Source organism: Ptychodera flava (assembly GCF_041260155.1).
Source record: "Ptychodera flava strain L36383 chromosome 3 unlocalized genomic scaffold, AS_Pfla_20210202 Scaffold_26__1_contigs__length_13983176_pilon, whole genome shotgun sequence".
NCBI lineage: Eukaryota > Metazoa > Hemichordata > Enteropneusta > Ptychoderidae > Ptychodera > Ptychodera flava.
The window spans coordinates 2993524-3062359 of record NW_027248280.1 but is presented as its reverse complement, the minus strand read 5'-3'; the positions used below and the strand labels follow the sequence as shown (position 1 = coordinate 3062359).

The following is a 68836-nucleotide window of genomic DNA, read 5'->3' as shown; positions in this document are numbered from 1 at the left end:
AATTAGTTAGGTTAACACGTACGCTCTTATACAAAGAGTTCTACAAACATTATTTTTATTTAAATGATACAAGTTCGATATCAGAGCGAGGTATTCCTGAAAATTCTTACACAATGATGTGACACTATTATGGTTTAACTAGTTCACTGTAGGTATTCCTATAACAGATACTCTCTCAGTGCTTTTGTAAAGCCATGCCTGAAGTATGAACTTTAATTACATTAGGCAACGAGTTCCATAATTGAGCACCCGTATACGAAATTGCCGATTGACCTTTACATGTGTACATTTTCGGCAATGTTAAATTCATCCCTACTTTTTGACGGGTGTCATAACAATGATCCACAACTTGGAAATAGTCTATCATGGGATGTGGTACATTTTGATGATATAAATCAAATACAAAATTACCAACAAGCAGCTTGTAAAGCTTATAAACATCTAAGATGCGTAATTTAAAAAATAAAGGTAATGACGGCGTTCTTAATCCAGAAAAAGTTATTGTTCGCATACACATTTTCTGCGTGATAAGAATGGAAGTTAAATAGTATGAATACGTATTTCCCCATACTTCTAAACCATGTGTAATGTATTGTTGTATAAAGGATTTATAAAGTAATACTAATACATTTTGTGGTACAAAATTTATTATTCGAAAAATAATTCCTGCTTTCATTCTAATTAATGCGTTGACTCTGGTGATATGTTGTTTCCAAGTTAGGTTCTCATCTATATTTACACCAACAAATGACGCTTGATCAGACTGAATTAAAGGCACATTTTAACACAAATATTACCATGTAAATAAACCGATTTACGTTTCTGGTGAAAAAAAAACATAGGCAGTTTTCCTAATATTTATAGTGAGCTTGTTTGCATCACACCAATAGGTTACATCTCTCAACTGGTTTTCTACTAGTGAAAGGTCTATACATTTCGTATCACTCGAGTATGTGTGGAAAAGATTCGAATCATCTGCAAACAGTCGGAAATCAAAGTAGTCAGATGAATTAGGTAGGTCATTTATGTAAATCAAAAACAGGGTCGGTCCAAGTATTGATCCCTGAGGCACTCCACACGTAACTGGCAATTTCATAGAACTAATACCATCTGCTGAAACATATTGGAATCTCTGATTTAAATAATCAGTAAACCAACGAATGGGGTTTCCTCTGACACCATAATTATGGAGCTTTGATAAAAGAATAGAGTGGTCAATGGTGTCAAACGCTTTGGCGAAGTCTAGAAAAATTCCTATTGTAGTATTTCCTTGTCAATTTGTTGCGTCAAATTGTTCAGTAAATTAATTAATGACAGTTTTGCACTGTGTTTCTCTCGAAATCCATACTGATGTTTGTAGAGGAGATTATACTTATTAAAAACGTAACTAATCGATTATTTACAATCCTCTCCAAGATTTTGCTAAGCAAGTGTAGCACAGAGATAGGTCGATAATTTCCAGGAATTTCTCTTGACCCTTTCTTAAAAATTTGAACTACTCTGGCTACCTTTAGGGCATTTGCGAATCGACAACTTGTAAAAGATAGATTGAAAATATAACAAAGAGGTCCAGAAATGTGTTCTGCAGCATTGACTAACAGTTTTGCAGACACATTGTCATAACCAACAGCTTTTTTCATGTCAAGCCTGTTCAGTTGACTAACAATTTCAGCTTCACATGTAGGAAATAGAAAAAAAGACTGATTTGAGGGGTGTGAGAGAAACTCCTCATATGAAGAACTAGAGCTACAAATTTTACTCGCCAAGCTTGGACCAATACCCGTAAAAAACTTGTTAAAACCATCTACAATATCTTGAGGGTTATTGTAAGTTAACGGAGTACCCTCATCTGCATTTACAATGAGCTGGTCAGACAAACAAGTACATGGCTTTCTGTTACGAGAGCCAAGCACTTCATTGATTGTATTCCAAGTTGCTTTTGAATTTCCATGATTTTCCCTGAAAAGAGTAGCGTAGTAATCTCGTTTTGCAAACCTTAAAAACTGTTGTCAGTGCATTTCTATAACGTTTATACTTTGAGACTTTGCTCATTTCATGACCTGATTTAATAACCTCAGTATATAAAGAGTGTTTTTTGTTAATCGACTTTCTTATTGATTTAGTAATCCTTGGTTTACGTTTTAAGACAGATTTAAGTGACCGTGATACTATTTGAGCATGTCTATTACAGCATTCAATAAAAATTGAAAGAAAATTATTATAAGCTTCATTTACATCATTATGCATGTAAACCTTGTTCCAAGTTTGTCTTGACAGCTCTTGTCTGAATTATCTGGAGAAAAATTCTAATAACTTCTATAAAATACTGTATCGGTCTGAGATACACCACTATTGGTGTAGATATCTCAAAGATTGTGAACACTGGTAGATGGTCGGAGATATCTCCAACTAAAGTACCAGAGTAGACTGGAGAATGTTTTATATTTGTATAATGTGGTCAATAATAGTTTTGAGGTATTTGTAATTCTTGTTGCGTTAAAATGAGCTGTTTGAGATCTAAACATGTCAATTTTGTATAAAACTGTTCTACACTATTATCTTGTTTTGAGAAGTCCATATTTAGATCACCAATTAGAATGCAATGTGTTTTTAGTCCAGTCAATCTACGAGATTTTGGCACCTAAACCAACACAAATTGCAACAGAATTTTTTCTTCAGAATGCATTTTAGAGAGGTACCCAGAACAACATATTAAAAGTTTACTCGAATCCACCTTGGGGAAATATGCCTAATTTGCATAAATAATTGGCCATATATCACATGTTAAACAAGCTATTTCAGTGATTTCAACATCTGACACTAGTTATTTGGCTCGGGGAATCATTTTGGAGGTATAATGTTTCATATAGGCACTTCACTAATTTGCATAATTCCAATATGGCGGCCAACATTCCTACAAAATACATTTTTGGTCATATACCATGTATTAAACAAGCAATTTCAGTGATTTCAAAGTTAAAGGTATATTTCTATGGCATGAACAAACGATTTTCGAGATGCAATAATTTGCATGGGCACTTTATTAATTTGCATAAATCCAATATGGTGGCCAACATTCCTACAAAGGACATTGTAGGTCATATACCACGTATTAACCTTTGAGCGCTGGTCTATTTTTGTTAACTATATAAAATGTACCACAGTCATTTTACCAGCTATTTTGCCAACATTTTGATAAAGAAATGTAGCTGATGAAAAATGATATCCGTTTGGTCAAAAAATTATGAAAAAAACGTACAGAAAAGTTAACAGAAATTGGTAAAATATTGGTCCAAAAAGTACAGCAGTCAAAGGGTTAAACAAGCTATTTCTGTGATTTCAAAGTTAAAAGTGTATTTGTTTGGCATGGACAAAAGATTTTCAAGATGCAATGATTTGCATAGGTACTCCCTAATTTGCATAAATCAAATAGGGTGGCCAACATACCTACAAGAGACATTTCCACGTATCAACCCTTTGAGCGCCTGTCTATTTTTGTCAATTTTATAAAATGTACTACAGTCATTGTTTCTGCTATTTGCCAAAATTTTGATATTTCTGTGATTTCAAAGTTAAAAGTGTATTTCTTTGGCATGGACAAAAGATTTTCAAGATGCAATGATTTGCATAGGTACTCCCTAATTTGCATAAATCAAATAGGGTGGCCAACATACCTACAAGAGACATTTTCCACGTATTAACCCTTTGAGCGCCTGTCTATTTTTGTCAACTTTATAAAATGTACTACAGTCATTGTTTCTGCTATTTGCCAAAATTTTGATAAAAAATGAAAAATGATATCCATTTGGTCCAAAATTATGAAAAAAACGTACAGAAAAATTCACAGAAATTGGTAAAAATATTGCATTAAAATTTTGATGTAAAAATTACAGCAGTCAAAGGGTTAAACAAGCTGTTTCTATGATTTCAAAGTTATAAGTGTATTGCATTTGCATGGAAAAACGATTTTTGGCTTGCAATGATTTGCGTTTGCACTTTGTTAATTTGCATGAATCCAATAGGGCGGCCAATATACCTACAAAAGACATTTTCTGTCATATATCATGTATTAAACAATCTATTTCAGCCGTTTTGAAGTTTAAAGAAATTTCTTGAGCATAAAGTATCACCTTTAGCGGTTCAATGTTTTTAAAAGACACTTTGATAACAAATATGGCAACCAAATTAATACCCAAATAGCTTCTAATATAAATAGGGTTCTGGTAGAGTTTTTAGCAATAGGAGTATCAAGAAAAAAAACTGTTAAGAAGGTACTGCACCCAACAAAGCGTATTGTGCTCCAAACGAAAATTGCAAATATTCATCCAATTTTGATTAATTTGTTAACCCAAGTTTAAAAAATTGGTCAGGTATACCTTTTAGCTTGGCAAGCAGTCGTAAGTTGCACGATATAGAAGTGTTAATGTATACAAATGTATTCTTCCGATTTCCTGCTTCCCTTTTATCCCAATTTCAAGATTTCCAAAGCATTTAACTCCAGTCTGGCTAGGTCAAACTTTCTGAAATTTTCACATCATATTCTTTATATGCTATATAACAAAACAACTATTTTGTTTTGCCATAAAATTCTTACATTTTGAATAAGAGGCATTTTTATTTTGCTAATCATGATTTTAAGAACTTTTTTGAATGTCAGTCTTTCAACCCATGCCATATTAGAATGAGGATAGATAATGAAAAATAAAATTGTCGTTTTTTTCTACATATACTCTTGTTTCAAGTGAAGTATTACATTTTACAAAGTAGTTTCTATGGGTTTCTTTGTCATCTTAGACAAGAAAGATTCCTTTAAAAAAACTGTGTTGGCAACGCGCGGCTCCATCTTATGTCCTTGAACATTTATTTTTTAAAATGTGGAAAATATACTATAAATTTACTTACAATAACGATCCATTTAAGAATAAAAGTTTATTTTACTAGGTGTCTATGATACCTGAATTTGTTAACATGCTCCATTAACATATTGTATTTTGAAAAGAGTATTAAAGTGAATTTGGTAACATTACATATCTGACTTCCGAACTGATTAAAATACGTATATGTTGATGTGCTTTACTATTGAGGTGTAAGAGAGTCATGCAATTTTAATTATTTTGTGATTTTTCTATATATGACAACCGTTAATGATTGTTAGTCATATAATAATAATCTCTCTCTCTGAATATAACATTATATTCTTCTTTGTACAGCATTATTTGTGATTTTTATTGATGTTTTATAGTCTACAGTGTCAAAACATGTAATCTTAATGTTTACTATTTTTAAAAAGTCGTGTACAAAATGCTTAGTTTTTAATTTAGACTGAGCCCCCTTCTTATAGACGAGTGCATCTTTGTACATCCCCCAAGATGATAGGCAAGAATTCATCACATATAACAGCAAAAATACAATAAAAATAAACACGACAAAAATAATAATAAAAATGCAGAAACAAAAAATATAGTGTGATCAAAAATAACAAATAACACAATACAAACAAATTAAAACTTAGCGCTGTTGCCAAACATTGTCAGACTCTCAAAAACGTGATCAACACGCAAGCTCACAAAAATTGAAAACTGCATGCTTAGCGAAGGTTTAACATTAATTCAAACAACTCATCAGCCCAACAGAATCCAACTGTTACACGATACAAACATGTACATCTGGAAAAATGACACTTGGAAAAAAACGACTCCTGGTGTACTTGTTGTATTGTGCAATAGTTGGATTCTGTGTTGGATTAATTATAAGCCTTTGCCAAAGCATGCAGTATTCAGTTTTTATGAGTTTGCGTGTCCTAAGTTTGTATAAATTGACATTGTTTGCAATAGTGCTAAGTTTTAATTTGTGCGTATTATGGCATTTTTTTCATTTGGTCATATTATTTTGCTGTTAAGTGTAATGACTTCTTGCGTATCATCAGGGGAGGGTCTTATAAAGATGCGCCCATTGATAAGAAAGGGGTTCAATCTAAATTAAAAAATTAAGATGTTGAACACGTCTTTTTAACAGTAAACATTAGAGATTACATTTTTTGACACTGTACAGTGTTAAACACCCATACGAATTACAAAAATGCCGTACACAGATGAACCCAATGTATCATCAGAAAGAGAATATATTGCTTAGAAGACTAACAATCATTAACAGTCGTCATATATAGAAAAATCAAAATTTTAAAAATAAATGTCCAAGGACAACAGTTTCTTCTCGATAGATTCCTAGTGCTAAAACCTATATCAAACCCTTATTTATATTAGAAGCTATAAAGAAATGGGCATTAATATGGCAGCCATATTTAATTTATGCAAATTATCAAAGGGCCTTTGTGAAAATTGAACCACTGAAAGTGTTTCTTCATGTACAAGAAAAATATTAAAACTTTAAAATCACTGAAATAGCTTGTTTAATGTGTGGTATATGACCGACAATGTCCTTTGTAGGAATGTTGGCCACCATATTGGATTTATGCAAATTAATAAAGTGCCCATGCAAATTATTGCATCTCGAAAATCGTTTGTTCATGCCATAGAAATATACCTTTAACTTTGAAATCACTGAAATTGCTTGTTTAATACATGGTATATGACCGAAAATGTATTTTGTAGGAATGTTGGCCGCCTTATTGGAATTATGCAAATTAGTGAAGTGCCTATATGAAACATTATACCTCCAAAATGATTCCCTGAGTCTAATAACTAGTGTCAGACTTTGAAATCACTGAAATAGCTTGTTTAACATGTGATATATGGCAAATTATGTTATTTTGTCCGATGGTTGGCCGCCATATTGGAATTATGCAAATTAGTGAAGTGCTTATATGAAACATTATACCTCCAAAATGATTCTCCGAGCCAAATTACTAGTGTCAGATGTTGAAATCACTGAAATAGCTTGTTTAACATGTGATATATGGCAAATTATGTTATTTTGTCCGATGGTTGGCCGCCACATTTGATTTATCAACATTATACCTCCAAAGTCTGCTAGTAGATCGATTTTCGGCTCGATCCATTGATCCCGTAGTCGATATGCCCGCCACTGCAAGGTTGCAGTTTGATAAGTTACGCGCCCGAAGGGTGCGCCGAAAAATGCAACTGAATGATGAAATTCGTGATTGGCACGATGCATTTTAGGTAAGTATGAGTCCGTGTCGAAATTAAAAAAAAAACACTGACGCCCTCCCCCCATATTGGGCATTTTAAAGACATGCTGATCTCCCATCACTAAAGTCAAAAACAGGGTGACACCTCCTTGGATCCACCGCCCCCCCCTCCCCGCGGCCTAAGAAACTTACCAGTCCCTTACGTAGTGCACTTGGCGTACGATTTTATACGATTCAATAAAATACTCATCGTAATGTCATGAGTCACTGACGATACTACTCTACAATGCCCACGATCATGAAAAATTTCTCGCCTAAAACTAATTCATTTGAAGGCTGATGAAAGTGTTTTGACAAACACATCTACAGGGCGGGAGAATTGGCCGGGGAGATTTGAAAAAAAAGTTTAAGGTTATGCCGGGACAGTATAGAAAAATACTGAGATGGTAAGGGGAACTTGAAATTGTATCGGCATCCGTCTTAGAATGCACAAAAAGCACCATTTTTTCCCCTAAAAATAAATAAATTCGTCAGAAGCAACCGGGACAGCCCCCTCCAATATCCACTCCTACTCGCACACTATGTGTACCCCTTTCACTAGAAAGAGAGATGCCGGATAATCAAAACCCCCAACCTACTCATGTCACGTTTATCATATACATTTGTAATAGACCAGAAGCTCGCCCAAGCTGTCTGTAATATTGTGCACTTTTCAATACAGACGATAGGAAATAAGTCACCCCAATATTAGGGACAGTTGCTTCAATTTTTGGCATTTTTTCAGTATTTCAAAGTTATGGAGGGAATGGACTTCGGGAATAGCGCACTATCGCTGAAATTTCCCGTTTAGTTGGATGTCGGGCTGCCAATTAATCCAGTCAATCTACGAGATTTTGGAATAAATAGACAGCTGATCTCGGCGGGAGAAGTGCCTTGTAGTGTCGACTACCTTCAGAAAACTCCATAATCAGCAATCATGATGTAGTCGTCTGCAAACCTTTCCTTTGTTAGGAGTCCAAACGTTACAAGAGAAGGTCACAAGGGCAAGAGAAGTTCCGGTCGGGAAACCTGTTGCCATGACAACTCGGCAGACAGACCATGTAACATTTGTAGCGTTTTGCTTTAATCTTCGCTACACTGTAGGTACCAAGTACCGAGAGACTCCCTAGCATCCAAAAGAAAGTTACGATTGTTCGTTTCTGTTTTCTCGATTCTGGTTTCTGAATTTTCAAAAACGAAGTTTGTAATTCGAGACCGACACTGCAGAATCAAATTTGAAAATCGTTCTAAATTCTTAATAATAAGTACAAAAACACAATGTCTAAATGAAAACTAACCCCGAAATTGAAATTACGCCAAAAATCGAATTCGCGGATTTCAGGACAGCTACAGACCGAAGAGTCTCCATATGCACTTTCCAAATTTGTCGCATTGTCTCCAGGACGATATCGATCCTTTGAGTTTCTTGTTTTGAATGGACTGAAGGTGAAATTTGGTGACAGTGTTTCAGTAGACAGGTCAATGCTTGACAACGGTGAATAGGAATTAGCTTCAAGTTTCCTGACAGGATCAAGACAATCAACACAATGTCTTAGACGGATGTTGAAGGGCGTGAGATATCTTGGAAATTTGTTACAGATATGTTCCAGCAATGAGTTACTTTGATAATTTGGCATGGTTCGTCCTGGTGGACTTCCTATATATAACCGTTAATTGTTAATACAAGTAAGGCGAAGAGAACGAGCTCAAACATCATTATATGTCACTCGGCAAAACAAGACCGCAAGATGGTGACTCAGTGTATACATATACGTGTCACTACTCACACATTTCTGCATTTATCGCGTCTAACATACTTTGACGTTAGTGACACATATCTTGCCCGATGATACCTCCACATTTTGTTACTTGATGGAAACTCTATTCTGTTGTCCGAGTCAACTTTCGATGATCATACATCCACAGCGCTGCACTACAGAGTTCAGGCTACAACAGCTCGACAGCTCATATGTATGTCTTCGCTACAGGTTCGATTCCGATCGAGAATTTACGGAATTTGTATGTGAGGAAGGAAATTTATTTTCGTTCGTCAATTAACTTGATGTTTGTCCCATCTATGTATATATGTATGTATTCATTTAAACTTAGGTGTAGCCTTAGGGTTTATCGCCATTAACGACGTCTACATTGAGCCGTACGACTTGACTGTGGCAGCGACGTTACTGAGTCATTAAACGATCCACGGCATCCCTCATTCGATTCTTGGGAGTAGCTAAAACTTTAGCGGCTCGAAATTTTGTTCAACATGCCTTCTATATTTCCGTGTCTGGATTTATCGCGTCACCTTTAGTAAAAATATCATGAGAGCACGGCATCGATCACGCCAGATCGGTATGTTAATGCAAGCGTCGCCAGACAGACATGTTTAGGTTATCTTTTCAGAAACACATTTTGGCCTTGTAAACGGCACTGTGACGCAATGTTATGCGACTTTAAGAAATAATTACAATTCAATAAAGAATTATATTATTATCATAATGCGAATAATAATAGGTCCAACTTTCACGACAATTTCAGCAGAGGGGGATTTTCGGTCAAACGAACAAAAATGATGTCCTCTTTAATGCCATGTTTTCATGGCAACCATTTCTGTGTTCAAAATATCAATTTTTGTCAAATTCCTATGAAAATGGCAGAGAATGCAACAAAATTTTCGAAAAACATTTTTTGAAGGGTTTTTGAAAAGCAAAATTGATCTTTATATTCATGCAGCCTCTTTTCATTGCAACCGTTTCGGGGTTCAAAATATCAATTTTGTCAACTGTCAGAATGCAACAAAACTTTCAAAACAGGTTGTTTGATAAGTTGCAATAAGTTAAAGTTCAATTAGCTGTATCTTCTTGCGATTTTTTCCGTTCGTTTTGATTGAAATGATCACTGGCCCATGTTGAATAGCCTGTCAATAACAGAAAATCGCATATTATTCGGAAACATTACGTGCCCTACAACTAAATAACATGTGATTTTACAACGAAATTTTCAATTTTTGTCCGGACAGAAATACAAACTCTGTTGACACGCGGATTGCAACGTAGGCATTTTTCTGCACCTGCGTGAGCCATTCACAGCGATTTCAAAATAAACATTCATTACTTATGCCCGGTACTTACGTCGTAGTCCATTGTCCGAGCAGGTTGCGTAGCCAAATGTCTTGCAATCCACGACGCAATGTTGTTTTGATCCCGCAATAAACGTGAACTTGTACATCTGGTGTGATCGCGGCGTCGACATTATCTGCGTTCTCCCAAGCACGCTGAGCATGCCAGACGTCAACAAACGAGCTCGGAAGGGCAACGTTTGAACAAAATTAGCAGTTTTATGTGGCTATAACATCACTAATCATGTTTGTTTCTTCGTAAAACAACATTTTGCAACAAATATAAGCCTCCAACATGAAATTTTCCGAGGAAAAAAAATGGTCAAAAGATACAAATAATGGCCCTTTAAAGTGATCTTTATACACGTGCAGCCTGTTTCTATGGCAACCATTTTGGGGTTCAAAATATCAATTGTGTCAAATGCCATTGAAGATGGCTTAGAATGCAACGAAACTTTCGAAAAAAGTTTTTTTATGGGTTGTGAAAAACAAAAGTGATCCTTATACTCATGCAGCCTGTTTCCATGACAACCATTTGGTGGCAAGATATCTTAGTTTTTCAAAAAGCACCACCAAAAAGGTTTGATCACTCCAAATCTTTAACAATAAGACCATTAAGGGTTTAAAAATTCCAATTGAATGTCTACTATGCCATTTGTTTCCCTGGCAATCACTTTGAACTTCTAAACGGTTGCCATGGAAACATATGGCATAGTAGTGGACATTACATTGATTTTCTCCCAAGATGTGCTTATTGTTAAATTCTCAGAGGTTCCTGTTAAATTTCACTAATTGGTAAAGATCATAAAATATGCAAATTAGTATAAGCTGATGTGGCCATCCAAGTGGCTGAAATGGCTGTCAGAAACGCATGTAGAATAGCATTTTATACTGTTCTGCAAGGCTGCATTCACCTCCTCCCCTCCAGGGGTGTCTGTGAATGTAGCTTCAGACTGCATTCACAAACACATCTAGAGGGAGGTGGGATATTCCTAAAAGAGTTCTCAGATTTCTTGTAAATACCTCCCCTAAAAAAAACTCACTACATGTACAAGTCCCCTTCTAACTTGCTGTAATTTTGAAGTCGCCTCCCGTCCCCCTTCTCAACTCCCACGGAAAATGTGACCGATATAGTTCTTCGTCCAAATATATCAGATCATAATACATTGGAGTCTATCGGGCAAACTAGCTATTTCTACATTTATGTAATAGTAATAATTCCTGTAAATGTACTTAACTGAAGTGGCAGGTAAAAAGTGCATATGTGTACAAAAAAAATGATTTTTTTTCATCGATAATGTTGGTTTACTGTACATCGAAGTCTACCAGAAAACGTTGAGCACGTATTTTCCAATATAGAACTAGCAATATGTGATGATCTATATACGTTTGATAACTGATACGAATGCAATTGATTAGTATTTGTGTATACAGGGGTATATGTATACAAGAAATTCAATGATGGAATTTCGCTTAAAAATGTTTATCCACCATACATGGGGTCTATGACAAAACTGTGAATAATTTTACCAATATAAAACTTTCGATATTTGTGCATATACAGACCCTGAATGATCAACGTTATTTTTACTTGATTAGCAGAGGTTGGTTACACGGCATATGTGTACAAGAATATTTTTTTGGAATTTCGCAAAAAGTTGTTGATTCACCGTACATTGTAGTCTATGAGGAAACTATGAATAGTTTTTCCTATACAAAAGTTACTAAATCTGCATATGTGTACTTATAGATTCTAGATTATTTATGTACTTGATTAGACTAGGATGGTGATAGGTGCATGTGTGTGAAAGAAGTTTTATTTGGAGTTTCATCGAAGTGTTGATTCACTGTATATTGTAGACTATGAGGAAACTTCAAAGTTTGTTTGACCTGAAGTTTCCAGTTATTTATTGATGACACTATACAGTACTCTAAATAGTTTGTATTTTGTCAAAGTCCTCAAAAAATGTACACATGGTGACATGAACGTTTGAAATTGACCTATAAAAGACCTAATGTATTGTCAATGGGAGAATGTTATCAATACGTTTTCTCCCAAAGTGTTATTGAAAGGTTAAGTTGAAACTTTTTTGTCATTATAAAGGACAGTTTTGCACATCAGAGGGTTGGGTAAGTAGAAATCATGACAGCCTAACTCATATGCCTCAAGGTGGCTGCTATGATCACCAATAAATTGTTTAATATATCCTTAAACTTGCGCGTGAAGGGCGTTGCAAAAATGGAAATGGCAGGAAATGAAGGTGCCAGACGGTGTTCAGAATATTCCATAATTTCCAAGTCCACCTTTGCAATATCATTTTTTTTCCAGATCCCAGGCATATTGTAATTATTTCAACCCCCTGAAATATCCCGCTGCCCCCCCCCCTCCAAAGGTGTTTATGAATGCAGCCTTAGTGCACAGTTTTGAGCTCATACTTAGTATGAGTTTAAATATTAAAGAGAGCTTATATGGTGAGTCGGTGGCATCTGTATGTATGTATGTATGTATGTATGTATGTATGTATGTATGTATGTATGTATGTATGTATGTATGTATGTATGTATTGAGACACGTACACACTATAACCAGGTGCAGATGAAATATTGCTTGAAAAGTGAGGATAATTTATGATTTCAAAATCGAAATCATTCCTTTTGTCGTACAGCTTAGTGTGTAGCCCATTAGTACCTACTTGTAGGAAAAGATCAAGATATGAAGCACAGTTCCTACACTCTGTTGTTTCTTTGATATCAAACTCATCAGGATAAATATGATGTAAGTATTTTGATATGTCTGGATTGTCTAGCCTAACCAGATCATCAACATATCTGTGCGTGTTGTTTAAAACGCCTTGCAAGTTTTTTAGACCCTGCTTTGCAGAGAGATTGTAGAAACTCTGCTTCATATTATTACAGAAATAAGTCAGCAAGAAGGGGTAAACAATTTTTACACATTGGTATGCCTATAGATTGTTGAAATGTTATACCACCAAACTTAACAAGTATGTTGTCGATTAAGAAATTAAGCATTTTAATAATTTTTCCATCAGTGTATTTATGCTGCATCCATGTTGTTACTGAAATGACCTGACCTATGTTTGATGGTAATGGATAGGTAACTTCTACTGCCATTTTTATGCAGAAAGCTGTTTAACAAGAGATGACAGCCTTGTTTTAAGTTTATCGTGGGGAATTGTGGAGTAAAATGTGAAAAAGTCAACTATTCGGATTGAGCAGAACTTGTTCTTCTTGACTTCTAAATCAAGCAACCACTAGGGCCCAAAGGCGCCCCATTTTGTACGTCCCAACGTTTCGCCACACATACGTGGAGTGCGCGTTCAGAGAGTCAATTTCACCTTCCGCGTCATGTTGAAAATTCCGCCGTATTTCCTTGGTGCACAGCTAAATATTGATGAACGAGTAACATGTCCTATTTCCCGTATATGCTGGACATTTCAGCTGTGGAAAATATGCACTCAGTAGGGGCTGCTTTTTCTCATTTGCAATTATGTATGTAAATACCATTGCCAGCAGCATTGACGTTAAGGACAGTACAAGTGTAGTTAGTATTTTTAACATTAAAAACAGGGTAAGAATATTATCAAAAACATTTGGATTACATGTCAAATAATAACATCAAATTTTATACCATCTTGCATATTGACATCATCCAGATATTATGCTGATGAGAATTAAGTTATCATTAGGCCGTTATTTGATCTATTACACCTGATTCATAAAATAATCCAATATTACAAGACCGACAATTGTTATTCTAGGACGATTTAACAGCTGTACACAATACATACCACGCCTAGCACCTCATTCCAGCTTTTGGCCATACAAATTTTGACGTGGGCACTATCCGGTTCAGGCCCCGAGAACTGGATAGTGCCCAAGTCTATGAATATTCACTGTGAACGAGGGCGATAAAACTACAAAGAATGCATCGGATCAGGCTGGCAGGAACACAAATAAATTATCTCCACTTACTCCCAAATTCTACACTTGGCTCTTCTAAGTATTTCTGTGCACTCCTACCTGGTCAGTCCACAAGGACTGGATTTTCGGTAGTTGAGAACGGCGACACAAAACGATGTGTCCATTGTCCACTGAGTTAAAACAGATACTAGCAGACTATTAATAGTGCACATTATGTTGTAAAATACCCAGGTCACCAATTTTGGTTGAAAATGAAAAGAAATGCGTGACTTGAATGACTATATACAAAACTGTTTTGATGTTTTCTGCTCTGTTATGGACAAGGGTCCGGCATTCACAGGTGCAGAATATTTTGGCCAAGGGGACATAAACACAAACTAACAAACTGACCAACTTCGCCTTTTGTAAGCGCTAGCGTTCCCGGGACAAGGATTCGTTCCGCCCGTACCCGGGCCCGTACCTCGATCCCAGCTTTGTACTTAGCCGGCAGTTAACTGTTTTTATCTTTTATCTAATGTAAGCCTAGTGTCGCCATGTGAGATGTATACGGTCTAATTTCTATATATATTGTAGTCAAATTTTGATATGCTGAATTATTCACTATATCATATCACAGACAAACAGAAAACTCAACTCACTGCTAACATTGCCGGTCAATTTCAAGAATCATGTCTCAATTTTCCATTTCTCCTCCAATAAACCCGAGACAATTTTACCGACAGTATTACACTGTTACAAACCAGTCTTGTTATGAGGGACTGTGTATACACTAAAGTTTTCGATTTCATAAACCAGAATTCAGATCTCTCCGTTCAGGAGACAAAGTTTCTCTTAAAACTCAACCAACAAGACTCAAATTATGATGATCGTTCTTTTTCGTATGTCGCTGTAGCAGCAGCCATAGCTCTCGTACGTTGCTACGGAAAAACTCTTTTTCCGTTGCATGACTTGGGGTTTTCCCGTTGCAATCCATATTCGTCCGAGCTACGACTGCACAGATGAATAGACTTTCTGGTCATATTCGGTCAGCATCAAGTACTGAAGTTTTGAAATCTTGACTAAAGACCTGCTTCTTTGAGAAAGCATAGTCATGCGACAAGCGCCAGTGAAAATTTTCTTTATGCTTTGTCTGGAAAACATAGGTGATTTTGCTCAGCTCACGTCTGAAGTTGCACTAAAAATATCGTTTAGGACCTGATAAACAAAATGTTACACTTTGTGGGGGTGTTCGTGATAAGTGGAACGGCGTTTCTGTCCAATCACTGACCATGCTTGGTTTAGGCGTCAAATTTAAAATTCATTGTTATCAGTGCGTACATATTGACAACACACACCCACCTCATTTAGCTGGCAAAAGCTCTCGCAGAAATTTGTATGGGAAAAGCTGTCATGCTGTGCTCCTCTTGCCATGGGTAGGTACCAAGTACACCACAAAGTAACACTATCACAACAACTGATTAGAAATTGACACGTGCCGTGCTAGGTGTCTGGGAAATTTGTGTAATTATGACAGGACTGTACTCGAAATGTTCACTATGAAAAAATGTTAGAATTAATTCATGTACCATACGGCTGCCTTGCATTGAAAATGATATAGGGTCATCAATGTATGGAGGTGCGGGCGGACATAGATAATATATAGAAAAACTTTTCTGGCATCCACACATCATCTCGAAAAGAATATAATTCTGACTATTCAGCTTACGGTTGAAACTCTTTCACTGATTCGCTTGTGTCTATGAAAAATAACATGTTGATGCTCTGTCGAACAGGCAATTCCTACATTTGAACAGGAATGAGTTCAACTTACCATACCCTAAACCCCTAACCCTACATGGACAGCAGCTGGACAACAGTAATTTGTAGTACATGTATAAAGAAGTCACTCATTCTTCACTTGCGTTCAGCTATGTTCAGCTATGTATGCCAACTTTGTTGCTCCTCTCTACATTTGAAGAAAAGCTGACAATTTTGAACCAAATCACAGAACGATGTGAAATAATATTTCATATTCCGAATGTACAGCAGTTAGCTCACTTCCTCGGCCAGATAGGTCCACAATCATTCACTCCACGAGAACAGAGAGCACCGTGAACTATATTCATTATGGATTTCCTGAAAGTTCCACTGCAAGCTCAGAGATCAAGCTGTTGGAGTAGACACTCATTTCCGTCGGAACTGAGCTCGTTTCCATAACAAGACGTCGCGAGGTCTGCGAACGACGAGACGGCAATCCATGTACCAGTGCGTGGCGTGACTGGTTTCACGCACTGAACTCAATTGCTCATGCTTATATCAGCAGATTAAAAGATGCGAGACGAAGTAATACTGATAATTTGACGCAACGCAGAGTGTCTTAATGCGGTCTGTGCGTGTAATGCACAAATTCGGATTAAGACGTGCCGACTTACACACGAAAATTCATACAGTAGCATTAAATGAGGAATTTAGCTTTTGAACACAATGATATAACTTTGAAATTTTGCTGTATGCAAGAATAACTAGGGCCTACAACACCATGGTTATAAAACGACAACGTCGATGAATCTCAATATGGCAGCGACATCGTGTGTCCACAGCTACTTTGATTTTGTTCAGTGCAACTTTGTATGCCTTTTGTTACCAAAATTATCTCAAAATCCGACAGTATTCTATAAAAACAGTAAAAATGAACGGTGAAAATCAGAAATAACAAAGCCAGCTCTCTCAGAAAAGATGTCCGTAAAAATTGACTATTTTTTAAGAAGAAAACGTCTGCTAAATGACAAGAGAAAGCGTAACATCACAAGAACATAGGTGACGGTCGATTATTTTTGTCGAGGCATCCTTAGTAACATCATTGCTTTGAGAATGCGCATGTTTGAGCTTTCCGACGGAGGGAGAGAATCGTACTTAGCGTCACCAAGGCAAACAAAATTGCATGTTACATCCTCAAAATGATACTTCGAAATGAAAAAATGCGAAGGCCAGGCAAATTTCCAGTTGCTGTAATGTTAAAGCAACTTAAAATTTTGACTGTATGAACCAAGACGTACTGTCCTCAAAAGGGTGCTTCAATTGTTGCGAAAGTGGAAGTCTCTGAGCGCGCGCATAAAGATTACCGTCCTGAGAATGTTGACCAATGGTTGACCCTCAGTTCGCGAACGTAATTTTCAAATCACTTTTGGGTAATACATAATGAGATAAAGATTTATTTGGGTCATTTTATGACAAATATCGAAAACAACTTTAAAATGTGTAGTTTATCAATTTTGATGATTGTTTTATTGTAGGAGAGATAATTGTTTCTTTTGTGTTAGCTTTTTAAAGCTAATTATTTTGTCAATTTTGGCTCTGATTGCGAGAAATAAGTAGAAACATAAAATGAAAATCGATGCAATAGCGGTTTTTTTTGAAATGTCTATTGTCAACGCTTCGCAGAATATATATTTTAAGCGATAGAACAATGCTACCATTTTGACATTTTTAACATTAGCGACACCGGCTGTTGTACGAACTGCTTTGGCTTTTGGTGGAGAGATATTCTGTTCACAGACGCACTTTCAGATGTCTGTGCTAAAGTTACACTCTCACAGCATTTTGTTCTAAATGTGTATGTTTTACAATGAAGTGTTCGCAGCATATTCGCTTCCTTGCTTCGTCGTACATACGATTGCCAATGAAATAGTTACTATTTTTCCCATAGTTATTGCTTGTGCTTCGGCATTTTCAATGCGTTTTATCACTGAAGCAAACCAAACGACAATTTTATGTATCTTTAAATGCTTTGAAAAATAAAGGAATATGCGATTGACTAATGACAGTCGTGACGATTCAAGCTTGATGTTGTCTTCATCATTTTGTCTTCGTAATATTAAAATTATTATATTTCGTTATCAAAGTATAATACGTCACATGTCACAGCAAGAAGACAAGTAATAAATAATTAAGGGAAAAAAGCTTAATGGAAGATTCGGGAAATAGCTGACCGTTAGTCAAGCTCAACAAAACCATGAAAAGTTGTGGGAAAATCAATGTACGCAAAGAGGATCACCTTAGAACATACACAGGTGAGTTGTAAACAAAAACAATGGATAATAATTAAATCAAAGAAAATCAGAAAGCTACACACGTAGATGATTAAACAGATATTAAAATAAATGTCTCGTTACTAATGGCCAGACGATGCTGAGGGTGTGTCTAAAATATTGAAGACAATTTATGGACATGAATGGAAACATTATGACACCAAAAACGGAAAGGCAATATGGGCCCACAATGCTCATACCATTGCATGGATGTGACTTTTGATATTTGCCATTTTTGTGTAATAGTCCTGGCTCCTGGCACCGATGTACTCTTTCTCTCTCTCTGATATTAATGTTGTAAATACTGGTGAATCAAGCCGTAGATTAAATTACAGAGCTGCAATTTATGAAGTTTAAAAACATCAAGAATATTGAACTGGGTATAATAAGGAGCTGTGCGGTATAAGGATAACTTCAACATCATCGTATGGACGATTAGTTTTGCTAGCTGGGATCAGATCATTTTAAATGTAAGTATCGAATATTTCTGTCAAATTGGAACCAACGTAACACTACTCCTAAATATCTTTCATGGGGCTTTAAATGCTATGAAATCAATCTCCGAGTCATGGTCAACATCAAAGTAGAAAATTAAAATTAAATTATTTTTACAAAATGTAAAAAGGAAACACTGTACTGTTCGAATCACGGTCGTCATTAATATTATGATCTCGGCCATTAAATATGAATTTACGTTACGTTCCGTGACGATGGACTTCAAATTCCGCTTAATAGTTATCTTGTGAAAAAGCGTGTCGCTGGATCAAGTATAATCAGCAAATTGTCTGAAAACAGACTTTTTACTACCAGAAAGGAAATCGTAAGGTTTATAAATTTACACTCCATATTGGATACATACTGCGCAATATGGCCTTGATAAGGTTTGAGCATTGTCAGAGGTAAATCGTATTGCTCACAGCATATGGAATCATCATGTTTTGTCATAATCACAGGCGAAACAGTGTGTTTTTCAAAAAAAAGGAAACCATTGCGATATTTGGATATAAATCAACTCGCCTTTGCTTATTCTTCTGCTGAACATTTCATTTCCCGTCCTGCGTCATTATTATCCCCCACTTACCTGTTTCGTTACACAAAATATTCTTGAAAATGATACCAACACACAACAACCTGAACAGAGCCATCCTAAAGCCGTGTTGTCTTGTTCGTGCCATTGCTTGCTTTGACTGATTAACTCAGCCTCTATAAAATTTCACTTTGTATTGCTACCGGGGACAAAAAGAAACACCAGCTTATTATTTACCTGCAGATGTCACTTTCGTCTCACAAGTTATTCCATTGGTCCTTTGCTTCTTTGTAAATATTGATGCTTGAGTAATCGTGTATGATCAGAAGTCACTAGAAATTACAATTTTCGACTATTAATCAACATGATTGGAAATAAATTGATATAATTGAATTACCACAATTTTCAAGCCTTTAAGAAATTTGATTAATAATTCTACCATCTATAAAGTTGTATTCAACCTTTGCGATGATGCGAAAATGTTACGAGTAATAATCGTCGCATGACAGCAACTAATGCAGTATTGCTCAAAACATGGCAACAATTAATATTTATACTTGAATAAAAATTAGTAAACTTGCCTGTAGTTTATTTATGACTGAAATAATAGTACTAATCTCACTTTGTTACTTTCCATCGACCAAATGAAGTTTGTCGATGGTTTATAGTCAAGTCATTGAGGGTTATGTCAAATCTGCCCTGGCTTCATACATCGTTTAAAAAGCCCCAAATCCACGACAAAGTAAGGGACATTTCAAAAATGGCCTGACTCAATAGTCGTCGATTAGAGAAATTCTCTGCACTTTTCTTGTTATTTATAACATTTCCACAACATTTTTTTCATGAAATTCAATCCAATTTAAGGGAACGTTGCACCAAACACAGCGTATTTTGCTCAAAAATCTTTTTTTTTCAAATACTCGATCTTAATGAATTTGTTAACCCAGATTAAACTATTGGATCGATAGTAGTAAGGGATACAGTATAGACCACTTTGGAAGTTAGGGGGTCTTTTTTTCCATCACCTAGGAGACGTACTTTATTTCACATGCTAGGGGGCCTCATTTGTATACTACATATAAACATGGAGTATCTTCAGGGCCATGGCATTCGGCTGTGTTCAAGTGCGTCAGATGGTTTCAGTGCAGCAGTGCCGACCACGATAACAATGGATGACGCGTTGGATAATCTGACAAATTCTCAGTTGGCTGCCGCGTAATTTGCCCGGGCATACCAACACTGTCACTGTAAGTATTATTATGGATTTATTACGAGTGCTAGTGTGACGGTAGATCAGTCTGAGCATGCGTGAGGCTTACAACATTACGTCATTGCCTTAGCCTCTAGTCCTACGCGCGCGCGGCCAGATTTGACAGATTTTATCGTTCACTGGCAGAGTTCCAAAATCTAGATACTTTGTATCAAAGAGTGTTTCCTTTTAGGGTTGACTTTGACAATGAGTGTTTCCGTTTAGGGTTTAATCTTGGCAAACATATGGACATGATCCGCCCAAAGTTTATAAACAGAGGTCAAATTATGAACTCTAGGTGCAGTCCAAGACCTTTGACACGGAGGTTAACCCAGCCCCTTTTTAAGGTAAATTGTAGCTTGTGCCTTTGTTGTTAGCTAAGCTTCATTAGTAATACTAGAATAAGTCAAAATGTTCATCGAAAAGACGTGCTTCGTGTACATATTAATTTGCTTGTCGCTTCCTCGCAGTATTAATCATTACGTTTTCCAGCGCAGACAGCGAACACAAGGAGTGACCGGTGCACTGTAGTATATTCGCTAGCCTTGTAGTTGATTTTCTGTGTGTTGATTTTTGTGGGTTTTTTTTGTGTGTACGTGTGTGTGTCGCGCGGGGGTTGTCTGATGCATTGAAGTGACATTGTTTTATGCTCATGATGCTGCCTGCATGTGATAAAGTTGACGTAGACTCCTTTCTTTGGAGGAATGTCTGTCTTATGTGTATTTTTTATTCAATTTTATTTGCACAGAATCTAACCATGGACGCCGAGTGGGATGACCTGTCGCTGACAGATTCCCAGTTGGATACCGTGTTTGCCGCCGTCGACGCTGCTGCAGAACAACACTATAATGTGAGTATGTGTTTATTTATCTAATGACGTATTCCCTTGTGCGTTGTGATTGATTTTGTGCATGTGTTTGTCGGGCAGGGTTGCCCGATGTGTCGAAGTGACATTGTTATGCTCACAGTGCTGTTTACAGGTGATAAAATTGTTTCGAATTTCTGATTAATGTTTGTTCAGTGTGCGTACGTTCATGGACACTGTCACTGAGTTGTGCAGCGTGACCTAGATCAAGTGTTTGATCTCAGAATGCTGCCTGCATGTGATAAAATTGACGTAAACTCCTTTCTTTCGAGGAACGTCTGTCTGATGTGTAATTTTATTTGTACAGAATCAAACCATGGACGTCGAGTGGGATGACCTGTCGCTGACAGATTCCCAGTTGGATACCGTGTTTGCCGCCGCCGACGCCACTGAAGACCAACACTATGAAAATAATGTGAGTATGTGTTTATTTATCTACTGACGTATTCCCTTGTGCGTTATGATTGATTTTGTGCATGTGTTTGTCGGGCAGGGTTGCCCGATGTGTCGAAGTGACATTGTTATGCTCACAGTGCTGTTTACAGGTGATAAAATTGTTTCGAATTTCTGATTAACGTTTGTTCAGTGTGCGTACGGTCATGGACACACTGAGTAGTGCAGTGTGACCTAGATCAAGTGTTTGTAAACACTACATAGACGTGTCGACATATCAATTGAAGACATAACATCGCTCAGTTATGAAATGTTCTCTGGCATGTTTGATGTTGCCCCTCGCCCTCCAAGCTGTCTCTGATTTCCAATATAAATATAAAACAATTATTTCTTTAAACAAATGTAGAAATTTGTAATTTTGTATTCTCCCTCTGGTGGTGTGAGATTAACACAGTTATTCCCCCCCCTGAAATCTTTGCATATAACAATGCACAGAACATTAACAGGAGTCTTGCCTGTATAGAGCTAGAGATAGATACCGTATGTACACTGAGGTACTAAACTGTTGAATGTATGTCTATCTATGGATTCAGCAATTATGTGGTGACCTGCTGATATTTAAGATAAACCGGTGTTCAGTCCAACCGTTCAGAGTAAACACAATATTGTTTGTTCTATTTATTCTTTATCAGTATTTTGTGTGAGTGTCTCTATTTTCATAAGAGTGGTCGCAGTATACAATTTTTTTTTTTATTTTTTATTTACTCATTCATATTGTACTGATTGTAATTACCTTTATCCCCTCTTTAGGACCTCAATGACTCTGTATGTGTTGATGATGATGATGATGATGATGATGATGAAAATAAAGTGGCCAATCTAGATCAATTGCGGTAAGTTATAATTTTCTACTTGCTCATTTCAAGTGATAGAAAAAGAGTAAACTGTATTTCTTGACTAATGTATGTCCTGTATGTTGTGAACAATATAGTAATGTTTAAAAAAAAAGTTTTCAATCATGGTGCACCATTTCTGTAAAATTATTATTTTTCTTATTTTTATTTTATTTTTATTTTATAGACAAAGAACAGCTAAGCCAAAGAAGCAATACATCAGGCTGAGGAAAAATCTTGTTCTGGTGAAGACAGCGTGGGATTTTCCTTGGGAAGAAGAAACCAACAGCAGTGAAGAAAACGGTACTGTGGGGTCAACATCAACATTAACTGGTAGTAGTAGTAGTGTGTAATAGCAGCAGTGTTATATTCTCATAGCAGTTGTAATAGTAGCAATAGTTATAATTCTCATAGCAGTGATAGTCATAGTTCCCATGATAGTGATAGTGATAGTACTGATAGTCATTATAGTGATAGCTCTAGTTCTCAAAGCGAAGATATTTATAGTTGTAATAGTGATCATAGCCACATCACAGAAAGCGGGGATAATATTGCCACACAGGATTTCAATGTAAAATTAAAAGACCTCCTACACTCCTACATTCCTCATTCCCCCTCAAATATTCAAGATACTCAGCGTTCATCCAATTCTTCTGTCCCCATGAATACCCAAGAATTTAATACTAAATGGCAGGCCCTCCTCTCAAATAATCATCCGCCTTCCACACAAAGTTCTTGCCCCTCATCACATCCAACATGTCAGATTGGCGGGGGGTCAACAGATGACCTGCCATCAGAAGATTCACCATCAGATGAAGACAGCGGCGCAAAATATTACAGCATCATACGTGTCCGTGAACGACAAGTGAAGAAATTCAATGCTACAGCTCATGACTACGAGATACAATTCAATGACATCCAGCCGGTGCGTGGTTTCGTGCAAGTGATGGTAGTACTACAAGATGTGTTGAGAGTATTATTAGCCGACTCACCCATACACGCATTACACTTGAAAGTCCGTCCCTTCCCTATCAAATCTGGTTACCTTTTTCCCCTGTTCAAGAACTGACTGTGGACAGAGTGTTGGGTGAAATTGAACGTGTCCTGCAGTCCTATGAAGAATTCACCCTAGATGAGAATGTTTACATCAACTTCATTCATGTGCACATGCCTGTTGGGACGGGAAAGAAGTGGGGATGGAGACCTGTCAACATAGCCCGTCGCCTCCGACTGATGAAAAGTATCATTCGCATCACTAACACCGATGAATTATGCTGTGCACGAGCAATAGTGACAGCAACAGCCCACATCAACCGTAACAGTGATCCAGGATGGAACTCTGTGCGACAGGGACGACAAGAGCAGACAATACGTGCATCTGAACTCATGGCCAAAGCAGGTATTTCATCAGGGCCATGTGGACATGAAGAACTCGACAAATTACAAGCTGTCCTTCCATCGTATCGAATCCATGTTATTTCAGATGAGACGTCGGGTTCACTTGCTTATCAGGGAAAGGACAGCGCTGAACACAATATTTACCTGTACCATCATAACAATCACTATGATGTCATCACATCAATGCCCGCATTTCTACAGAGAAACTACTACTGTCACCATTGTCACAAAGGGTACCAAAGAAAGCATGATCACATCTGTGAAGTTTTCTGCAAGTGTTGCTGTGTTCCATCTGTATGTCCATCAACAGATAATCAGGTCTACTGCAAAGATTGTCATCGCTACTTTCGAGGTCAACAATGCTTCAACAACCATAAAACACCTAGTCCCCTCGCTCAATATGCAACATGTCAGGTCATTCATCGCTGCAAGTTGTGTGGTGTAACCATCAATTGGGGAAAGAGAAAGAAAGATAATGACCACAACTGTGGCGAAAAATACTGCAGAGTATGTAAACAGTACGAAGACGGTGACCATTTATGCTACATCCAGCCCATCCGTGTTAAAAGAAAGAAGAAGTCCGCCAGAGATAGTATTCATGACGATGATGTTGACTTATTCGACTTTGAAGCTGAAGAAGGAGACGAAGAAGGCAGTGAAGAAGAGATGAAGTACTATTTCTTTGACTTTGAATGTACCCAAGATGGGGGCGTCCATGTACCCAACTTGTGCATTGTCCAGTCCGAGTCATGTTCAGAGCAGGTGTTCTATGGCCCTAACACCAAGCAAGAGTTTTGCGATTGGGCACTCACAGAAGAAAACGCCGTCAGTACTTTCATCGCACACAATCTGCAAGGTTATGACGGACAATTCATACTGCAATACTGCCATGAAAACAACGTTCAACCTGAGGTCATCATCAATGGAACCAAAATCATGCGCATCTTCATCCCCGACTTAAACATCAAGTTCATTGACTCTTATAATTTCCTACCTGTGGCTTTGGCTCAACTTCCTGACATGTTTGAGCTGAATGAACTGCACAAAGGCTACTTCCCCCATTTCTTCAATACAGCAGAGAATCAAGATTACATCGGTCCTCTCCCAGATTCCAGATACTACGGTCCTGATGGCATGAAACAGCATGCGAGAGAGAAATTCCTAAAGTGGTATGAAGACGAAAGATTGAAAAACCGCCCTTTCAACCTGAGACAAGAGCTCGAAGACTACTGCAGAAGTGATGTAGACATCCTGAGGAGAAGTTGTTTGAAATTTCAAGACATGTTCAAACAACAGAATGGTGTAGATCCGTTCAGAGACTGTGTGACCATCGCATCAGCCTGCAATGTCGTTTTACGCAAGAATTTTCTCAAGAAAGATACCATCGGGGTCATTCCAGACCATGGGTACATCCAACGAAGAAATCAATCTGTCATTGCATTGCAGTGGTTAGAATGGATTACATTCAAGAATGATGTCAACATCCAACACGTCCACAATGGAGGTGAGAAGAAAATTGACCGCTATTGGGTAGATGGGTATGACGAAGAAAGCAACACAGTATATGAGATGCATGGTTGCTACTACCATGGCTGTCCTCGATGCTATGAAGACCATGACATTGTCAACACTAAAGTCGAGAAGACGATGGCAGACCTTTACCAAAGTACCCAAGATAAGATGCGATTTCTACGTTGCCATGGCTTTAGAGTGATCGAAAAGTGGGAGTGTGACTTCAAGAAAGAAATTCATGAAAACCAAGAACTGCAAGAATTCGTCAAGTCACTTGACCTACAGGAGCCCCTTCATCCACGAGATGCATTCTTTGGCGGTAGAACCAATGCCACTACACTATACCACGAATGTGTTGATGATGAAGAAATTCACTACGTGGATTTCACAAGCCTCTACCCCTACGTCAACAAGTACTGTAAGTACCCTATCAAACATCCGAAAGTCCGCACCAAGAACATTGTACTCCCCGTTCAATCATACTTTGTCTGGCGAAATGTCGAGTTCTGCCTCCTCGAAAACTCTACTTTCCTGTTCTCCCCCTCCGAGTGGAAAAGAAGCTGATGTTTCCCCTTTGCAGAAGTTGTGCAGACACCAAACAACAGTCACCATGTGAGCATAATGACGAACAACGGTCCTTCGTGGGAACTTGGACAACACCTGAATTAGCCAAAGCTGTCGAGAAGGGGTACAAGATCATCAAAGTGTTTGAGGTATGGCACTACAGAGAAAGAGAAGTGTACAACACAGAATCGCACACAGGTGGGCTCTTTACCGATTACATCAACACTTTCTTAAAGTTGAAACAAGAGAGTAGTGGTTGGCCTTCATGGTGTCAGACAGAAGATGACCAAGATCGGTACATCCGTGAGTACTTTGACAGAGAGGGAATCCTTCTTGACAAGACGAAGATTCACCGAAATCCAGGCCAACGAGCATTGGCAAAACTAATGCTGAATTCTATGTGGGGCAAGTTTGCACAACGCAACAACTTTCCACAGCTGCAGTACATCAAAGAACCTGCAGAACTCTTCCGCCTGCTTACAAGTGAACAACACATTGTCAACAACTTGTCTTTCGTCAATGACGACATGGTTGCTGTTCAACATACGCTTCGGAATGAATTTGTCGAGGGGGCTGTCAACACCAATGTTGTCATCGCTGCATTCACCACTGCCTATGCTCGTCTGAAGTTGTACGATCTCCTTGAAGCCATTGGTGAACGGGTCTTGTACTTCGACACTGATTCAGTCATCTTTGTCAGCAAACCAGACCAGTACAAACCACCTCTTGGTGATTACTTGGGTGATCTCACCAACAAACTGGATCCTCCCAGCAATTTCATCACCAAGTTCGTGTCAGGGGGAGCTAAAAACTACGCCTTCTGTCTAGCACAGCCCGACAGGAAAGGTAACACCACTCTGTGTAAAGTCAGGGGAATCACCCTAAATTACCGCAACAGCTTAGACGTCAACTTTGATGCCATCACTCGTCTTGTCACCACCTGTCCAACATCAACCATCACCGTGCATGACCCCGTCAAAATCCGACGTGTTGGATGTAATGTAGTATCAAAAGCGAAAGTAAAAAGTAGTAGCCCTAGTTAATGATAAAAGAGCTCTGATTGGAAATTACAAACTCTTCCCTACGGTTATTAAACTGTACATTGTATTTGAACCCCCCCCCAAGAAATATCAATTAAAGAATGTCACTAAATATTTGGCAAATGTTTTCTAGTATTTCACAACATTGTGTTATCAAACTAGTTTTGAATGCTTTGTCAGATATTGTATTTTGCAATTCAAGAGGTTTTAAAGATCTCATTTAAAGAAAATTTTAAGAATTGTAAATGTTTATACTTAGGCATGAACTCATTGTATTTTGGTATTGCATTTCAAGTTGTTTTAGGAGGATAATGTAAAGAATTTTAGTGAAGCTGTTTTCACAATTCTCGTGTGTTTCAGCAATCAATGAATCTATTGTATAAATCCTATTCAAAACAAAAAAAAACCCACAAAAAATGTCAAACTTGCGATCTTCTATACAGGTAGTTTTGGCAATTTAAAGAAAAAAAGAAATCTGATCATTCTGTTTATTAGAGTTGTAAATTTCATTCATTTTTAAAGTCTGAAATGTATGTGTTTGAATTTTTGAGAAAGGAAAGTTTTGAAATGAAATTTTGCAAATGAAAGAGATAAGAATGTACATTTTACCCCATAAAACTTTAGATATTGACTTTGGATTTGTTTTCGGTTTTTTTGAGATAGAGAGAGTTCAAATAATCTGTAGATCGCAACTTTCATCTTTGAAAACTTTTTATATGTGAACCAAACAAAAGTTCCTGATTAATCTTTTTGTAAAGTAATAAACTGACATCAATTGAGTTTATTTTAAATGATTCAGAGGCTGGTTTGAATTTATTTGTGTGTTTATGTGTAAACATTTGTTGAGTGAGGAAGTATGTTTGTTTGTGTATGTGTGTGTGTGTGTGTGTGTGTGTGTGTGTGTGTGTGTGTGTGTGTGTGTCCCATTGCCCCGAAGGCCAAAAAGTGGGCCCCACTGCCCGAGGGCCACCTAGGAAGATTGGTCTTTGTCGATGAATGAGATCACACTTTCCCTGTTTATGGACTCCCTCCACCCCCTCTTGACCCTTTGAAGGCCCCTCAGCCCCTCGGGCCTTATTTTGCCCTCCCTCTGTCAAGAAATGAGAACATCCTTTCTAGTATAAGCTCGTACCATTTTAGAGTAAGGCTCATTTGACGTGATGGGTCTCATTCTGCAAACACTCTTGAAGCTGATCATCAATAATCGAGATTTCTCCAATCCTATGTTCTTCCTGTATTTGTGTGTGTTGCCATACATCATCTATGATAAATTTTTCAAAAGGAAGCCAGTCTCATGTTATGAAAACATTGATCTGAGTGGAGAGATTGACTGAAAGGAAATCAACCAAAAAAAAAGTCCCTCACGGTGAAGATCAAGTTGGTCAACTTGGTATACCATGCCACGAATGCGAAAGAACTGTCCTTACCCTGGTTGTCATGCAAAACATCTCGTAAGACTAGCAAATCATCTCACACAAGTGCATAATATTGAAGACAAAGTTGAAAGACAGAGATTTTGAAACTGGCCAGACAATCTGACACTCATCAATTGATGTGCCAGTTGATACGAATTGTTCGTCTACTGTCTGAACAACATCAATCAAGTCAATCATGGATGCAAGACTACAACATCCATTCACTGCTCTCATATGTGGACCCACACAGTCAGGCAAAACTGAATTCGTCAAACGACTGCTGAAGGAACGGGAAACTATGATTTTTCCATCTCCTGAGCGTATTGTCTGGTGCTATGGAGAATATCAACCTGCCTATACGGAACTGGCTGCCCTTATCGCTAGCATTCATTTTGTTGAAGGCATTCTGAAGAGTTGGACAGTATTTTTCCCCTCACCAATCCAACTTATTGATTATTGATGATCTGATGTCAGAAACTGGAAACGACAAGAGAATTACCAATCTGTTCACCAAACGTTCTCATCATCGTAATCTTTCTGTCATGTGTATCTTACAAAATCTATTTCATCAAGGCAGAGAGACTCGAAACCATGAGTCTGAATTCACATTATCTGGTCTTGTTTAAAATCCAAGAGATGGATCACAGATCACTCATTTAGCCAAACAAATGTACCCAGGACACACCCGTTTCATCCAAGAAGCTTTCACCGATGCCTCCCGTGAACCCTATGGTTATCTCCTCATTGACCTGAAACCCAACACACCGGAAGTCCTTCGCCTGCGCACGAACATCTTTCCAGGAGAGACTGCCTTTGTTTACGTCAGGAAAACATAAAATAGACATGATGACATGAAATGCCATCATTTCATCATGTCTCAGCAAATGAGAAAACATGCTCATTTCTCTCTGTGTTAGCAAGGGCAATCCAAAGCAACAGAGGGGGATCATCGAGGGAGCCAGTAACGATTTAATCCATTGTCTCTGTGAATGTTGTCTGAACATTCTTCGGGGAAGTGTTCTACTGTCATCTGCTCAAAAGAAGAAATTGAGCAAATACAAACATCATCTTCGCACACTGTCAAATAAAAAGGTTTCAACATCAAAGAAGAAGAAGATACTTGTGCAAAAGGGTGGATTTCTCTCGGCCGTCCTAGGGCCTGTGCTGTCTGTGTTGGGAAGTCTCCTCTTTAAGTGAATTGTCATCATGCCCATGGAACATGCCAAGAAGATGGCACTTGTGCCACAGGAATTACTAGATACCATACAACTACAGCAGAATCAAACAACAAACCCTGTGACGAAGATGCTGTCCTCTCTGGATAGGGAGATGCAACAAATCTTGGAAAGAACAGACATCACCGATGATGAAAAGGCAAAACTGTACCAACAGACTCTTCAGCAGTACAGGGCTTACATTGATAAAAGGAAGGAACCTGTTCAAATCAGCATCCTCCCCTCTGAAACTTCAACGGGTACCACTACCGCTGTGTCTTCTTCAGGGTCTCCATTAGCTAAGGGCACGGAAGAGGAAGGCATAGACAAGCCAAAGCCCTTGGGTAGTGTGGAGCAGGATGTGATGGAAAGTGTGCCAAAATCCCTCCGACGAAAAGCACACTTGCTCCTTCAGAAAGTGAAACAGCATGACTCTGTGGATTGGAATGAGAAAGGGGAATTAACGTACGACGGCAACCCCTTACCTGGAACTCATATGGTAGACCTCATCAACGACACCTTACGTCGGAGGAAAACCTTCACTCCTAGAGGGTGGCAACAATTTGCCCGAGTGCTGTCTGACATGAATGTACCACAAGATCTGATCGGCAACAAGGAAAGATGGAACTGGATTCAGTCTCAGCGAAAATCAAAAGGATTGTTTCAGCCAAGAGGTGACGATGATGAGAAGAAGGTGATCATGGAGTATTTGCTGGACAATCATCCGCCAAAAAGAAAAAGATAAGGAGGGAGATACGTCCTGTCATTTCAACTGCTGCAAGACCGCAACATCGACCATCCATGACAGGGAATTGGCTCAACTTTTAAACATCACTCGACAATTTGATGATACTCATTCCAAAGGAGACCTCTGTCATGGAGTGTTGTCCACCTTCTCTATCCCTTGGCGATGTCCTCAAACGGGTGAGGTGCCTCTGTGCTTGCTGCTCTGGATCCATAGTCATCAAACATGAAACCTGTGACCAAATTGACGGACTTGGATCAGCACCTCAGCCAGGTGTATTACGATCCAAGTCATTCCGCAAGTTTTGGAGAATCGATGCTGTTTACCGTGCTGCAAAAGAGGAGGGAATAAAGACCACCCGTCAGAAAGTGAGAGAATGGATGCAACATCAGGACACTTACACATTACACAAACCAGTGAGGTGGAAGTTTCCAAGGGCTAGAGTAATTGTCGGTGGAATGGATCACAGTGGCAAGCTGATCTTGCAGATGTCAGTTCACTAGCAAAATACAATTCAGGGTTCCGATACATCCTCACCTGCATTGACATTTTATCCAAGTATGCCTGGGCCATTCCCTTGAAAGACAAACGAGGGGCCACTTTGGTGGCAGCGTTTGAACAGATTTTGAAGACTGGACGAAAACCAGAAAAACTACAAACGGATCAAGGCAAAGAATTCGTGAACCACCTATTTCAGAAATTTCTGAAGAGTGAAGACATTCAATTTTTCACCACCGGAAACGAAACCAAAGCTTCTGTGGTTGAGCGTTTCAATCGTACCCTGAAAACTAAAATGTGGAAGTACTTTACCAGAAAACAACACCTAAGCTACCTATCGGTGCTTCCTCAGCTAATGCAATCTTACAACAACACTTGGCATCGCAGCATCAAGAGAAAACCAGCGTCTGTCAACAAGACCAATGAAAAAGAGGTGTGGGATACTCTGTACAGTGACTATGAACAGAGAACGGTGAAATTCAAATTCAGTGTGGGAGAACAAGTGAGAATCAGCAAAACTAAACGTATGTTCAAGAAAGGTTATCTGCCAAATTGGACAGAAGAAATCTTCACTGTGTCGAAAAGGCTCTCCAATTGACCACCCCTTTACAAGCTGAAAGATTTTGATGAGGAGGAATTAGAAGGTACTTTCTATGAACAAGAACTACAAAAAGTCGTCAAGAAAAGAGGACGACGTCTTCAGAGTGGAAAAAATACTCAAAACAAGAAAGAGAAAGGGCAAGACTGAATATCTGGTCAAGTGGTATGGTTGGCCATCCAAATTCAATAGTTGGGTCAGGGATCTGGCAAAACTATAAGAGGGATGACCCTGTTCGGACAGTCACAGTCTGACCCGCCACTTTCATCATGGCTGAACATCCGTTTTTCATGACGCTACCGAGCAATGCATCCATGGATGTTTTCCCAGACAATGCAGTGACAGGCTACACTGTGAAATTACCCAAACACATTTCTCTGCGGGGCAACTGGGAAGTGGCCTTGATGGACATACACTACCCTTTCTCTTGGTACAATGTGGTCGAGGGCAGAAACTTGCTGGCGTACAAAATTCAAGACCATAGAAAAACACTTGTCAAAATACCTGCAGGTTACTACGATGATTTTGGAAGTATACTGACCACTCTGAGAGAGCAAGGTTTACCCGACAACATCCAGTTGACTTTCGACCCGGTGTCAAGAAAAGTAACCGCTGATGTGAGTGAGGGTACCAGCCTCTACTTTCTACCAGGTCTGGCTGAAATCATGGATTTTATCCAATACCATCCTGAGGCAGAAGAACGATGCACCTTTCATGTTCAGTGTTCGAAACCTCTCTTCTCTGTATGTGTATTGCGACCTAGTGGACGACCAGTGGTGGGAGATACCTTTGCACCCCTGTTGAGAATAGAAAATGTGGAAGGGATCCATGGACAGATGATCAACCGCACCTTCCACACGCCATACTTTCTTCCCCTGAGAAACCGTGAATTTGATACGGTAGAAGTCTACATAAGAGACGACATGGGTCAGAAAGTGCCATTTCAAGGTGGGAAAGTGATCGTGACACTAGCCTTCAGAAAACGACGCCCTACACTACTGTAGCCTGAACCATGCCGTATCGATGAAAATCTATGAAAGCAACCCGGCCACATACAAGAAGTTTTATTTGGATCAGGTGGGAAATGGAGCATCGTTCCAGGGGGCAGCCGTGCAGAGAGGATATGGCTTGGGCGGTATTTTGGGAGGCCTCTTCCGTGCAGCCACACCACTGCTCAAAACAAGGTGCCAAAGTCCTAGGGAGACAGATGTTGAAAACGGGACTCAACATTGCAGGGGATGCACTCAGTGGACGTAACATCAAGCACTCGGCAAAACGACGGTTGGTAGAAGCGGGAAACAGTTGATGGCAAGCAGGGGTTCCAGATACTCAGTTCCCCAAGGCGGCGGTAGTATAAAACGTAAAACTCCGAAAACGAAGAGTCATTTCCTCCAAAGCCAAGCGAAGAGAAGATCTCCTGACATTTTTGACTAACATGGCATTTCTTCACGAACACTCCTGCGAGTGCACCAAGAGTGAACTTGACTTGTTCACAGTTCCTCCAACGCAGACTAGTGTGGAAGAGGGACAATGGGAAGAAGTGCATCCCCTGACCCACATTGTGGAATCGGGACCCATCGAATTTGTGATTTCGGGTTCAGGGGAAGACTACATCGATCTGTCCTCGACACTCCTTCTGATCAAGGCCAAGATTACAAAAGTTGATGGTACTAACCTCGGTGCAGATGCAGCAGTGGGTCCCGTCACTTGTGGCTCCATTCACTGTTCAGCCAGGTGGATGTACACCTCAATGGCAAAATGATATCCAACCCTTCCCCTACTTACCCCTACCGAGCCTTGTTGGAGACCTTGTTGAATTATGGTAAGGAGGCCAAAGACACCCATATCGGTTCAGCCCTCTTCTCCAAGGACTATCACTTGAAAATGGATGAAGTGGACCCCACTAAAGAAGGTGGAGAAGTGAACAAGGGACTGAAAACCGATATGCCTTCACGTCGGGCAGTAAAGTTGTCGATATGGTAGGACCCATCCATTCGGATCTCTTCTTTCAGCCCAAGTATCTAATGAATGGTGTGAATTACGTCTCAAACTCAATAGAAGCAAGAATGCCTACTCCCTTGTGAGCTCTGCAGAAAATCCAGGCTTCAAAGCTGTAGTCACGAAGCCACACTACTGGTCAGGAAAATAAAACTCAGTCCATCGGTACAGCTGGGCCATGCAGAAGCTTTAAAGCAGGGACCGTCCAAGTATCCCATACACCGTCCAAGTATCCCATACATCGTTGTGTGATGAAGGTTCTGTCTATTCCTGGAGGCACCATGTCCTTCAACAAAGACCACATCTTTCTGGGACAGCTACCTAAACGCGTGGTCTTGGGTCTGGTGGACAACGATGCCTTCAACGGTTCATACAAGAAAAATCCTTTCAACTTCAAACATTACGACATGACGTCGCTGGTCCTTAATGTCAGTGGAAAGCAAGTTCCGAGCAAACCCCTGAAACTGGACTTCACCCAAGCAGGTGGTCAATCATTCATCATGGCCTACTATTCCCTGTTTACTGGGACTAATAAAATAGGCAGGGATGAAGGAATCAACATCAATCGCTATGAATACGACAATGGATACACACTGTTTGCATTTGATCTCACACCGGACTTGTCTGCCGACGGAGGACATTTGAACCTGGTCAAAGAAGGCAACCTGGGCATCAAACTGCAGTTCAGACAAGCCCTGCCAAATACTGTGAATTTACTGGTGTATGGCGAACTGGATAACATCATTGAAATCGACAGAGACTGCAACATCCTCTTTGGTTACTGAAGTTGATTCCTCGACTACAGTGGAAGATGGACAAGTTAAAGTTGAAAGAGATCTTGAGTACAGACTGATACACTGCATCATTTTTTGACGGGGTGAAACCATCAGACCAATTACTTAAGACTAGAGTAAATTCCTGTCCTGCCGTCTTTGTGGCCAATGTGGACCAACTACCCAATCAGGGAAACACTGGGGGGCTTTCTACTTTGCCGATAGCAACCATGGTGAATATTTTGATTCGTACAGACTTCCACCCAACAAGGACACCTTTCAAGGCATTCCTCAACAGGAACTCTCTCGACTGGATCTACAACAGACAAAGGCTCCAGGGACCTCTTTCTTCAGTGTGTGGACAATACGTCCTTTACTATCTGCTACATCGTTGCCGGGGATGGTCCATGTCGAACATTGTGAAGCAGTTTACAGAGGACTTGACTTTTAATGACTTTCTCGTGAATGATTTCATTGAAAAATTGACTGGTGTTGATTTTGACATTTATGATGTTAACTTTTTACAGACTCGTTTGACTTAGAAGTCATATTCATTACATTGTTACTAGTTCTTGTGTTGGCTTTCTGTTGGTGTTCAATAAATTTTCAACTTGTTCAATTGAAAATACAAAGCATGTGTGTCTGTTTTTTTTTCTCCTCTCAAGGATGATGGGCATAAAGGGGGGAGGGGAGGGGGGAGGGGAGGGGCAATCAATCATACTGTTCATAAAACAATCATACTTCGCTAGCTCACAAAGAGTATAGACGGACAAGATATTGGTTTTTCATTTTAAACAATAACAGTAAATTTATTTTCTCAAAGTTAACAAAATTTAACAAGGCAAAAAAAACATGAAACACAACACTTTTTATTGCAAGTGTCTTTCAGTGTCCTTGGCAAACTTGTAATGTCCGAAGAAAAAACACATTTATGAATTGAAGGAAATTGAAATGATTAACTGCTTGCAGAACTAACTGTGGAACAAACTGCGGTGATCATGTCGTTGCACAAGACCATTCCATACATAGACAGACTGTCCGATAGAGCTTCAAAACATCTTTCAGGGTCTTCACTCCAGCGGTAGTACAACAACTCCAACAGATCAAGATCAAGTAATCCAAGGGGGCATTATGATCCAGGGTGATGTAGCACAGTTCAGCCATGGCAAGAATAGATTTCTGCACAGCCAGCATGTTGATTCGTTTGGCAGCATCCGTAAAGTACTTGCTGATGACTTCTCGTTGACCTGCAGGGGTATCGCCATAGTACAGGCACTCATGGTCCCTCTGAGATGGGTAGTCTTCTCGGCACCCCTCACAGTTTTCGTTGATGATGGCATTGACTTGGTCCAGGATAAACTTGGCGTAGACATATTTTGCCACTCTTCTTGCTACTTTCCTGTCCAAGTCATTTGGCATATCGCTGAAGGAAGGCTCTGAAAAAGGGATGAAAGACGGGTCTGTGAGTACCAGGTCAATTGCACGTCAGTGTCTTGGCAGCCTCATCGATACTCTGCGCAATACTTTTCAGTCGACTCACTGATCCAAATTCAAATTGATGCCCTTCTTTGTCGGTATCAGTTCTCCAGTGTCAGGTTTCTTGAAGAATTCACGTATCCCCACGTACACATTTCCCTTGTACATCTGCACACTCACAATACGAGCTGACGTCTCTGTGTCACGCAGAAGAAATCTGAATTGTCTCTCACCTGCTTGACTGGTGGTGCCAGGCTTGGAAGGTGGAGGGACCAAAAGCAGCTGCTGATGGCTGACTGGACGGAGTCTTATGAGGCAGGGGCACTTCCTGAGAAGGCTCTGGCAAGTCAGGGCTCTTCCTCCCTGGAAACATCAGCATACCTCTCATCTTGGTCAGAGACAGGGCATTGTCCAGACACTGGTGTTAGTCTTAACGTTGAAGTAGTACGGCAGTTCTGCCTTCACTGAATAACACTTGCGCCATCCCTCTTCCAGTAGTCTTGGTGACAGTATTGGAGTTGCCATGGTTATGAAGAGTTGAGTTGTTGTTGTTGTTGAGGGTGGGACTTCTAGAGCAAGACTGGCCCTTAGATGGCCCTCTCAGAACTTATATACCCTCATTTTTGCATATATTAAGCAACTGACCAATCAGGAAGCACATTGCTTTCCAATATCCCTTGCGGCATTTAAATGACCAATGGGAGAGGCTGGTTAATGAGACCCCTAGCATGTGAAAAAAAGTAAAAAACACCCCTAACTTCCAAAGTGGTCTATACTGTATCCCTTACTACTTTGGGTTAACTTTTCAAGTCGTCATAAGTGACGTGAAAAAGAAGTTTTAAAAGATTCCATTATATTTGACTCCAGTATGGCTGGGTCAAATTTTCTGAAATTTCACATTATGTTCTTGAAAAGATACGGTACATATATATAAAACTTACGACTATTTCGTTTCACAATAAAGTTCTTACGTTTTGAATAAGAAGCATTTTAATTTCGCCAATCATGATTTTAATCACTTTATGAGTGACAATCTGTTAACCCGTGCCATTTTAGAATGAGGATAGACAATGCAAAATAAAATAGTTGGGAGTTTTTTCTACATAAACTCTTCTTTCAAGTGAAGTATTACATTTTTGAAAATAACGTCGTTTTTTACTTAAATTTATTTTTATCATTAATACAAGAATAGCGTGGTTTTACCCCAAATATACACGCGCTTCATCCCAGAGTAAACTGTTGCTACGTTAATAAATTTTAGTCTCTGCTTTTCGAAAATATATAGTATGAGGGGTTTTCTTGTCATTTTTAAAGCCGCACTTTTCAATCCCAGGTTCCCGCATTAGTGGAGTTCTCCTCCCTGTCAAACACTTGGCCAGAACGATGTTTGATTTCTATAACATTAATTACACAAACTGATCTCAACCTTTTGTCACATTTTGCTAATCCTGCAAACAAAGATTATGCAAGCTTTTGATTGATAGTCGGTTCAAATCGCCAACAGTCATTGATTCCCACCACCAACGCTCGAATTTCCTAAAAAATACCGTCAAGGACAGTGTGCTCACATTTGGTTTGAAATGTGTCCATTTGAGAAATATTTAAACCAGGAAAAACAAGAATGTCAAAAGCAAATAAGGTCTCCAACTTAGGTACTGGAGTTCATCTTTAGGAACATGCATATCAACTTCTATAGCAATGAGACAAGCAGATCCTAAATACATAAGCAAATGTCAACAACAAAAAATAGACAGAGAAGGCTTGATAAAAAGAAAAGGTGGGAGCGGGTAAAAAAATGTACAAGGGATCTGGTAAAAAAGTAATGCTACCTCATCAATCTTCTAGACCCTAGCCCCTCCTGAATATCAAATGTTCCATCCCTTGGTATTACATAACGCCAGATGACAGGAAATGTATTGAAAACCTTGGGAGTTTTACTTAATTGGATGAGTGTTATCATTCTAATGTAAACAGCACTTAAGTCAGTTACAGATAGTGAAATGCCTCCCACTGTGGGCGGTGATTACGACATCTGGAATTATCCTGGATCCAAATTTGTCATCAGTTCTTGTATGTCTTACATAGAAAAGTTGCAAAAATTGGTCCGCAATGAAAAAATTCACCTCAACTTTGTTTTCTGGATCAAAATTCCTACAAATTGATACCAATATGACAAAATTATGTTCACAGCCTTCAAAACTGTCTCACAACATATCCTGGGTTGGTGTAGGTCATTTAAGGTCACAAACTGAGAAAATTACCTAAAATATACAAATTTCGGGGTTTCCCAACACTTTGAGCAGAAATTTGTCTAATAACATCCCCCGGGACTTTATACCAAATTACAAAGCTATCAAACAAGTAATTTTGAGAACAAGTTTTCTTGACCAAAAATGACAATATTGTCTTAAAAATACAAATTTGTATATTTCAGGACAATTTCCACATATCTAACTATTGTCATCTCTGTACGTCTGTATACCACATATAAAAGCTGTCTGTCCAGGGGTTTTAAAAAGAAAATACTTTTAAGATTTTTGACCAAAAATGACAAAATCGCTCCAAAATAGTATTTTCCCAATTTTGTCATAATTTCAACAAATTAGAAGAGTAACACCCTCGCAAAGATCCAACCCAAATTTGAGAGCCATTGGGCTGGCGGTTTCAGAGAAGAAGAATTTTTACTGAAAATGAGAAAAATCACCAAAAAATTCAGCAAAAATACAAAATTAATGATATCTTCACAATATTTGTAAAACTGTATAAGGTTCACCTAAGGTACTTACACACAAATTTTCTGAGCAATCAAAAGAGCAGTTCTTGAGTTATTAATTCTTGACCATTTTCACATTTTGTAAGCTCATTTGCATAATTTTGGCAATGCAGACTTCATTTGAACAAAATCCCATCTATAGCCCAGGATGCATCAACACACCAAATACCAAGCTGAAACTTGCAGCGGTTTGCATGTTTTTGATGTTGACGGACATACTGTACATACATACATACATACATACATACATACATACATACACACACACACACACACACACACACACACACACACACACACACACACACACACATACATACATACATACATACATACATACAGACGCCATCGACTTCAGCTTATACGATAAACTCACATTGGTATAACCAAATGTGAGGTAAAAATTGTCTTCCAGTCGCTTTAAACTTTGAATACAACCACAGAGTTCGATCGGCAGCAACTTCACAACTGACCACTTGCAGTCTGTCTGTGTTTTACGGCCGGGGAAAACTAAAAAGTGGCATTTTCTTGAGCGTGTGCCCGCGTGTTGCCTGTTTGGTGTCCACTTACACAGTCAACGCCGCCATACCTTGGCGTCCTTTTAAAGGGAGGCTCCGAATTTAATGAGAAATTTATATTGCTTTGGAAAACCTGTGTTAGCAACATGCGGCTCCACTATACTCTTATGTATTTTATGTTTTTTGTTCGATGAAAGCAATATTTCCAGTATTACAATATTCTATCATTTTTAAAATTTCAGCTGTGAATATTTCGATGTCATTACACTTTGCTAATAAACACGATTGGAAGTAATTTTGGATAATTGGATGGTAAAGTAATGTCGGTTTAATCTTCAATTGTACGCTCATCTGCTTTTCTTTTTAAGATATATTCTCTTATTTTATGAGTAATTTGTTATATTGAATCATTCAGCCATAGTGAATTTAACACCCTTTGACAAATTTTTAAAAAGGAAAATCTAATTATCCTAAATTAGTTCCAACGTCTTTATAGTTAATCTCATCTAATTTTCCCAATTAAATTCAAATCGTATTAATTATGAATTTGACGAGCGCGACAGTCTTTTTGTCCTGTGTTCGAGGGCATAGGCGGCAATAACAATGATATTCGTCCTTTCTCAGCTTAAGTCGCATATTTGTCGTATAGCCTTCTTTAAATAAATGACTGGGCCTACATCTTTTTGAGTTCTGGTTCACGACAAGAGCTTTTAGAGTCGCTATTGCTACCATAATACTTGGGAAAATATTTCATCTATGGAAATACAATCTGTATGAGCAAGGCCCTGGTGATTTTGTGGTTATCATCTAAATATTTATGATGACAGCACTTGATATTTTCAACAAAATTAGCATGCAGAAATATGTAGCTACAGCAAATGTTGTGTCAGTATGTTATTTACTTGTATCTATTTTAAACGTAAGAGGTGGAAAAAGTCGTTTATTTCTATTTTCAACACTTCTTTACTTTGCATAATTTTGTCGTCTGCGTTTGTTATTCTCTTTGTTCTCAGCCAATATCAATGCGCGCACTGCTGTTTCGGCTTTCGTTAAAATCTGTTTGATGCTGGTCGTTTATGGTAAAATTGTTTGAAAATGTCCTGCATGTAACTAAATATCATGTAGCATTGACTGTGATGAAGCATGTAATAAAAATGTTATTGCCTGAATACATGGGTTATGTTTCCTCGCAGCAGGACCGTTGCTGCTCCGCTGCTGCTGAGTGCTAAGTGCTGAGTTCTGCTTAGATTCACGAACACATCCACATATTGGATGAAGAGGAACAATGAAATGAATTAGCCACATGGTTGCTTGACAGCCATATAAAAATTCTTGCTCCGTGTCATTTAACATAATGTAAAGTCCGGTCGAGAATAGAATCCTATATTAGAACTTAAGTTTAACAAGTATATTTACCTGCTGATGCACAGATGTAAGCTAAAGCCTTGAAGCAGTTAGCGTTGTCCCATGCATAATTTACGTCAGCCCTACATAAGAGAAATTCATGCAGTAATTATATCATTTTCGCAGATAACTTTCGTTTCTTTCCTCTTGGATTTCAACATTTCATTTACAAATGCCGTAGACATACATGTTTTAATTTCATTTTTTATTCAAATCATCTTCAAGTGTTCCAGTAAGGAGAGTTACAACTCAATGTTGTTCACTTTTTTTTACCCTCTTTCTATAATAACTATAACTGATGATACCGCTGTTATAGGTCTGGAGTTGACGATGGCGCTGGCTTCTGCCATGAGTTGTCAGCAAATCATGCGTGTATTGTTGTTGCCTAGTTGGTAGTGGAGTCAAGGACGCGTCTGATGGTACCAATTTGTCATTCCCATATACCACCGAAGTGGGATCGCGAAGTGGGTTGAAAATCCACTCACAGTCTCTTGTTGTGAGGAGTTTCTTGATGCGGTCTTGATCCAGTTCTTTGGCTGCTGCCAGAAGTTCGTTCTTTGCGCCGATGAAGCTTGTACCCTGGTCACGTCTTAGTTCCTTGGTATTGCCGCGTATAGCTATGAAGCGGCATAGGGTTTTGATGAAGGCTGAAGTGTCCATCGAGTCTATTACTAGGTCGGTCATGAATTGAGTGAGTGGTTTTGCACTACGTCTTTTACATATCGAACATTTGTGTTGTGTAGTATACTTCTTACCATGTCATGTAAATCAAATTTCTTATTTACTATAAATATCTAAAAGAACAGTTTACGCGTACATGAAATGCCAAAATTTTGCGACGATCACGACCCTTGACCTTTCGAATATGATCAATGCTTTGTGTTCCCATGCGATCGTTATCGAATGTAACATTGTATCTGTCAAATGAGACAGCGCAGAGTTCTTTGAAGTAACGGTTAACAATTGAGATCTCCAGCTGAATCTTACGAAATATGGCTGATTTCTCCGTCATTTCTTCCCAGCGACGACACCTTTTTAGTCAAAAAGCAAGTGAGTTATGTCTAAGTGGTAATGTGTCGGTAGGCATGAAGGTAAAGTGTATTTCCCCGCGACAGTGTTGGATGCAGTGACCGAGACAGCAAGTCGCCGGAGGACGATAATTTCCTATTCATCTGGTAAGTATTTGAAATGCATGTTTATAAAGTACTCTTATAAAGTTCAAGAGGTAGAAATTTTGATTCCGAATACCTATAGGAGGTAACACCAACACGTAGCGCACGTATCGAATACATTGCTATGTGTGACTTCAGACTATGGACAAAATGGTGGTCCATATTGACTTTACTGTGCACTGCATGCGATCGTGAAGATGTGAGGCTCACCCGTACTCGCAGTCAATCAGATAATGAGTTGTGCCTGTTTTCATTCACAGTGTACAATTGGCTTCATAAACATTTTCAGATGAATTTCTCGCTTGCTTTCAATTATTCGGGGTATGCAAAAACTTAGGCGAAATGAAAAGATTAAAAAAAAAACAAAACTAGATCGTACGATGAACATGGCTTTGTAAACTTATAATTTATTTGTACCACCAGGTCTTACTTGCAATTTTTTACTTCTTTTATACACGGTTACTTTTAAAATCCATTTCTAATATGATATTGAAGCCTTGTATTGAAAGACAGAAAAATATTCAGAAATGTGATACGCCTTAATTTTCAAGGGACAGCAGCTGTAATTTTTAATGAGTTCAATAACTTGTTTTTTACATGTATTACAGACAGTAACATACTTTCTTGTATTGATTCACATTATGAGGTAATGATGTAATGATGTGACGAGTCTGTAATGAGTACATAAATTAATCGGACTAGTAGCTGTGGCAACTAGTCAAATCAATACAACGTACACAAGCCCGATACCACAGGGAATTGAGTAATCTTGTTGTTGTTGTTGTTGTTGTTGTTGTTGTTGTTGTTGTTTGTTGTTGTTGTTGATGGTGATGATGATGATGATGATGATGACGATAATAAAATATATAAAAACAATGTGTCATTCCTTGCTGTTGTTTGTCGATGTTTGTAAAAGAAAACTGTAATTGTGACCAAAAAACGACGTAGGTCGCCCAACGTCACTCCCGTCCTATTATACAACCAAGGGTGGAATCGAGATGCCCCTGATCAAGGCTCATCAGCCATCTTCAAGGCCCAGAAAAAACACCCCATTCACATGCGATCGATTGAAATGTGCTTTCATAGGCACTGAAATTTATCTCACTGACCTAATTTGGGCTTCACTTGAACTACCGACCTGCAAACGAGTGGAAAAACGGCGATTTCCAAGTCGTACCCGGTCAAAATCGATCACATTTGAACTTCCCGGTCGATGGTGATGGCGCTGTCGTCACTGGGCATTTAAATTGACCAATTGGGGGCCCTGTAAAGGCTGCTTCGGCCAGCCGATTGTTTATGTTTCAATGCTCCCTGCTCGTACGCGTACGTGTAACGTTCAAAAGTACGCGAAAGAGTAGAAAAACCTTCATAGTCATGCAGATAAACGGATACTTACCAACTCTTTGTCAGGAAATCTGCCATTTTACGTCAGGATATACTGTCGATAGTTAGAGCGTACACTTCCGGGTATTTGAATTTCCCCGTTACAAGCGTAATCAACATCCGGGCTCGTACTTGAGCGAGTGTACATTGTCGTTGTGAATGAGTATTCCAGGTGATAGTTTACAGGAAAAGACGGGTTGATTTGTCATTGGTATCACATAAGTTTTATTTTACAAGAATGGAAATTGAATGAAGTTGAGACGGCGAAGTTTATAACTGTAGTGAAATTTTGCTTTGGGACAAGCCTCCTCATGTATTGTTATGAGAGCTGGCCGAAGCAGCCTTTTCGTCTAGTAATATAATGTATAGACTCACCAAAGTTGGATACATATGCCGTTTCTCGATGGTTCACCTGGCGCCCAGAGGCTGTAGTTTGTCAAATCATCTCCATCCAGCGTCACCCATTTATTGTCAGGTCTTTTATAGCCGTTTATCCAGACATTTTCATTATTTCGTTGTTGACTTTTGAGAAAAGAGATTATCTGCGAATGGTCTGATTCACCAAGATCTTTGACCAATATCATGCCGTTTGAAATGCAGGAAGCACTTGCATCGGCAAAGTTTTTAAGATCCGTAAACAGTTCCATATCCACAGCTATGGATAATAAGAAGAGACGGGATGTAGGTAAGTATTTTCCGTCATTGTTTTTTTCTACATGAGGCATCTTCGATTGTTGCACCTGTCTACTAATCCCTATCAATCTAAGCAATAACCCCGCCGCAGGAGGGTATACACAAGATGTTGGTTCAATGCGCGAAATATACCACAAGCCGATAGGCGAGAGTACTATATGGAGCGGATTGAACCAAAATCGGGTGGATACCCGACTGCGGAGGGGGTTATTGCTGTTATATTATATCAACTTGTGTGTCTTTGTTGTCTTGCTACGGTATTTTCGTCACTTTTAAGCCCCAAATGCAGAAAACGGACGTCTGAGAGATCGAATGTCGGAAATTCTGCGCCCGAGACCGAGCATTTTTATAAGTTGAGATTACGTACAGGCACACAACTTATTCTATGATAAATACCCATTACGTTCATCAACATTGCATTTTTTCGCATGCAACACTATACTTGTCAAAAAATACCTGCTGCAATCACACAGAAAACGGGTCAAGAGTTCAAATCAAAAGAAAAAAGTAACAATTTTTTTGTAAATTTACATAAGAACAATAGTCCTGGCTTTTTTGGCATACTAAAAATAGATTTGTCTCATTCTGTACCGCATACACGTATACGATATACGTCGACCGTCGCGACATTCAGAGGTGGTACAGTAAAGTTACAGGATCTATTTTTGATGGATAATTTGGACGTTAATTTTGTACCAGAAAAAAAGGCAGTTTTGAAATAATCCAGACGTGCGATGACTGCAACTTTGATGAACATTTGTGCAGAGTGTGCTGCCCGATTCAGCGAGAGCTGGACGCTGACACTGCTCGTTGCATTTGATGTCAAATTTCGTCGCAGTCGCCAGGAGTCATCCCATTGTTATTTTGAACTTCTTAGTCTACATCGTTAGGACACCCGGTCTGTTACAGCCCAAACTTTGGTAAAGGATATTTGACATACCGGTACTATGAGGAAGTGTCAATTTATTAGTGTATGAACGAATACAAGCTTCATTTCAAAGAGCGGTAGGATATATCGCGTCTCGACTCCCGCAATATCGAGCAAAGTGCACGGTGCGCTGTCGCCCTATAGTTGTGTGCATTACACCCCGAATATGTGCTGCTTAGATTGTCTTTCATCATCGATCCCAACTTATTTTACCACGAGGTGAGTCACAGACCCATACGTAATCTGTGTATCAAAATTTGGACTTTGGTCTTTGAAATAAAGCGGACTGTTTGCGTTTTTCTCGAGGGTCTACGGTTTAGATTGGCACGTACAAATGCACCGACGACTGGGCAACTTCGAACATGCTGGTTTAGGGGCCCGTTTTACCACCGCTATCAGTGCTAAAACAGTATTTTAGCATCGGTGGAATGAGCTCTTTAGTCCAGTCAAAATATGAAATGACCCACCACAAATTGCAACAGAATTTTTTTTTTCTACTCACCACAGAAAAACCCATATAAAAACATATCAAAAGTCTTCCAAAATCCAAGGAGTGAAAAACTGCCTGATTTGCATAAATCCAAAATGGCCGCACCGGTATTATAGGTTCAATGCTTTGGCCACTTACTGCCCAATATTGTCCGATTTTGGTAATTTTTTTTTTATTTCCATATACCTTGTACATTTTCTTCATATTTTAGACATGTTTACAAAAATTCCATTGTTTTCATTTACAAAACAGGAACATAATTGTAAAACAATGGTATTCTCACACACTATGTCTTCTAATCAATACTTGTTTCATGATTTTATAAGGTGCAAATGTCTGTAATGTTAAATAAATAAATACATAAATAAGTAAATAAGTAAATAATAAATACACAAAGAGTGGAACACTGCCTAATTTGCATAAATCCAAAATGGCCGCCCCCGGTATTATGGAATCAACACTTAGGACCACATATTGCGCGATATCAGTCCGATTTGGACAATATTTTTTTTATTTTCTTATAAAAGTACATTCTCTTCTAATTCCCAACATTTTTAGGGCATTTCCAATTGTAGTTATTAATAAAACAGGCACACAAGTCTGAATTTCAGGGTAAAACAATGGTACACAAACACACTTCAATACTGGTCTAATTTTACAAGATGCTAACGTATATGGTGTGAAATATATAAATAAAATTGAAAGCAATCTCAGTATAACTAATACAGAATATGTATCCATTTTGTTTTTGGTTGTTAATTTGCCAATAACCTATTTCCTATTTCACATTAAAAGCCACGGGCTGAACTTAGGCATTTTTTAGAACATCCATCCTATAAAAAGTGGGCGGTTTATTCATATCAAACACAGTCAACCTGGTTTGAAATCTAGTTAAATCTAGTGTGTTGATATCGTGTTACCAGGGTACACTGGTTGTCACCATAGTTGTGAAACTCAACATGAGGTTCAATAGTAGCTGGTAATTGTAAAATTACCAGTTTCCCAAATGCTGTTTATTTTACCCAAATTGTAGATAAACAGCCGCGCCTGAATTGACAGGGTGTGCCAGCGCGGGAGAGCCAAGCAAAGGGAGAGGGGGTTTAAAGTCTCCTGGAAGGTGTAGGCCTACAGATCACATGGGATTTAAATAGTATTGGTAGTAAAGGGAAAGGAACTCCACACATCGTTCATATTTGGGTTGTTTGCATTTTGTGAATGATATTGTGTATAATATAAGTGTATATCATGTTTGGCTGTTTTATGTAAAATGTTGCTTAGCCATGGCGAGACGTACCCGTAATCTACGTGTCTTGTGTTTATCCGCACTGACGTGGAGAGATTGCTGTGACACTACGATCCTTTGGCGCTACGTTTCGAAAACAGAGTTTTCTTCATCAGCCACTTAAAATTCATTTTTGATTGGTGAGACCAATTGATTGATTGTTAGATTTTTTAATTTGGTAATATGTTGTTCCACTTACGTTTGTTGTTCAAGTAGGGAAGCTAGAATGTCTACAGTTTGATCTCGTTGTGTTTGTGTAGGTTCGTGTAACCCTGAGTTTGTAGTTTTTGTGAAGTCTGGCGCTTATAAGTATGTCGCCTAATTCTCTTCCTTCAAGTAAATATATGCGATGATAGGTTGGTTTTGTAACAGTTTTTTAGTGTTTCGTCTTTTTCAAGTTCACTCCAGTTTTCTGTCAGGGCTTGCTTGATTTTTTTGTTTCTATTAACGGGCTATATGTTGGTATTGTTGATGGCGTTATTTCTTTCTTTTTGTTGTTCAAGCAGTCTTTTTCTGCTTTTATGATCTGTCTCTCTGATAATCCTCAATTTTTCTATTGTCGGTCTTGTAATTTTTCACTAAATTGTGTGACTTTCTGTGTAAAATCGGTTTCGTTGTTACATGTTCTGATGTATCGTAATGATTTACCTTTGATCAGACCTTTAAATGTTGCTGCCGGATGGCATAGGTTTCTTTGTAAGAAATGTATCTCTTGGCTTTGTGTGTGTCTTGATGTCGAGAATATTCTCTTTGTTCTATCGACGACCTTTGTAGATAGGTCTAAATATGTGATTTCTTGAGAGGAGCTTTCAAACGAAAAATTGAAAGTAGAATGCATTTTGTTGATGTTTGATATGAAGTCATTGAGTTCGTGTTGTGTTCCGATGAAAATCGGAAAAACATCGTCCCTGAACCTCAGCCAGGTCGATATTTGTTGTTTGTGTTTCTGTATTATTCTCGTTTCTGTCTCATGAAATGTAATATCTGCGCTTTCTGGAGAAGACGGGACCCCATCGAGCATCTTTATATTTACCAGTAGAATTCATCGTTGAATTCGAATGTGTTGTTTTTTTAAGATTACTTCTGGCAGAGCTATCATGTGTTTCGTTGGTGGTTGCTTGATTATGTATTTGTTTGATGATCTTTCCTGATTTAATGCTCTGCCGATTGATACAATTACCTCATCATGTGGTGTTTCGTGTACATGGAAATTACATCCAGTGTTACTAGTGTCGCTTTGGCCGGAACTTTGATTGTCTCAATTTCCGTATAAAGTCTGTTGTCTTTGATGTATGTTGGTTCTTTCTTGACGATTTGTTTGAGAAAATGGTCCGTGAATTCTGATATGTGAAATGTTGGACTGGAGCATCCACTTATGATTGGCCGTACTACGAACATAGCTCCTTGTGGCAGCACTTTGTGTATTTTCGGTAGAAGGTACCAAAGTGGTGTTCTTATTTTTCTATCGACTGGATTCAAATATTCATATGTGTGATGGTCAATGTGTTTTTCATTGTACATTTCTGTTATGAGATTGTGTACCGTATGTCTTCTATTGTATTTTGTGTCATCTGTTGCCAATTTTGTGTAGTATTGTTGATCGTTAGTAGGCATTCTCTTATGTAATCATCAGTGTTTAAAATTGCTGTCCCCCGTCCTTTATCAAACGGTTTGATGGTTATCTTCTTGTTTTTTGATAGCGTTTTGAACACTATTTGTTCTGCACATGTCATGTTGGTTTTTTTTGCGTTTCGAATAGGTGTGTTTACAAAAGCTCATTTTGACCCTTTCAAATAATTTTCTAGTTTTGTGTTCTTGGTTGTATGTGGGATCCATTTCGAGTTCATTTTGACTGGGTGTTGTACGGTCTGTGTCTCATGATATATCGGAGTCTCATTTTCGGAATGTATATTTTATGTCCCCTAACAGGTGGATTCTGTTAGGACGATTTGTTGTGGGAATGAATTTTAAGCCTTTGCTAAGTACGTTGATTTCAATGTTGGTGAGTTTGTGTGTCGATAGGTTCTTAATGAATCTGAGTTGTTTGATGCAGTGCTCAATTTTGTTCTATTGTGACTTTTCGTTATTTTTGTCATTCTATGATTCTTGTTTATGTGTTTCCTTTTTTTATCTTTGAACTTGGTCATACTAAGACACAATACAAAGCTGTCTCCGGCCATTCTGTCTCTCTCTAATCCGAACCTATCTCCAAGTGTGTACCCCAGAAAACTCTGTTTTCGAAACGTAGCGCCAAAGTATCGTAGTGTCACAGCAATCTCTCCGCTCCAGTGCGGATTAAACACAAGACACGTAGATTACGGGTACGTCTCGCCATGGCTGAGCAACATTTTACACAAAACAGCCAAACATGATATACACTTATATTATACACAATATCACACACAAAAACGCAAACAACCCAAATATGAAGTGGAGTTGCTTTACCTTTACTAGCAAAGACGAACAACAACTGATGAATAATTTTGTCTTTCTTGTCTTTCTTTCTTATTTATTTATTTATTTATTTATTTATTTATTTATTTATTTATTTATTTATTTATTTATTTATCTATCTATTTATCTATTTATTTATTTATTTATTTATTTATTTATTTATTTATTTATTTATTTATTTATTTATTTATTTATTTATTTCACATTACAGACATTTGTATCGTATAAAATAAAACAAGTATTGATTACAAGACATAGTGTGTGAGAATACTATTGTTTTACAGTAAAATTCGGACTCATGTTCCTGTTTTGTAAATAATAACGATGGAATTATTGTAAAAATGTCTAAAATATGAAGGGAATGTACAAGGTATATGGAAATAAAAAAAAATTATTAAAATCGGACCAATATTCGGCAGTAAGTGGCCAAAAGCGTTGAAACTATAATGCTGGGGCGGCCATTTTGGATTTATGCAAATTAGGCGGTTTTCCACTCCTCGGATTTCGGAAGACTTTTGATATGTTTTTCTATGGGTTTTTCTGAGATGGACGGTGAAAAAATAAATTCTGTTGCAATTTGTGGTGGGTTACCCCCTTTTTTGGCCTAAAATGACTGGACTACTTGTCCAGTCAGAAACGCGCACGGTAGCATCATATAATAAAAATGAATATGAAATTGTTACCTTAGTTAATATAAGAGCTTGTCAAGGTTTTAATCGTACCATCGCCGTAGACAAAGATAAGGATAGTATCATCAAGTATAGTTATGAAACATTAATCTATATATTTCACTGGGCAAAATTCTTGATATACAACAATATATAACATATACTGATTCTGTGTATGTGTCAAATTTGGGCAGGAATTTCAGAATTATGTCAATAATTACAAAAGTTCATTAATATACAAATGAACAGATAATTTATATGATACAGACAGACATCGCTGCAACACTTTGAGTAAATCTTCCCTTTAAAACTTTAAGAATTTGTAGAATTCTACACCTTGATGAAATCGTAAATTGCACTTTCCGTTCTATTTAGCAACGATTGCGACACTACAACATAAATGTGCTACAAACGGCCACTAATGCAAAATAATCTGGAAAGTGTCTTAAAAGGAAGTCACAAAATCAATTATAGGTCATAGGGTCTATTGCTATGAGGTATCAAACTACTACATGGAGAATCACTCGTCCTCGACACAGCCGCACTTGTCTGGAATTCAGAGGGCATATATAAGTTTACCTAGCTTGCTCGTGTCGTCTTATGCTGGAGATGTTTGCCGTTCAATTCAGTCGCGATATTCTACAGTAAACGTAGAGATGCGACAATCAATGTTATCGGTTTTTGAAGAGTCTCAGGAATAAAATATCGCCCCTTACGATGTTTGTTACCGACATAACAAGAAGTGACGAGCTTTCCCCGAGCAAGGATATTATGGGTAACTAAATGTAGTGGTAGTATGTATTTTCTTTTCTTTTGGCAGTTTTATTGCTCTGTTCGTTTTCCCCTACAGTTTGATATAAAAAAAATTAAGGGTCCAATAGAATGGTACACCTCGGGAAATGTATTTGAATTCAAATATTGACCATAAAACTGTGACGTCACTTACTGAAACATGTACATTTTTTGATGTCTAAAAATATTGGGGGACTATCAAAGGTCATTGGAAATGCATTTACAAGGAGACAAGTCATGGTTGATGACACAGTCCTCATTTAATTTCTTAATGGGGTACTTTTATAGTCCTCGGAGAAGACCGAGTCCTGCTCATAAATTAGGTTTGTCATTAAACATACTGCGATACAGACGGGCTGTATGGCCGAGAATGAGTTTATAGTCCAACTGTTAAATCTTACAAGTGATGTTTGAAGAGACTATCGATGTAAAATAGCAATAGTAATGGCAGTGACAGCAAAACAAAACTAAAGATCTCAGTGGAATTGGCTGTTTCAACGTGCCACACACAATCATGTATGCAAGACATTTTAAACTAATAATTACAGTTCAATCAGCATCGGCATGCATGGACATGACCAAACCTATAAGTCCCCGAAACGTTGTCCATGGGAACTAAAAAGAGCGTTTATAAGTACGTTACTTTAAATACGCATTAATTTCTGCTTTCAATGCCCTCATCTTCCGAATTTTCTGTCAATTTGCATTGTCTTTAACATGACTTAGAAGCCGTTTTGGTTTAGAGGTGTTAACTTCATACTGAGTTAATCTTACGAACTAACTATCATGCGGCTCAATCCCCTTTCACTAAGACGTGGAATCTAATATTTGCAAGATTTTTTTTTCAACTTGTTGATAAACACTTTCCAACGTTGTCAAAACCTTTACAAGGTCTTCAATAGAAACACAATTAAAGTGAGTTACAGCTGTGTGGTTGGCTAGTATAATCAAATCGTTTAATAAGAGGTAACCACCGGTAAGCAGAATAAAGATTGATTAGCTGTTTGTAATTGCCGGGCTAAGTCTACATGCCCGTTGAAAGGTGACTGTCAAGTCACAGGTGTCGATTACAAGGCGAAAGTATCAACAGTTGTCAACAAGGAGAAGGTTAACATCGGCTTCACTGATAACATTATCAAGACAGGCTTCACTAAGTACTAAGGGCAGGACAGAATTGTCAAAGTTTATTTGGTCTTGAAAAGACAAAGACGTCTTTGATATCTCTTTGTCAATTATTGACGAATCATCGAGTCATTATAATATGAGCAAGCGATGTAATCTCTATACATATCAGAAAAGCTGCACATTATCAATGGTGACAAATCTACACTGTTAAACAAACGCTCTGAGTTAGTTACAAAATACCGCAACCAAAACAAAAATTGTTTATAAAATTCTAACTCAACCAAGTTAAGTAATGCTTTATGTTTACAAGTGTAATTGTTTATTTTCAACACTGTTATGAAGTGGAGAACAAGGATTAACAGTTTCAACGATTGTTCCTCCATAACATTTGCTTATAGTTACGGTTGGCTTGACGTTTTAATACACATTAATGGACATACACTTTATTGATATCACAGTGTTTCTTCACGTTTTCACTATTTTGCTAAACTTTGTCATGGCGTGTAAGGATATTTACTTCTACGAAAAATTATAAGAATTCCAGACAAGTAAAAAAAAAACAAGAAAAGGGATTGATTAATATGTTGTTACCTTGCTTCAATGCGTCATTAAGTCTGGTATATTCATAATACATCTATTGATGGACTGCTTGACATGGTATCATGATTTCTAACTTTTAACATGGCTTTCAAACGGGGATTTCCGTGTCGTACTTGCAGTTGCGTCAACATTGCTGCAATTGAGACGGACAATTCCAAATATGTAGGGGTTATCGCTTGTAAACTCGATGACTGCATTTTGTTTAAAAACATAATCATCGTTCACTAAGGTCAACTCGTTGTTTGGCTCTGGATAATAGCTAGTCACACTATGACATTTTTATCACATTGTAACAGAGTTAAGTTGTAGTACTGTGATCAACGTGATGCGTAGGAACACGTTTCAGTCAATAGCGCCTCCTAGTGTCAACGTTGGTCGTACCACAGTTCGTTGATTAAATGATATTACCTTTCTCACTGCGAAATGGAAATTTCATATCTATAAAGATATAAATATTTACAATAAGTCCTTTTAAAGTAGTGATTTTGAAGTGTCAGTAGTGTAGAATAAGTTGTATTCTATGCCCATCACGCAGCGATAGCCATTCTTCGCTTCGTTTCTAATGAAATCGAGCAGCATGACAGGTTCTCCGATAATTTACGTGCAGAATCATCTGATTTGAGTATGAGAAACGATTTCATACATCTGTTGAGTGATAAGGCAGTTTAGATCGTTCATTGATGATACAGACTTGTTTTCTAATATATGCATTGCAGTGTACGCGAGCAATTTTACAATCGATGCATTTAGACTATAGTGATGTCGAAGCTATATTGCCCGATATATAATGCGTTCATTTGTGATGGTGTCGCCATTTAAGTTGAATACGTATTAACATTTGATTACTGTGCGTTGAATTCAACGATATAGCATATAGTAGTTTGTTTTTATATTAACTAGGTCTTACGGTGCTGATAAAAGTAAGCAGGAAAGAAATAAAAGAGATGTGCAACATATATCAATACCTTGTACGCCTAACTGGCAAATTAGATAGTGCTGCTACAAGCACAAGTGGGAGACCACATGCAATTGGTGCAAAACGAAGAATGTCTGAACTGTTAGTAAATGAGCACTGTTGCACAATGTCATCTTTAAAATTTTGCACATTAGTTTCATCGAATGTGGTATAATCTGCTTTGGCACATGGGCAGATATTTTGTTCACGGACTCACTCATTTTCAGACATTTGCGCTAAATTTACACTCTTTCAGCCACTTTTTCTAAATTTGCATGTTTTACTTGAGTTTTTCACTATTCATGGTCTGTCATTAGCAATCTGAGACTAGCATACACGCATGCTTGCTTCGTCGTGTGTACGATTGAAAAAGAACTAGTTATTGAAATCATTTTTATTTTCATGTTTAGTAAATATTCCTTCTAAGAATAGGGCTTCGGCAGTTTCAGTGCGTTGCTATTACAGAAGCAGAACCAAACAATAATGCTCCGTATCAGATTCTTTTAATGCTTTGCAAAATAAAGGAGTATGCGATTGACTTGATGACATTCATGGCGATTTAAGCTGGATGTTGCCTTCATAATATTTAAAATCATGTTTCGTCATCATAGTAATTGACGCTACTTGTCACGACAAGACGTCAATATATAAATAAGTAAGGGAAGAAAAAGGCTAAATGGAAGAATCGGGAAATAGCTGACCATTAGTCTAGCTCGACAAAACCATAAAAAGTTGAGGGAAAATCAAAATACGCATAGAGGCTCCCCCAAGAACATACACAGATAGGTTATCAATGAAACCACGGATTAAAGAAAATCACGAAAGTTATACAGGTAGATGATAAAATAAATATGAAATAAATGGATGTGCTACTGATGACCAGATTATGCTGTCTGACGGTGTGTTTAACATGATATACAAAAAGTGATGGACTTAACATGAACAGAAACATTGTTTCAAATTATTACACCAAAAAAGAATGGCAACCTTGACAGTAATTCTCATACCATGGCATGGACGTGAGTTTTGATATTGGCCATTTTCCTGTGTAATGGTCATGACCTCTGGCACTCATATACTTTCTTTGATAATGAATGCTGTGAATGCTGGTGAATCCAGCCGAGGATTAAATTACAGAGCTGAAATTTATGGGGTTTAAAAACATTTGAAAATATGTTGCTTTAAATGCTATGAATCAATCTCCGAGACATAGTCAGCATCAAAATAGCAAATTTAAATTATTTTTGCATAATTTCAACAGGAAGTCTTGTACTGTTTGAATTTATCATTAGAATTATGATCTCGTCAAATCAAATATGAATTTACGCTATGTTCCGAGACGTAGAACTTAAAATTATGCTGAAGAGTTATCTTGTAAAAAAATGTTGCTAGATCAATTTTAATCAGCAAAATTGTTTAGAACAAGAAAGGAAAATGCCCAAAAGTTTAATAATTTACACTCAGTATTCGATACCTACTGCTGAATATTGCCTTATCAGGTTTTGGTATTGTCAGCGCTTATTCTTATTGCCCACAGTATATGGATTCGTTGTGTTGTTTGCACAATCACTGACGAAATGCCGCTTCTTTCAACACAATAAATATACAGTAATGTAAAGGAAACAATTGCGATTTTCGGATAGAAATTGATTCGCCTTTGTCTATATTACCTTTTTACATTTACTTCGCCACTCATGCGTCATTATTATTCGCCACTTACCTGTTTCGTTACACAAAATATTCTTGAAAATTATTCCAACACAGAACAACCTGAACAGAGCCATCCTACAGCTGTGACGTCTTGTTCGTGCCATTTTTTGCTTTAACTGATTAACTTGGCCTCAACCGGAGACGAAAAGACGTCAGCTAATTTCTTACCTGCAGATGTCACTTTCGTCTCAGTAATTATTCCATTGAGTCGTTTGCTGTTTAATGAATGTGATGCTTGAGTAATCATGTCGGATCCGGAGTCACTAGAAATAATTCCCGGTATTAATTGAGGCCAAAAAAAGATTTGTTTTGGTCCTGACATTCAGCAAACGTGATCCGATGATGCGATTTTCTTTCTCTTTATTCCCACAGTACTGGTTTGGCATTAATGATGCAACATTAATTGCCTTTTATCATTGGCTGCAAAATACTTTTTATGTTTCTTTTGGACATTTTGGACATGCATCATAGGACTGACACATTTTAAATATATTTCTTCGCTCTTTTCCAAGATATGACATCGTTTCTGGCACAGTGACAGCATCTACTTTGGAAAAGATCAGGAGAATAGTATGGAATCTCAATAGGCTGCCGGTTGGGTGCACTGCAGATAAGCTCTTACAAGATTCTAGCAAGCACGTGGTTTTCATCTCCCTAGAAATGAAACTATTCATTATTAAACCACAGGTGAAATCAACAACATCTAATGCTGCATCACGTTGTTTGAGTTCATCCTAGATAGAGTATTTAGCACCATGGATAACTCTGCGTTTGTCACATTCAGTGCACTCGACAGTGCATTGAACTCTGCGTGTGATGTCTGTTCACTAGTATAGGGTTAAATTGCTGTTCATGGCGATGGACATATTTTGATTTCATCTGCAATGAAGGCATGTCTCTTTCAGTAGTTTGGGTGCCATATACTTCACCAAACGACTTACTGTGCAAGTCATCATCACCGAGTAACGGGTCAGGTTAATGGTGGACTTCTTTGAAAACATCTGCAGCAAGTCCTGGTGGCTTATGGTATTTATAGTTGTTGTCTGCACATTTTTGAAACTACAAGCACAGTTTTTTTCCACCACATGATGGTCGAAGAACGTCATTGTCTGCCTCATCAACAGTACAGGTTTTCTCGACATACCTAGGGACACATCATAATTAGTATGATGCAGGTGATTTTAAAGTTCTGTATTATCATCTTCAGTATCACTCTGATTGACACAGAATCGCTCTTCTTTGATTTGTTGTTGTTGGACGTCAGAAGATATCAAATATATCGGTTGCAGTAGACTGTCTGTTACACCAATCTACCCGAGATCATAGTAATGACAAACAGAAAAATAAGCCTGTCTGGGGATTGCAAGATGCTTGAAACCTATTAAGTAAGTAAGATACAGACTGATGGCACCTGTTATTGTTGGGCCGTTACTTGTAAACATGGTGACTAATTGGATTGCTTTATTTTGAATGTAATTTAAACATGGCGCATTGATCGGTTAATGGGTTAATTTTACAGTTGTTATTGTTCAATTGCACGCATGTATGCGTGTAAAACGTGAGGAAAAAATACTTATCTTGCGCATACGATGAGGAATTATATCGCAGGGGAAACATAAAAATATATGTCTGAGACAACATAATCGTTTTACGCTTTCGTTTCGAAACCCTGCGATGTCCCTTCATCAGTCGCTTGAGTTTATTTGTTTATCGTTCGCATTCGATTGCTATATATTTCTAACAGTAATGTTACAATGTCTTGGTTTCGAATTGTTGTTGCTTGTGTTGAAGACGCTGTGATTGTGTCCTTGGTATTCATTCGTTTGTCCATGAAGTCTTGCCTTGTGGCATTTTTCATATATGTTTTTATCCACATTGTTGTATCGGCTGCGTCAGCAGCAGTGTCATTACAGCCGCGTGTCACATTTTGGAGGTTGTGTCTTCATGATTGTGCCGAGGCTCCTTAATGACATATCCATCTTTTGGTTCTACCTGCGACTCAACCACAGTTTTCGTGCTATTTTTCTTCATAGTTGCGTGACATTTCACTTTGCTAACAATTATTGTGCTTTCTTTGCATTTCTCGCATTTTAATTACATTGCGTAGACTTAACACATTTTCAGAGAGCATGTTTCCCTCCGGTAGGGATTTTAGTCTCTGTTTTTCTGGAGCAAGGTTTCAATTTGATTCGTGTATAGCCGCAACGGAAATTACAGGTTCTCAATCTGAGCTTTGTGCCTCTTTTTCGGCGGTAGTAGCAGAGCAATTGGTGGTCTACCAGACTCGTTTGTAGATATAATAAGAAATGTTGGTTTCAGACTTTACCATGGTTACTGCTTTACTTGTATGCTGTAATAAAACAGAGGGTGGTAGTGTAGCCAAGCACAGTGTATAAGTAGTGCGGTCAAGTTATTACGAGACAGACACTGGTAGCATGCTAATATAAATGTAGCATTTGTGATACATGCAATGTGTACTGTTAATTGCGAATTTTCTCAACACAGTACAAGTCAACCTAGACAAGCCACTTCGCACGGGCTGCAGTGACTTGAACTTTGTTCTCGTTGGGCCGACACAAGGTTCGTCTTGTGGCGTGTTTTGCTCACACAAAATTGGGGCAAAATTAAATGAGTTACCTATATAGGTGATTTTTTAGGCTGATAATTGTTCACCTATTTTATGTGACCCACTTCATGTATTTCACAGTTATGAGCATCATTGTTGGGAAATTTATTTTGTGCGACAGTTAATTTGTCACCTAATATGTCAACTGAATACAATGGCAAAGAAAACTGCCATCTATAAGAAATTGTTACAAGAGAAAAGGACTGAAAAATAGTTGCCATAGGCAATAATCCCGTTCAGCCTCTTACTCAGAATTACTTTGAAATACACTTTGTATTTACGATGGCAATTTTTCCGTGATGTCACACAAAATGAAAATTCAACACAAATGATGCAGAAAGCAAGATGACACAGTAATTGCTGAATTTGCCGAGAGATCACAAATAATAAGAAATCAAAGAACAGGAGCAGATGGGGAGGTCAAAGGTGACAGGTGTTGAACGTACAGCCGTGACAGATCGGTTAAACTTGTTCTTGTTCTTTTTCATACCTGTTTGGTAAAATCTCATGTTACTCGACTGGTAGTATGAGCGTGAATGACCAGCGAAGCGTTTCAAGCTAGAAATTATCAAAATGAGCATTTCTGTGGATTGCTGGAGGGCAAGAATTGGTCTCTTCGTCCAGCCGAGTAGCTGGCGACGTGGCCATGCAGATGAGCATACCAAGAACAATGGAAGAAAACGTGTTCTCAGGATGGCAGAAAACTACTTGTCGCTGTCGAGATTGACGATGAAGTATTCACAATTGTCAACGTATATGCACCAAATATGCGTAAAGAAAGAGATTCTTTTTTTACTTCACTGAAAAGTTTTGTATACAAAAACGCTTTATCTGATGGGTATATTTTCATTGGAGGCGATTTTAACACTGTTTTTGACGCCGGTGTTGATAGACGAGGAGAGAAGAGTCGTTACATCTCCTCTAAGAAGCTGAGTAATATCGTTAAATCGTTCGATTTGTGTGACGTGTGGAGAACGCTCCATCCTGATACTTTGCAATTTACCTGGCGACAGATGACACTTGGTTTGGCTAGTAGAATTGATCTTTGGCTGATTCAAAAACAGCTACTTGCCAATGTTCAATCTGCTGATATAAGACCATCAATTAGAGCAGATCATAATGCAGTGTCTTGTAAAGTAAATTTCAGTAAGTGTGATAGAGGTCCTGGTTACTGGAAACTAAATATCAGTTTGCTGAAAGACGATGATTATAAAGCACTTATCTTGAGAGTAATTAACGATTCAGTGAAATACTATAAAATCAAATGTGACAAAAGAAATCTGCTAGACTAATTAAAATTAAAATAAAAGTTAAAGAAGCCAGTGTTAAGTACACAAAAAATAAAGAAGTGAATAGGAAATCCAGGCAGAAGTTTTTGGAAGAAGTTATTACAAACTTAGAAAGTAAACTATTAAGTAGTCATAAGGGAGATAAAGACATGATAAAAACATACGAGGAAAACAAGAACGAGCTTGACCAAATTTATGTACATCAGCTACGGGGGGATGCAACTAAGGTCCAGAATAAAATGGTATGAAGAGGGAGAAAGAAACAGTAGATACTTTCTGGGGTTAGAGAGGAAAAGATACAGAGCTAAACAAATAACAAAGTTGAATGTCAATGGTAAAATCATAACAAAGACAGAAGAAATTTTAAATGCACAGAAAGATTTCTATAAGAATCTTTATGCAACAACAGATGTGAATGAAAATGAGGTTAGACATTATGTAAACAGTATTACAGTAAATTCCAAATTAAAAGATTATCAAGCTGAAAAAGCCGAAGGGAAGATCACAGTAGATGAATGCAAACTAGCAATTTGGCAGATGAAAAATAACAAAACACCAGGGTTGGACGGCATCCCTATTGAATTTTATAGAACTTTCTGGGATGTCATAAAAGAAATTGTAACTGACTCTTTTAATGAAGGTTATGATGTAGGGAAGCTTGCGGCAACGCAATGCTTAAGTGTTATAACATTGATACACAAAAAGATTCACGTTTAGAACTGAAGAACTGGAGGCCCATCTCACTTCTCAATCACGATTATAATATTATCCTGTGTGCTTGGAAATAGATTGAAAAAGGTAATCCCTTCAATAATTAACACAGACCACGTAGGCTATATTAAGGGTCGGTTTAGCGGCCAAAATGTACGTTTGATTGAAGATTTAATTGACTTTGCTGAGAAAAGGAACAAAGGAGGGGCTATTTTACTCCTCGACTTCTGCAAAGCCTTTGATACGGTGGAGCACAAGTTCATGTTCATTTCTTTAGAAAAATTTGGGTTTGGAAGTTGTTTTGTTAATTGGATCAAGACAATATATTCAGATTGCAGGAGTGCTATAATTAATAACGGGTGGATCACTCCTTTCTTTACACTACAAAGAGGCATAAGACAAGGGTGTCCTCTCTCTGCTTTACTGTTCATAATCGTCGCTGAAGTACTAGCACAAGTAATTAGAAATGATGAAAATGTAGGTTTCAAAGTGAAAAACAAGAATGTCAAAATCACACAGTTAGCAGATGACACCCAAGTGTACATAGAGAATGTAAAATCCTTGGCTCGAGTACTCAACATCATTGATCAATATGGAAAGTACTCTGGGCTAAAACTAAATAGAGACAAAACGGAAGGGTTAAAATTAGGGCCCTGGAAAAAGAAGGATAATATAGGTCTTATCCCGTGGCCTAAAAGCCAATAAAAGCTTTGGGAATTTATTTGGTCATGACAAAAAGGAGGTGAAATCACGAAATTGGGAAAATAAGTAAGAAAAAATAGAGGCGTTACTGAACAGTTGGAAGAAAAGATACTTATCCTTATTTGGGAAAATAACAATTTTGAAGAGCCTTGCTTTTTCCAAAATCACCTATATTGCGTCTATGATTGATACACCAAAAGACGTAGTAGTGAGATTAAATAAAATATTTTATAATTTTTTATGGAGCGGGAAAAAGGGTAAAATTCGGAAAGAAATCACTTGGAATAAAGTTGAACAGGGAGGTATACAAATGATAGATATAAGTTCAAATATAAAAGCATTGAAATGCGGATGGGTGAAGAGGCTTGTGAACAGTGGAAATGAGACATGGAAAGTAGTCATTGATTATTATTTTGAAAAATTTGGTGGTATCAGTGATGTTTTTACATACAATCTTGATAAAAAATGCTTGAAATATGTAACAAAAAAACTAACGACTTTCTATGCAAGTGTCCTTGATAGTTGGTATGAAATTGTGATAAATGACCGTAAAATAGAGTTAACGCCAAATGCTGTGGGCGAGCAAAAAATTTGGGGCAACCATAACATCACAGTAAATAATCAGCCTTTATTTTTTACTGATTGGATGGATGCTGGTTTTATGTATATTTCTGATTTATTTACCAATGGTCATTTCATTCAGCAATGTGATATTTTGATTAGATTGAAGAAAAAAAGAAATTGGATTATACAGTATATGAAGCTAAAGAAAGCTATTCCATATCAATGGATGCAATGTATGAGAACTCTAAGAACTAACTTAGTGGTAAATCGACAAAGAAAAACTATTTTGAAACAGAATCACCAAGGAAAATATGTAGACGTTTATATGTTCTCTTGTAAAGATTTTTACAGGAACATTTTGATGAGACGTGTGGGAAAACAGAATTGGTCAGTGTGCCAGTTGGCAGCTGATATGGTCAAGCAAGGTGAAAAACATGACAATCAAGAAAATCGCTGAGTTTAATTTGTTTCTGTTGTATGACAAACTACCTCACAGATCAAATTTATTTAGATGGAAGAAGGAACCTTCTCCAATGTGTGAGCAATGTATTTCTCTTGAAGACTGTGAACATTTTCTTTTTGAATGTGCACGAGTAAAGCAATTTTGGGCGACTGTTTTTCGGGCCCTTAACAAAACATACGATATCCAGTTAAACATGCGATGGAAACATGTTATATATGGTTATTTTCTAGGTATGCCTAAGTTTGAAGCCTTGAATATGATAATTATGGTTGGCACTTTTTCAGTATACAAGGCAAGAATTTTAAAACAAAACAAAACAATGTGACAAGTTTATTGATTGAGGAATTATATGACATTAATTATTCCAAGAGAAACAGAATTATTTCAGAGTTTATAAATCACCTGTAAATCACTTACGATCAGTTGTACGTTTAATGTCTGAAGAAATAAAGCCAATCTTATTAAAAAAAAAAAAAAAAAAAAAAAAAATGGAAGAAAACGTGGGCCTCACAACAACGGAGCTCATGGGCTCCCGTTTGGAATCTGTCTGTTGGTGTTTTCGGCACTAATGGTTTTACTGTTACGTGCTGGAGATGTAAAATCAAACCCTGGGCCCAAAACTAATAAAACTGATAAGGAAAGTATCCACAGAAGACTACGTAGTACAAATACGGCAGCCAGTGCTCCTGATTCTACTCCGTCGTCACAGGTGGGTCCCCATTGATGAGTAGAGAAACAGTTGTAGAAGGAGATAGTATAGATAAGACTTTAGGACAAACCATATTGAGCCAACTCCGAGAAATGAAGGAAGAAATGAATGTAAAGTTGGAAGGTTTTTCACAAAATGATCGGAGATATGACAGAGGAAATTGAGGACCAGTTAGGTGCCTTGAATTGTGAAATGAACGCCTTACACTCAGAAGTGAACAGTCTAAAGAGAAGAATGAAAGTTTAGAGAGGATTAACAAAGATTTACAGCATGAAATGGAAAATCGTAGACGAGATATGCGAAATTCACGGAAGAGAAAGATGACCTCGAAAACCAGACCAGAAGAAATAATTTATTGTTCTATAGAGTTGATCAAGAAGACGGGAAAGAGTCGTGGGAGACCACAGAAACGAAAGTAAAGAAAATTATCAAAGACAAGATGAAAATAGAGAAAGATATACAGATAGAGCGAGCACTCAGAATTATAAATGCGCCTACAATGAGATGTTCGAAACCCATCGTCGTAATGTTTACGTCTTGGAAAGATAAAGCGCGTGTACTGAGAAATAGATTCAAGTTAAACGACACATATGTAAGTGTTGACGAAGATTTTTCTCAAAGAACGAGAAGAATTAGAAAGAAACTTTTCGCAAAAGACGAGAAATTTGAACGACGGTGAAACATCGAAAACTGTGGTGCGATATGATAAACTGATTGTATACAAATATGGTAAATCTATGGTGTATAAATATAACGAAGAGAAAAACAAACGAAGTGTTGTGTATTTCAGAAAATCTATAGCGGTGTGGCCAAGGCCTATACAGATGTATTACATCTAGTGAGATTGTAAATTCGTTGAAAATAGGATGCTGGAATGTACACGGTTTGAAATCAAAGTTGAATCAACCAGGTTTATTGATTTTTTTAATACTTTTGATGTTATCGGTTTTGTGGAAACATGAGCTAAAGACTAATTTGATTTTACTAGATGCCCGCCTGGTTACTCTGTTTATAGTTTTGTACGACAGAGAATAACAGCAAAAGGCCGACACAGTGGTGGAGTTATTGTACTTGTGAAATCAAAATACAAAAAAAGAATCTCTAGAAAAAATGATGAATTAGACGAGATTATTGTACATAAATTGAAAAAAGAGTTTTTGGTTTTGATAAGAACATTATTTCATATGTTACTTATGTACCACTAGAAGTTTCGTCTTACTATAATACTAAGAATTCAGCAATGGAATAGAAAATCTTGAGAATAATTTGCTTAATATCCAAGTTGAAAATAGCGATTCACACTACATGGTAATGGGAGACTTCAGTGCAAAGTGTGGTCAACAACATGATTATATTGCAGATGGCGATATTGACTTCCTTTCTGAATTTTCAGATAATTATGAGTCGGATGATTTCTCAATTCCACGACAATCAAAGGACAACACAGTAAATAGTTTTGTTTACGTTTGCTTTCCTTGTGCTGTACACTATATCTTCATTTTTTAAATGGAAGAGTTCCTGGGGACGAGTGCAGAAATTTTACCTGTATTGCAAACAAAGGTAGAAGTATAGTTGACTATTGCTTATATCAGCATATCACTCATTTTGAAATCCCAACAATGGTTAGCTCTGACCATTTTCCATTGACATGTAAATTGAAATGTAATTTTCTATAGTCACATGTGCAGTCTGAGTCAAGACTGCCAGGCAATACTGAAGATTCCGGTGGAAGCCAGAAGAAATAGTGGCTTTTAAAAATTTCTTTGCAACAGAATATGGCAAGGATCAAATTCAAAGTGTTCTGTCATTGGTTAATATAGACTTAAATAAGGCGATGTAACATGTTTGAACCGCCAAAACTTTCTAAGCCACGTAGACGCACAGATGACCAGTTGTATGATAATGAGTGAGCTGACAGAACAAAACTCAAATTCTATTGGTTGAATAAATTCAGAGCTTCAGGGAGATCAGCTGATCATGATCAATACCGACAAGTGAGAAATGAGTATTCAAAGATCTGTAAAGAAAAGTACAGAAGTTTTATGGACAAACAGAATGAAAGACATCATGCTGAAAATAGTTTGAATTCTGTGTGGAAATCCATCAAAAAGTTTACTTACCAAGGTCCTGTAAAAATGATATGGTTAAATGGGAGGATTATTTTTCAGGTTTGTTGAGTACGGAATGGGATGGGGAACTGGCTTTTGATATGGATATAACGAGAAAAAATTGGGCCAATAGCTCGTCAGATTCCCGGGGGGGGGGGGATGAAATTCCAAATATTGAGATTACAGATAGTGAGATAATAAACAGTATCAGGAACCTGAAAAACAAGAAAACTGCTGGATTTGACAAAATCATTGGGGAATTTTTCAAAGCAGCCGAGTCTGACCTACTCCCTGTATTGAACAAAATTTTCAATAAGATTTATGTCAAAGGGGTGTTTCCATTCGGGTGGGCTAAAGGTATAATACTTCCAAATTATAAAAAAGGTGATGAAGACGACCCGAACAACTACAGGGGTGTTACTCTACTCAGTGTTTTTAGTAAAATATTTACAGGTATTCTCAATAGAAGACTCTATAACTGGGCTGGTTTATCAAATAAGATTTCAGAAGAGCAAGCTGGTTTTCGACGTCATTATAGCACTACAGATAACCTTTTCGTTTTATACGTTTTAATTCAGAAACATCTTTCAAGAAAAAGATTGCCATTTTACTGTCTTTTTGTAGATTTCGAAAAGGCCTTGGATAATATGTGGATCACAAAAAATTATTTCATAAGCTTGCAATGTCAGGTGTTCGGTACAAAATGTTGAAAATGCTACGCAATATATATGCAGATGTTAAATCATGTGTAAAGATTGATAATAAGATGTCTAGTTTTTTCTCCTGTAATATTGGAGTAAGGAAAGGTTGTATGCTCAGCCCTTACTTTTGTACTATTCATAAGTGAATTACAATCAATGGTACTGGATTTTGTGATAAAAATAGGATAGACGATGAGTATCACTTTATATTGGAATGTGCATTGAACCACACTTTAAGACAAAAAATATTTACATTATTACTTTTTACAGGATATATCATACTTTAAATTTATTACACTAATGAAGAGTCAAAACAAAAACACTTTACTCTCTTTGGCGAAATTCATTGTGAAAAGCATAGACAAAAGGAAACAAATATTGTAATTGCAGTATTTTATTGTATCGTACATCAATTCTGAATTTCCTGTACAATTTTTGTATGACACGTGTAAAAACCATTGTAAGCCTTTGACTTCAGGAAAAAAATTATGTAAGACTTTTTAACGATAGGCTGGTGGCCTAAGTTATCGAAATAAAATATTCAATTCAAAAAAACAAAAACAAAAACAAAAAAAAAAACAGGAGCAAACCTAGAAAAGAGTGAAAATATTACATCTATATGGTGGAAATATTATTTATATCACCTGGAATGCTGTCCAACACCAAAGTACAAGCAAATTTTATAGAGGTTCGCCTAAACGTGTTGTGCATTTCGGTGGATGGAGCACATTTTTATCTCATGAACGACTACTGTATGTGTGATCTACTGTTGAAAAGTGCGATCGGAAATGCATGGGAAGTATATCATGAAGTACATCATCAACAAAGAAGGCGGCACTATCATAACTACTTCCTGATCTGATACGCATAATTATATTTTGAATGACAAACATATCAAAAAGATATTGTTTAAACGTACTTCCTATACGACTAAGCAGATGTAGTGCTTCAAGAGAAAGCCTGTAATATATTAGACATTGTATTACATTAAGGACAATGAGAAATATGCTGTATTAAAACAGCTACACAAAAACATAAAAAGTAGATTGTTTGTAATGTTTGTAAAGAAGGGTATACATCTGGTTGCCATGTAAATTAAAATTTAAAAAAATATCAGAGGGTATGGTACACTTTTTAAATTGCCTTAATGGGGCGCTGCACCGAAAACAGCATACTTTGCTCAAAATCACTTTATTGCAAATAGTCTTTTTCCTACACATGCTCTTGTTTCAAGTGTAATATAACATTTCAGAAAATAGTATCAAGTTTTGACTTAAGTTAATTTTTATCATAAATACCAAAATTGTTTTTTTTGTCCAAAAGTATACACCCCTTCATTCTTCTAGTAAACTATTGCTACCAGACTCCCTGCTTTATGAAAATATATAGTACAAGGGGTTCCCTTGTCATCTTAGATGAGACATATTCCTTTGAAAAATATTGTTGGCAACGTGCAGCTCCACCTTACGCGAAAAAGTAATGAGAACGTTAAGTCATCCATTATATATCAGGGTAAAGAGCTGCTTTAAATTATGCAAATTAACGTATCATACAAACTCTTTAATATTAAACATATATTTGTTATTGTCTTTAGATAAATCATGGTAAAAATGTCAAGCGAACATTTCAATCGTACATATTATTTTAATGTTCTTTCTGTGGCAAAACTTGATATGCAGGCGATCAGTTTCATCATAATATTTTCACAAATTGCCAAATAGTGAAATAGTTACAGTAACAATGTTTTTATTTTGGTGGGCTTACAAGCAATGTCCACCTAGAAAAAAAGCGCATAGGCTGCACTAATTAAAGACATTCCATACTCGCGAATGATGCAGTAACGAGCAAACGGCAAAAGTGATGATTGGACGCTTGATTTGTTTTATTTGACGTCATGTTCTACTTATGTGAGCTATCTTCTGAAAGAACACATGAAATGTTGTCAATATTATCTGACGCACTTGTTACTAAGGATCACAAAACACAAAGAGACAAAACACAACTGGATGTTAAATTTCACAGAAAGATCTATTAGTGTATTCGACGTTAATTATTTTTTTGTGTCTGTTTTTCCAAACCTAAAGATTTTGTTAATATTTACTCTGACAGGTAGAACTTGTTAAAATCGATGCCAAGGCGGTTTTTTTATGAAACGCCTCTCGTCATCGCTTGGCAAAAAGTGTATCTTTAACGACAGCATAATGTCAAAATTTTAAAATTTTTAACACTAGCTTCATCAGTAGTTGTACGAACTGCTTTGGCACGTGGACGGATATTTTTGTTCACAGACCCACTCATTTTCAGATGTTTGCGCTAAATTTACACTCTCACGGCCAGTTGTTTCCTAAATGTGCATGTGGTACTTGAATTTTTCACAATTTGCGGTAGGTTATTAGCAATCTAAGATATACGCTTGCTTGCTTCGTCGTACATACTAGACATTGACATTGGTTTTTTTTTCATGTGTATTGCATGTTCCTTAGGAAAACTGTGCTTCGATAGTTTCAGTACATTTTTATCACAGATGCAAGACCAGCAACAATTTTTCGTATCCTTAAATATATTGAAAACAAAGAAATATGCGATTGACTGTTGACAGTCATGGCGATTTAGCTCGAAGTTGCCTTCATAATATTAAAATTATGTTTCGTTATCAAATTATTATAGGTCACATGTCACGACAGGAAGTCAAGTAATAAATAATTAAGGAGGAAAAAAGGCTAAATAGAACAAACGGGAAATAGCTGATTGTTAGTCTAGCTCAACCTAGCCATGAGAAGTTGTGGCGAAATCAGAGTACTCAAAGAGGCTCACTCAAGAACATAGGCAGGTGTGTTATAAAAGAAAACAGTGGATAATAATAATAATCAAAGAAAATCAGGAAATTTATACACACTAAGGTGATTAAACAAGTTCTAAAATAGATGACTTACTACTGATGACCACATGGTGCTGTCTGAGGGTGTGCTTAAAATGATGGTAAACAAATTAATGGACTTAACAAGCACAGAAATGTTGTTTCAAATTATTACACAAAAAGGAATGAAAAACTGGACAGCAATTCTCATAACATGGTGTGGATGTGAGTTCTTATATTGGCCATCATTTTGTGTAATAGTCATGACTCCTGGCACTGACGTACTCTCTTTGATATTGTATGTTGTGAATGCCGGTGAATCAAGCCGTCGATTAAATTGAACAGTTGGAGTTTATAGAGTTTCAAAACACCAACAATGTAGAACTAATAAAGCAAGGAGGGAGGTATGCTGTTTAAAGGTATACTGTCACCTGTTCCAATTTTGCAACACTAACCATGGAAAGAGAAAATCTAACCAATCACAGATTTTAAGCGAGTGGCCGCTTTTTAAAAAGAGCGCCCTTGCATAGTCTGTGGGCCGACCCGGTCTATCGTTTCAAAAATGTTTCATAATTGAGAGAACTTCTTTTTATCAACTCCATTCATAAATCCTAGCCTAGGAGCTACAGAAAAGTCAATTTTCAATCCCGTTTGCTGGGGCGTTTGCGCTAAATTTGACCGAAAAGTCTCAAAAAACGAAGCAGATGCAAATAGGGGTAAAAGGTCAGGAGCTTTGTGCCCGATAGTAACAAACGTTCTCATTGGCGGCTGCGGCCACATTCCCTGCACATGGTCCAATCAAACAATGCGTTATATAGTCGCACAAAATGGCCGCCCCTGTTGATATGCAGTGTGTATGCCACGTCGTGAAGACGAAAAGAAAGGAGCCTATTTGTTCCTTCACAGATAAATCATGGGCTAAATTGCTTCAATGTACTGAAGTATGGAAGGATTCTGATGGTTTGGAGCAGGAAATAGCGTTGCAGGTAAGCGCTGAATGCCGAGATCGGGCGGGCTTTCACCGTGTATGCTATCAGCGTTTCACAGATAAACACCGGCTTACTCAGGCACGGACACGCAAAGAGAAAGGTACTCTGCGAAAAACGCTTTTAACAAGCAAATCAAGTGAGCCGACAGAACTTGATAACGATGGTCAATGCCATGTTTCTCCTAAAAAGCGACACCTTCGATCCAACCCTACTTCCACCTCCATATCGGCAGCAAAAC

At 37.7% G+C, this 68836-nt stretch overlaps 3 protein-coding genes across 3 annotated transcripts in view; all 3 read left to right on the top strand.

Moving 5' to 3' along the window:
- The first annotated feature begins 20644 nt into the window (after positions 1 to 20644).
- On the top strand, positions 20645 to 23076 carry LOC139126124 (uncharacterized). Its single transcript, XM_070692174.1, has 5 exons — positions 20645 to 20897; positions 21299 to 21400; positions 21723 to 21830; positions 22619 to 22701; positions 22889 to 23076. Exons 1-5 carry the CDS (start codon positions 20796 to 20798, stop codon positions 23052 to 23054), a joined length of 561 nt encoding a protein of 186 aa, XP_070548275.1. The 5' UTR covers positions 20645 to 20795; the 3' UTR covers positions 23055 to 23076.
- Positions 23077 to 23362: 286 nt separating this feature from the next.
- On the top strand, positions 23363 to 29466 carry LOC139125735 (uncharacterized). Its single transcript, XM_070691832.1, has 5 exons — positions 23363 to 23633; positions 23765 to 26029; positions 26161 to 27171; positions 28881 to 28884; positions 29265 to 29466. The coding sequence occupies exons 1-5, from the start codon at positions 23363 to 23365 to the stop codon at positions 29464 to 29466; spliced, it is 3753 nt and encodes a 1250-aa protein (XP_070547933.1).
- A 38964-nt stretch (positions 29467 to 68430) lies between these two features.
- Positions 68431 to 68836, top strand: part of LOC139126133 (uncharacterized) — a 5837-nt gene continuing 5431 nt past the window's right edge. The window contains exon 1 of the mRNA XM_070692180.1: positions 68431 to 68836. This exon is cut by the window's right edge and continues 1166 nt beyond it. The gene's annotated coding sequence lies outside the window, so the exon portion shown is untranslated.

Excerpts from the sequence above, each read along its gene's own strand:
- LOC139126124 (XM_070692174.1), top strand. The coding sequence starts at position 20,796 with ATGGACATGATCCGCCCAAAGTTTATAAACAGAGGTCAAATTATGAAC. Across the intron at positions 21,401-21,722 it reads CTGCAGAACAACACTATAAT|AATCAAACCATGGACGTCGA; the intron begins GTGAGTATGTGT and ends TTATTTGTACAG. Across the intron at positions 21,831-22,618 it reads ACCAACACTATGAAAATAAT|GACCTCAATGACTCTGTATG; the intron begins GTGAGTATGTGT and ends TCCCCTCTTTAG.
- LOC139125735 (XM_070691832.1), top strand. The coding sequence starts at position 23,363 with ATGAATACCCAAGAATTTAATACTAAATGGCAGGCCCTCCTCTCAAAT. Across the intron at positions 23,634-23,764 it reads TGACATCCAGCCGGTGCGTG|AACTGACTGTGGACAGAGTG; the intron begins GTTTCGTGCAAG and ends CCCCTGTTCAAG. Across the intron at positions 26,030-26,160 it reads CCCCTACGTCAACAAGTACT|TGGAAAAGAAGCTGATGTTT; the intron begins GTAAGTACCCTA and ends TCCCCCTCCGAG.